General features: G+C 47.1%; 2 protein-coding genes across 4 annotated transcripts in view; both read right to left on the bottom strand.

Annotated features, from left to right (window-relative positions):
• NKX3-2 (NK3 homeobox 2) overlaps window positions 1–3,068 on the bottom strand; it is a 4,005-nt gene extending 937 nt beyond the window's left edge. The window contains exons 1-2 of the mRNA XM_037126991.2: window positions 2,015–3,068; window positions 1–524 (exon numbers count right to left, since the gene is read on the bottom strand). The exon at window positions 1–524 is cut by the window's left edge and continues 937 nt beyond it. Coding sequence (XP_036982886.2) covers window positions 1–524; window positions 2,015–2,465 — 975 coding nt within the window. The 5' untranslated portion in view covers window positions 2,466–3,068. The remainder of the gene's footprint in view (window positions 525–2,014) is intronic.
• A 14,252-nt stretch (window positions 3,069–17,320) lies between these two features.
• Window positions 17,321–67,965, bottom strand: BOD1L1 (biorientation of chromosomes in cell division 1 like 1). 3 transcript variants are annotated; one of them, XM_037126784.2, is made up of 26 exons: window positions 67,593–67,965; window positions 61,778–61,902; window positions 57,423–57,613; window positions 56,330–56,941; window positions 55,601–55,750; window positions 53,491–53,657; window positions 52,276–52,387; window positions 51,129–51,267; window positions 50,097–50,169; window positions 42,949–48,922; window positions 41,157–41,221; window positions 39,652–39,736; window positions 36,263–36,306; window positions 34,583–34,643; window positions 33,041–33,111; window positions 32,385–32,457; window positions 30,546–30,625; window positions 28,804–28,888; window positions 28,370–28,443; window positions 27,329–27,404; window positions 27,211–27,245; window positions 26,201–26,246; window positions 24,201–24,250; window positions 24,020–24,104; window positions 23,453–23,606; window positions 17,321–18,654 (listed from the first exon to the last, which is right to left on the bottom strand). In XM_037126784.2, the coding sequence occupies exons 1-26, from the start codon at window positions 67,827–67,829 to the stop codon at window positions 18,537–18,539; spliced, it is 8,982 nt and encodes a 2,993-aa protein (XP_036982679.2). In that variant the 5' UTR covers window positions 67,830–67,965; the 3' UTR covers window positions 17,321–18,536. The 3 variants fall into 3 exon arrangements, with proteins under 3 accessions (XP_036982679.2, XP_053528296.1, XP_053528297.1); XM_053672321.1 differs by lacking the exons at window positions 17,321–18,654; window positions 23,453–23,606; window positions 24,020–24,104; ... (9 more) ...; window positions 34,583–34,643; window positions 36,263–36,306 and having other exon boundaries at window positions 38,990–39,736; window positions 42,949–43,225; window positions 43,655–48,922; XM_053672322.1 differs by lacking the exons at window positions 17,321–18,654; window positions 23,453–23,606; window positions 24,020–24,104; ... (9 more) ...; window positions 34,583–34,643; window positions 36,263–36,306 and having other exon boundaries at window positions 38,990–39,736; window positions 42,949–43,222; window positions 43,655–48,922.
• Between the last annotated feature and the right edge of the window lie 2,690 nt (window positions 67,966–70,655).

Raw genomic sequence — 70,655 nt, 5'->3', positions numbered from 1 at the left:
GCCCGCGGCGGCCGCGCACGTGGAGAGTGCCCAGCCTGGGAGGCAGTAGTAGGGATAATAGTAGGAGGGCTGCAGTGGCAGCAGCGAGGGCGGCCGCAGCACCTCCCCGGGCAGGTACTGTCTTTGGTCGTCGCGCACCAGTACCTTCACCGCCACCTTCTTGGCGGCGGGCGCGGAGGCCAGCAGGTCGGCGGCCATCTGCCGGCGCTTGGTCTTGTAGCGACGGTTCTGGAACCAGATCTTCACCTGCGTCTCAGTGAGCTTCAGCGAGGCGGCCAGGTCCGCGCGCTCGGGCCCCGACAGGTAGCGCTGGTGGTTGAAGCGGCGCTCCAGCTCGAAGACCTGCGCGTGGGAGAAGGCGGCCCGCGAGCGCTTCTTACGTGGCTTGGGAGCCACCGGCTCCTCCTCCTCCTCCGCGCCGCCCGCGGGGCCAGCGCTGCCGCCGCCCGCACCGCTACACGGGGCCGCCACGCGAGCGCCTTCCGGACCAACGCCATCGTCCTCGGCCCTCGGGCTGCGGTCGCCTGCGGACCACAGAGGAAACAGAAACAAAAGACCCTCAGCACCGCCGAGGAGTGAGGTCAGGCCTCGGCTTCGGGGGTGGGGGTGGGGTGAAGAATGGAAATGTTTCGACCTCACCGGAGTGGTAGGGAGGCCTAGACTCTGGAGGTTCCTGGGGACAAGTCTCAGAACCCGGTCGTACTCAAGTCCCGGGTCTGGGCCTGTCGGGTGCAGCCGAGGGCCTCAGCCGCCCTATGGACGCTGCGCGGCCCAGACCCCCCTGTCTCCCCTATCTGGGCTGCAGGCTCCCCTCATTAACGGGGGGGGGGCACTGAGCCTGGTTATCCTCGATTATCCACTGGGTTTTGTCCCCAGCTACCTTCTCGGCTGGGGGTTCTAGAGTGAGTTTATGTCTCCTTCTTTGAGTCCCCCCCGTCTCTCCACACTCACGCTCAGGCATAAGAGGCCTCGGGTGCGCGGGAAGGGAAGGTGGGGGGACGGATCCCGGGGACAGAGAGATTCAGAGTCTTCTGCCTCCGACCGCCCAGAACTGCTGCGAGGAACGCGGCAATGCGCTGCCCCCAGGCCTCGGGTGGACTTCTCCCTCTCTCTTCGTAAGAATATTAGACAGGGGGTGGGGGGGTTGGGGTGACAGGAGGAGTGTGTCTCTGTCTAGAGTCCTTGGATCCAAATCTGACACCAGCTCCTCGGCCCTTTCCGCACTCTCCCCACAGCACCCTAGCAGAGAGGTCCGGCGCTCTGGCCTTTGGCAGACACCATTTGCTTGGGGCCCGAGAGAGGCCTACTGCATCAGCGTCCACCCGACCCGGGCAGACATCGGGGTATTTCCGACCGCACGAGTTGCCAGCCCGCGGCTGAGGAGGTCCCTCTTTCTGCTGCGTCTGGGATGACTTACATCAACCCCTCTGCTTTCAGCTGGCTGCTGGCTGCGCCTGCAGCTCGGGTGTCAGCTCGGAACAGCTTTCCAGGCCCTGGGGTCTGGGAAAGCTAAACAACCCTCCCCCGAAAACCTGGACTCAGCAGATCCTCTGCCTGCAGCCCATTGGAAAGCGTCCCTAGCTACCTGTCCTTGAGCCCCAGAGCCCGGCTCTGGGACCTCCGGTTCGGAGCGTCTCTGCTCTTTGGGCGAGGTGCTAGGTCTCTGGGCCCCTCGCTCTCCCATCTTAACTGATTTGGGGCGGTGGAGACCGACGCGGCCGGCCGCAGGCATTGATAATGGACTCAAATCCGGGGTGCAGTGTTTTCCCCAGCCCCGCCTGGAGGACTTCTCAGGCCTTGTCCCAGGACGCAGGGCTCTGAGGACTCCCCGTACTTCCTTGGGCTCAGTTACCTGAGGGCTAGAGCAGCCCGCGCCAGAGCGCAGAGCTTTGGGTCTGGGTCAGCCCCTGGGCCCCAGGCTGCAGGGTGCTCACGGCCGGCCCACCTCATTCGATGAGGCTGACCTTGCGCAGTCCCTCAGCCCGGCCCCTTTCCCCGGGACCTCTCAGCGAACCTGAGATGCTGGCGGACATCTCGCTGTCGCTCCGGCCCGCGGCTTCCTCCTCTAGGTCCTTGGCCGCCGGTCGAACGAGGCTCAGGGTCCCTCCGGCACGGCCAGACCGACTGGACCTTGGCTCGTCCGCGCAGCGACGCGTGCTGTCGTTCTCCTCGCTCAGCGCCGAGTCCGAGTCCCAGCCGCCCGGGCTCTCGGAGGTCCTCCCCGCAGCCGTTCTGGTCCCGGCAGGCGATGCCAGCAAAGAGTCCTCGGCGCCCCCCAGCGCGCCCTTGTCCGTCTCCCCAAAGAGCCGCCAGCAGCAGACAGCGGGCGCCCCAGCCACTGCTACCGGTGTGCCCCCGGATACCGGGCGCCCCTCTAGCACTGGCAGCCCCCCGCGCTCCTCTTTCTTATTGAGGATTGCCTGGATGGAGAAGGGCGTCAAGGTGTTGGCACCGCGCACAGCCATCTGCGCCGCGGGCCGGAGCGGCCGGCCGGCCGGGCGGCTGGGGCGCGGGGCAGCTCCGAGCTGGACGGAGCGCGCGGGCCGCCGCAGCCCCAGTAAGCCCCGCGCGCGCGAGGCCCCTGCAGCCCACTCCTGCGCAATCCAGTAGCCCCCGCCCGGCTCTGGCTGGGATCGGCGCCGACCCTCACCCCTACTTCCGAGGCTCTCCCGAACCGGAGACCCCCCTCCCTCCCAGTCCAGCGCCAGACGCTCTCCTTTCGCAGCTCAGCTGAATTATCTCATCGCCTGGCGCCCCAGAGGGGCTGCCGGGGGCTGGCCCCTCGGAGGATGTAGGGGGAGGATCCGCGGGGGCCCCTGCGCGGCTGCAGTCCCCTCCTAAGCGCCTCCGGAGCGCACGACCAAAACCACTTTTTCTTTGCGCCTCTAACTCTTCCCTGCCTGCAGGATTTCGCTCCTGGCTCGTCCTCTCTCTTCCCAGCTAGGCCCGCTCTTCCGGAGCCCACCCCCGGCGGCGGCGGCCGCTGGACTCCGACAGGCGCGGGGCACCTTTTTACCCCCTGCCTCGGTTTTATCTGTTTCTTCTCTCTTTCCTTCCCCAGCGTTCCAGCGTACCCCCCGCCCGCCCGGGTGTCATTCCTCACCGCTGAGTGACAGCCACAGGCCACGCCTCTCCGCTGGGCGGTCCCTGGGCGCTCCCCGCCTCCCATTGGCTGGCTCCGGCGGGGCGACGTTCTCTTTAACAGACAGAACCGGGCCCGCTGCGCGGAGACCGTCAGGGTCTGACTTAACCCCTTTCCTCCCGAGTCTGGTCCACCGAGCACCCTCCGGTAACACGAAGGCCCCAGACACGCCGCCCCAGAAACCGCGGCTCTTGCCTTTGCGGATGCATTCACCTATTCCCGCGCTTTTATGGAACACTATGTTTAGTTGAGCCAGTGAGGGGGAAAATCCAAGATAACGCCGGTCCATAAATCACGCGTGTATTTGTTGTTCTCTAAAAAGGTTCACAGATACGAAGAACAAAATGCTACTTTCTCCCCCTTAGAGTTTCGCAGCTCTTCATTGCTAATTCTTTCCGCTAAAATAACCAGTTAATTAAAATCACTCTATTATTTTTTCTTTCCTCGTTGCATTTTATTTGATTCGATTTCTATAGAGGAATTGAAAAGGAAAAAATGGTACGGTTAGTATTAAAGCGAGTGAGAAATTGGAAGGCACCTTTAGAAGAGTTTCGGGACTGATTATTCCATGTCGATACTGAATTATTCCATGATTATTCCATGTCGATTATTCCATGGAATATTTCATGGAATAATCATGATTATTCCATGTCGATACTGAATGTAATTGGAGTTAGTTAAATTTCACACCAGGAAGAAAAGAAAAACCCTTCCAATCTGTTCTTTAAATATTCTGTTACTTGTGATTTGACTAAGCTTAGGAGATTGTTTGTTTAAAAGAATTTCTAGGAATTACCATAGCAATGACTCTGAACGGACATTAAATGCTCTTAAAAAAAAATAAGTAGCACATTGTTTTCTGAAAAAGAAGGTACCAAGCTAAGAAACACAAATACTGTGGGCGTATCAAAACATTTGTTACTTATTTATGTTGTTTATTTTTTAATAAAAAAAATGTACTCCAGCACCATACTTTACTGTCTTCCATAAATTTTACCAGAGGTTTAACTTAACACCAAATACACAACCAGAACCATTAAGTCAGTTTAAAGAACTGTGATTTTAATTTAGTAAATCGCGGGGACTGGTGTTTTTGGTGTCGCTAAAATAAACACCATTTCCCCTGGCTGCTTTCTCTTCGGCGGTTCTTGCTCTGCACCGCAGGTTGGGATACACCCACTGTCCGCAGTTTTCAAGCTCAGCGGGGGATTTTGCACCATCTCTACTTTCCAGCATCCCAGCCACTGTGTGTGAGATGATGCTTTTCTTCATGGCGCGCGCACACGGCACCGCGGATCCTGTAGTGTATTTCGTGAGGGGCGGAGGGCCCATACTTGAGGAGGGCATTGATGTTTGTAACTCTTTACGATAACATCAGTTTTTTTAGAGAAAGGTGTTTAAATGTGGAGTCAGTATCCCGCAAGTGTAAGGCACCGGACGCTCTTCAGGCCGGGAGGGGAACAGAACAGGTTTCAAAACAGAACACCTCCTTTTCCTTCCTCCCTCTGGCCTTTATTTATTCTCTAGATCACCCATGCCTTCCCATCCTAAGCAATTGGTGGTCATTCTCCGGGGTCAAGTCGAGGAGGAGGTTGACCCAGGTCACCCAGCAGGCAAGAGCTGAGCAGGTGAGAACTGTGTGTCCCGTAGTGCAGTTAGGAATTGGTGTGGACAAGTAATAGAGTGAGTCTGGACACAGGCGCAGGCAGAGATGTCTGGGGATTGAGTAACTGAATGTCAGAGTAACTTTGGGGGCTATCCAAAGACTTACTCAGTTGCCCCCCCCCCATTTTTAAAGGAACCCCCAAATCAAAGTAAGATATAGCCCTGGCCGCAGGCTCGGGCAGAGGCGTTCACCGGACGGAAGCTGTGGCTCGGGGATTCGGTGCGCACCTAGTGCATCAGGGTGGCGGCGTTCGGCTTCAGGGGAGCGCGGCCAGGGAGGATCTTGTGGTCGCGGCAACTGCGGCGGTCAGCGGATCTCCAGGTCTGGTGAACAGCTGCGGGCAGGGCCGGGAGTTGGGTGTCGGCGGAGTGTAAACACAAGGGTCTGGAGGCTGCTCCTAATAACAGCTTGGGTGGGGACGAAAAGACTTTGCAGGACGGTGAGCGAAGGTGGTCGGAGGCTCAGAGATTTCTCCGGTACATGCAGAGTAAAGGCCCGCGAGGGGGTGGGTGTGTGTGGCTCCGCAGGTCAGCGCGAAACGCAGAGCCGGAGATCCCCGGGGATAGGGAGGCATCCGCGCACCGGTGCACTCGGCCCCGGCTTCCAGTCCACGGAGGGCTATTTGCTTCAGCGAGGCTGCGAGGTCGGCGCGGCGCCCCGGCCTGGGCTGGCCCCGGGAATCCGCAAAGCCGAGGAGCCCGGCCGACCCGCCCATCTTCGAGGAGACACCCGCTGGTTCCGCGCGGTGCCTTCCTCCTCGGCCCCTCGCCTGGCTCTTTCCTGGTCTTCTCCCCCTTCTATCTTCTTTCCTCCCCGCCAACTCCTTTTCCTCCTCCGCAGTTTGGTTCCTGCGCACCCTCTACGTGCCCCCAGAACAGCCTGGTTTCGAGGCGCTGCTGGGCAGTGAGGCTTGCCCGGGCCGCTGGCGGAGCACCGCATGGGGGTGGGAGAGACGAGGGCCGGACAGGGAGAGACCCCCGCTCTCCTGCGCGCGCTGACACCAAGATCGCGCCCCTGCCGCCCTCCACCTGCAGTCTCCACGGTCCTTGGTCCTCCGGGGAGGAGTTGCCATCTGTGCTCCCGGGGGCCAGAGGATGGGCTCCAGGGGCTGCTCCACAGTGGGAGGCCACGCGGGACTTGTCTCAGACTCTGATGACCTTGACTGAAGACACTTGCCTTTTCTGAGCCACAGTTTCCAGTCCTTTGAAACGAGGGCTTGTGCTGGGTGCCCTCCGAGGCCGCTGCCGAGCCGTGGTGCGAGCTGGTGGGCGGGCAGGAGGCTCCGTCCCGTGCAGGCTCTCCAGAGCCAGGTCCAGGCAGAGGCCGCACCAGAGACTGACGGACTGTCCCCTTGGGCAGGCTTTCGTGGGGGCTCCAAGCATCCCAGGTGCCCAGAGACCTGTCCCTTTCCCACCCCCCGCCCCGGACACCAGCTCCTAAATTCCTAGGTCATCGATTTCCAGACGCCAGGGTTTTGCCGCGCAAATGGTCCAGGCGCAGACTGCACAGAGAAGCACTACTCTGGGCCGAGGTGGCTTTATAGTTAAAGAGATGCTGTTCAACAGCAGAGTTCCAGAAGCCGCAGCCTTTTGCTTTATTTAATCTACATAGCCTTGAGGGTGTGGTGAGTAAAAAACATGATTATCTCCACGTTGCAAATGAGGAAACAGAGCCACAGTTTAAATGACTTGGCCATCAGGAAGTGGCTACATCATGGTTCAAATCTGACTTTGTCTAGTGCTGATCCTGTTGGGTTTTCTATTTCTAAGCGGCTTTTCTCATAAACCTTCACGTTCCTTCTCATTAAATGTTTTTCATCGTCCTCCTGACCCATTTCAGTGGATTCATTTATCAGGAAAAAAAAAAAAAGCCAGGAATTTAAGGAAATCAAAGAAGGAATTAGGCAGGCAAATCTAAGGATTTTTCTTTTTCGTGCATTTGAAAACAAAAGACGGCAAGGCCTAGGGATCCGAGCCTAAGGCTTGTTATGTGGGAAGAAAGAAACACCATTACGATTTCAGTCAACACACAGAAGGGGACAGCCAGGGGATAGAAGTCTGTTATGATCAGAAATGTGGGGCCCTGGGCTTTGCCCGAGGCTCTGCGCCGCAGCGATTTGACCTCAGGGAGGACGCTTTCTCACCGGATGTCTAGTTTTCCTACCTGCACAAAGCCGGGACTAGAGATCTCATCTCAGGCTTAGGAAGGTAGGTCGGGTCTGCTGAACCCGCCTGGATACAGTGGAGGACGCGCGCCACCTAGCGGTAAGGCCTGCAGCATGTGCGGCGCGCCCATCTAGTAAAGCACCGAAAAGAAAACGTTGACTTCATGAAACGCAAGGTTTTTGCTGTCAGTTGTCTGTCTCCACAGCATCATGTCATCAGTGGTCTAATAGCGGAAGTGTTCCTTTAAAGAAAGACTCATGCAGACACAGTCCGGATTTCCACTGAAGACTCGCCTCGCTCAAGGGCGGGAGGGGAGTATTGGGGCTGGGCAGGGAAAGGTGGGGATCCGTTCTAGAGCCCAGGGGGCTGCAGGGCCCAGAGCCCTCCTGGCCTAACACATCCTTGATCCCTCTGCGCCAGGTCCTCGGGCTACCTACCTCCTGCGAGTAGGCGACCCAGGCTTCCCCCGACGCTGATGCCCGGGCGGGCACATGAGGTCTGCATGTTCCAGTTTCACGAGACTAATCTCATTTGGGTTGTCTGTTAAACATTGGGTGGATGATGGTGCTCTTTCTTTCTGTTTTTTTCTTTCTTTTTTTTTTCCTGTGGAGAAGAGGAGGTTTGGTGGATAAACAGGAAGATGCTTATTATGTGCAGTTGCTTGTGTTGAATTTTGTATAAAATTCAAAGAAAGTCTCCTGCATTTACTACCTTTCTGACTCTAAGTAACTGTCCTGGGGGCTCTCAAGGCCACATTCTCCTTGCAAAGTTTGCCAACTCTTTTCCCTTTCTCTAGTCTCTTCCTTACATTCTTTTAATATTTGGCAAGTTTTTCTTCCGGTCCTACCGTGTCTCAGGTGTTGCTCTAGGCTCTGGGGTTCGAGGCTCACCCAAGGGACTAGTCTCCACAGCTAACATTCCAGGGGTGGAACACCATGAAGAAACAGACACTTAAATGCATCAATGGACAAAACATCAGCTGGGGACAGTGCTGTGAAAAGAATGAAAGCAGACTGTCAAGGCAGCGGTGACCGGGGGCTGCTGTAGCTGGGTTGCAATTCGGAGCGGAAAGAATATAGAGGAAGAGATTTTTCAAAGGGCACATGGTGGAGACAGTCACAGGAAGCTCAGGGACCCAGCACGTTGCTCAGGACACTGGAGGGGGGGCAGGGCCGAGTTGCAAGACTTGGGGTCCAAGAGGCAACCAGAGGCCAGACTGTGCAGGGCTTTATAAGCCTCAGTAAGGGGTCCAGACTAAAGTTTGAACAGAAGCCGTCAGAAGAGTTTAAGCAAAGAGTTAACTGCATATGATTTACATCTGAAAAATATTACTGTGGATTGGGGGGATGATGAAAGGAGAGACATGGGAACCTGTTGGAAGCTACAAGCCAGAGACAGCAGCAGTGTCTGTCAGGTGGTGTTGGGGGTGGAGGGAATGGACAGGCCCGGCACTGCTTCTGTAGTGTTTGCCATTTATTTTTTTAATTGTGGGAAACTGTACATGATGTGAAGTTTACCCCGTGAAGCATTTTGAGGATGCATTTTGAGGATGCAGTGGCGTATAGCACAGTCCCATTGGTGAGCACCATCACCATCAGTGTCCAGAACTTTCCTTGCAAAACCGAAACTCACCCAACTACGAATGAAAAGACAGCACTTGCTGGCCTAGGAGCCCGAGTGTCCAGGACAGCAGCTGGAAGGAGGAGTGGTCGTGGATTTGGGTGCTGAGTCCGGGCTTCCGAGGTGCTCCGTGAGGCCCGGGTCGAGGGTCATGGCCACGGGGGAGGTGCTGACACTGGAGATGCTCTTCACCTTGGCACCCCCTCCACTTCCCAGCACAGCCAGGCGGGTCTCTGCGGTTCCTGTGGACGCCTCCCCGCCCCCAAACCCTTGCCTCCTATTTCTCCACCTACATGCCGTCTGCCTTGTTCCTCCTTGGGCAGATCCCACCCACCCATGCATTCTGGCAAAGAACGCAAACAAGAAAATGTGCTATTTTTTAAAAGTAATTTTTAATTTATTTTTAGAGAGGGGGAAAGGAAGGAGAAAGAGTGGGAGAGAAACATCAATGTGTGGTTGTCTCTCATGTGTCCCCTACTGGGGACCTGGCCTGCAACCCAGGCATGTGCCCTGACTGGGAATCGAACCAGCGACCCTTTGCTTCACAGGCCCGTGCTCAATCCACTGAGCTACACCAGCCGGGGCAAAAATGTGCTATTTTTAAAAGAGACTGTTCTCCACAGCCAGCCTCGGCTCACGAAGTCCTTCAGTTCTCCGTCTGCCTGGGACTCGCCCACTCCTGTGACGTTTCGCTTCAGGAGCCCAGGAAACCTGATGTTTTCCCCTCCCACATGCCTGATTTGACCTCTTTGTTTTTAATTAAACCAACTGATCTGACAAGTTGCCACCTGGCGATGATAAACAAAGGTGCGTAATTCAAGACTGTGCCTTTCCGAGAGCAGTGTTCCCTTAATTACAGTCCCCCCAGACCCCTTCACAGTTTGCCAACTCTGCGTGTCCACCTAGATCACTGTTTCCCTAATGCCCCCACATAGATGGTTGCTGCTGGGACTTAACCATATTGTCAAATGGACCTTTGTATGAAGTACACAAAAGTAATGCAAATGTATTCATATAGGAATGTATAAACAATACCACATATAATCTTAGCATATACCATCTTAAAAGTATATGTATTGTCAATAAAGCAGTGTTAGTAAACTAGCTAGATACAGCAGGACTCTGAAGGCTGGGGCCTGAAGTTGGCTGTCTGTCATAAAGACAGACGGACAAGGGCTAGAGAGGTTTTACAGCACATGAGTGCCAAGCCGGGGTTTTCTGAAATAATCAGAAAAGCTAGAAAAGAACTGACTCAATAGAAATGTGCAGGTAAATTCACTGAAAGACACACGAGGTCTGTCTGGAAAAAGTCCAGCCATTGTTAATGTAAAGAGAATGGTTTGCTGATATCCATGTTACCTGGCAGCCAAGGAGAGTGGGCCAGAATGCACATGTGTCAGCAATGATGACTTCACTGTGCTAGTCAGTGGGGGCAGTAGACACCGTTGAGTGAGCATGTGTACTGTGTGGCCGTTGCATTAAAAATAACTGAGTGAGTAGAGCAACACATCTGCATCAGATTTTATGTTAGGCTTGAACATTCCTCCATGGAAAATATTCAGATGATTCAGAAGGCTACAGCTATGGGCAACTGGTGATTGGCAGCTTCATTATAACAGTTCACTTGCTCGTGCATCATGTCTTATGCAGAGTTTTTTGGTAAAACATCAAATCATCCAAGTGACTCAGCCTGCCCCCCCAGCCCATATTTGAAACCCTGAGACATCTGCCTTTTCCTCAAACTAAAATCACCTTTGAAAAGGGAAGAGATTTCAGACCACTGATGAGATTAAGGAAAACATGGCAGGGCAGTTGATGGTGATCGGGAGAACTGTGTGAGGTCCCAAGGTGCCTACTTGGAAGGGGTCTGAGGCGTCATTGTCCTGTGTACAGTGTTTCTTGTATCCTGTATCTTCCTCAGTGAATGTCTCTCTCATATTACATGGCCGAATACCTTCTGGACAGACCTCATATGCCAGAATGTGCCTAGCTTCATTTTCTACTTTCCAAAACCTGGAAGCTGCTCAAATGCTCACTAAGAGTAGAATGGACAGCCTTGGCCAGGTAGTTCAGTTGGTTAGAGTGTCGTCCCACCACACCAAGGCTATGGGTTCAATGCCCGGTCAGGGCACGTACAACAGTCCAACAGTGAATGTGTAAGTGAGTGGAAGGGCAATCTGATATTTCTCTCTCTCCTCTCTCTCTCTCTCTAAAATCAATACATAAAAATTTAAAAAAATCCATTAAAGTGGAATGGGTAAATCGTTTACGATCACTCACAGAACAGGATACTACTTACTACACAGCGACAGGAATGAACAATCTGCAGCCACACTAGTCACATGGACAAGTCCCACACACGGTGTTTCCAGCGACTCGCCGTGCGTCCCCTTTGCCTAGAGTGAGCCTGGCACGTGGTGTGCTCTGAGCAAATACGTATTGAACGGATGGTCTCCCTTTATCCTCTAAGATCCGTGGGATGGGTACCGGAATTTCTGCTCACGGACAAGGAGCCTGAGATGTGGAAAGGCCAAGTGGTTTATCCCAGGTCGTGCAGAATGTGACCGCTCACTAGGACGTCTGTCTCACAGCTCGCTCTGGAAACAGCACAGCTCACCACTGACCTCAGGTACATGGCTGTTCCCTTTGCCTTTTAGCACAAATAACATATTTCAGTTTCTTTTGTTGTTGTTAAATCATTTTCTGAGGCCTGACTCGGAGATGTTTATTTCCATTCTGGGATATTTCGGACTGGGTTCTCAAAGGGAAAGGGCCAGAAGGCTGAGTGTTCAGAGAAAGGGGCTTGGGGGGAGGGGGCCGTGCCGGGGAGAAGCGCACTGGAGAGATTTATGTCCAGGAACTGCAGCAAACTGTCATCTGCCTGAGTGAGTGTGGCTAGTAACAGGAAGGGGAGAACAGGATGTCGTGGCAGCTCTCAGGCTTAATGGGATGTCAAGCGAACAGATGGGACCGGGCTGTCCTGGGAACTGTCAAAAGGAGATGCTCCGGAGGCTTCGGAGAGATCTCTACAGAGATGCTGGTGAACTGGGGCTGGGTACCTGCTTCCTACAGATTCAGAAAGGGTCCTTAATGAAATATGAAAAGGAGAAAAATGCTCCTTCTGTTCAAACCGTCTTTCCAGATCAATCTGCGTTCAGGTCAGAAGGAAGCAGGGGTTGGGAGGTGGGGTGGCGGGTGGACATATTTGTTAAGACATGGATTTCACTTAAGGGTTAGATTTACTTTTTAATTTTAAGAATCCAAAATGACCCGTTACATCCTTTTAAACTCCAAGAATGTTTACCCGGAAAGAATCTTTCTGAAGCACCAGAGGGCCCCAAGATGACAGGGATGAACTTAACAGCAATGTTTGAGAGTAAACGGAGTCACACGAGTCAAAAGTAGGAAAAGGCAAGTTCTTGTCAAATAGTTCTTTTTGGTTGAAAAAAACAATAAGTTGGACAATTTCAAGGAAGAGTCACTGAAGACAGACAAGTTGGTTTCTGCGAGTGAAAACAACTCTGAGCTCTGATGACAAACTCATTTTGAGAAGATGACCTGGGAGAAAAGGCACAGACCAGATCTACATGTGGTTTTAGGGGGGGTACATTTTTTAGAAGCTAACGGACAGACTGGTCCATCAGGAGCCATGCACTGAGTGAACGAGGACACACGATTTCTGCAGAGGATTTGAAAAGTGTCTGTAGGATTTTTGTGTGAGGAAGCATGACATCCTGGGCATTTGTCAAGGCCCGGCTCCCACAAAAACACTCAGATGCCAGAAGAATTACACACTTGAACTGCGTGCTCAGAATGCATCGCTGAGCTTACGAGGGAGTAAGGAACATCCACAGTCACAGGTGTTCTTGTGCAGACAGCTACGTGTGCAGAACGGCTGGCTGGAGGGATGCAGGTGGGCGGGCCTGTGGGTTGTGCCAGTAACTAAGCTGCTGTGTCTCCTCTCCACCCAGCCATCTCTGTCCTGCTCAGTGGTGCTGGCCGGGGACCCTGCCAACCCCGTTTCTCTGTTGCTGGCTGGCTCTCCAGCTGCTCTCAGCAGGGGCACTGAAAAGAGACCAGAAGGCTGAATCTCAGGGTCGAACTTCCTTCCTTTTCCTGGGTCGCCCTTCCTCCCACCAGCATCCCCCAGCCGAGAGGGCTCTTCACCTGGCAGGGATAGCTGATTACAGGGGCCGTTGGTTCCAGATTCCCTAGTCTCTGAGAACAAGCCGCAGTTGGCTGTCTGAGAAGCCACCAAATGGGCAGCATTGTTCTGGGTCCCAGCTCTTCGTGGCCTCCCCTCCCATGCCCCCCCCCCAGCCTTCCCTTTTGTTCCCCAAGCCCAGGGGTACTGTGACGGCTGCTTTCTGGTTACTCGAGTCACATTATGTCGCCCTGTTACTCTTTTGTCCTTCAAGAGCTCTCGAAGCCCATCCCCAGTATTAAACGACCTGTTAAAATAACTGATGTGGTCTCTATCAGCTGACTGCCCCAAGACCACAACAAGGTCTAGGGTGATTTCCTGTGATGCGGTCGGAGGAAGATGCTGCATCTGGCCTTCAGTCCAACAGTGAGGGACACCCCCGGTACCACAAGCAACTGACCTGGAGGCCCAAATCCCTGTTCACTCCAGTGTTGGGCCTCCAGACAAACAGCTAGATGGGGAGTTGGTGGTTGGTGCTTGGGGAAGGGCTTTAGTGGAGATGCCTGGTTGCTTGTGGCAACAACACAACACATACACATACATAAAACCCTTGGAATGTACTGATGTGGGGGGCGTGGCTCCCTGGGAAGCATCGCACAAGCTCTGTAACCACCTGAGAGCTCCCATCTCTGTGGTGGTTTTTGTCTGTGCGCGGAGCTGCAGGTATCCTTTAGAGACTTCATGTGCCGGTTGGGGCGTGTGTGTCCCGATGAGAAAGCCCCAGGCATGCAGGTCGGCTGTCTGGGGCTCTGTGTTGCACTTGTGCCTGGCGACTACTTACAACCTCGGATTGATTAGTCAAGCTTGGGGCTGGGTGTGGTCTCTCATTTGTCCGATTCTTAGTTATTGCAGAAGCCGTTTCTCCGAATGTTACTGGGGCTTCATCCAACTGTGGGAGCGAACGAGCAAGAGGAAGGTGTGAGATACAGGCCTTAGGGGATCCCAAAGGTAGGAGAAGTGAGGGCACCCCCAGGACGATGGCCAGAGGACCCGGTCTGACTGGAGAATCAGTTTCAGCAACAGGCGTTCTGGCCTGGGATTGTCTCTTAAGGTCCAGTGGTGCCCGGCTGAGGCTGGCCTAGACTGCTGTGGGCACCTGGCTTCCTGAGGTCACATGCTGATACAGCTCTTGCTGTCTGCTCTGTGCCATAAACACGGGTGGCAAAACGTCAAAGCCTTTAGGAGAATATGTGATCTTAAGCCAAAGCAAAGAACTAACTACAAAACGAAATTTATATATACTTAATTCCATTAAAATTAAAAACTGTTCACCCAAAAGTACCATAAAGAAAGCAAAAAGATAAAGTCCCCATTGTGCATATGTGTGTGCAAGTGCGTGTTGGGGGGTATTCACAACACACACACACACAAAGGCTTATTATCCTCGAATGTATAAAGACACATTTCTACCTTTACTTAAGAATATACAAAAAACCCCTGCAAGTCAGCAAGGAAAACACAAAGACCAAAATGGGCAGAGGACATGGACAGGTGTGTCAGGGAAGAGGAGAACCAGGATGGGAACATACACGTGAGAAGATGTTGTCTCCTTGAAGCAAGGGCCACAGACATTTCCCTCCACCAGACAGGCAGAACCTCAGGAGTCCTGTCCCACTAAATGTCGAAGAAGAGAAGTGCGCTGTCACCTGCAGGAATTCCCCGTGGCGACAGCATGTGGAAATGATTTGGCATTGCCTGGCAAACCTGAAAACATGTCTCCCCTAGGAATGAGCCCTTGCACCCTGGAGCGGAAAGCTGGAGGTTGTGGTAGGGGGGTGGGGCTGTACCGAAGCTGGAGCCTTCAAGTAGCCGAGTGGTCTGGTCCTCTGGTTCACTGGCTCCTGTGTCCCTGGGCAGCCACCAGCTGTGTCCTCCCATGTACCTCAGTGGGCTGAGAAATATCATTTTCTCTACGTGCAATGATATTGATACGTCTGGAAGGGACTGCCCACAAAATATTTATAGAATAGTCATGAAGGTATTGTTTAACCTGGAAACAACTCCAAGACCAGTAACAGGCAACTAATAGCTAAGTGTATTGTGATATAGTCTTTAAATGGAATGTTTATACAGAAGTGAACTTGAACTACATAACACTAACCATAGATGACTTTCAAAACAGGTACAAGAAAAAAGCAATTCAATGGTTCTTAAAATAGGACTCTATTTGCATCAAGTACAGAAACATTCAAAACTTAAAAGTATTGTTTAGAAATGTATTACTTACATATGTAGTAAAAATGATAAACCTGTAATTAGAAAGGTGGTAACCTTGGGGGCATGATGGAAGCTTCCAAGGCATTGTGGGTAAATTGGATTTTCAAAAAACAATTCTTTATATCATAATTATGTATGTACATTAGCTATATGCACATTATACAGGTATATATAATAGCTGCATTTTTTATTCTAAGAAATATTCTATAGATATATAATCTTTTTTCAAAAGGCATGACAAGGTAGATGCAAAACTTCAGTTTTGCAGAACATCTACCTACTTATTTCACGAGTTTGAAGGCACACTTCCTCCTACACGTCGTAACATCTCTGGAATTAGGAAGCATCTTAAGATTGTTACTGAGCCTGTGGCAGGTGCGCTGTAGTTGTCAATGTCATTGTCGTGCACGAACTTGTTCATAACCAGTCATGTCACACCCGAATCATGTGCACCATTGGCTCCATGCACTTTGATTTCAAACATTTAAAATCTCTTTAAAAAGATGGCATTATGACTTGATGTTACTGCATCCTCAGAAAGTCACAAAAACCCCACAGTAAGAAATACATTTTGTCCTGGTGAGGCCAAGGCAAATATTCAGTGTTGGAGAAATCCCTGTGATACTACTGTTTCTTGCAAAGCAACGACTAAGCACTAAGACCGGAGAAAGGAAAATATCCGCAAGCTGGCGATGCTTCTGTTTTGCTCTGGAGATACAAAGGACCGTCTAACCCACGCACAGCCACCCAGCTCGAGGTGGATGGAACTGAGGAACATTTCAAAGCGTGTGGGTATGACAGATTAATTCATTTCTGTGTCAGTTTTATTTTTCTTAGAGGGGAAAAAAAGAAAGGGTGAGTTTTTATGGCCGATGGCATCTTAGATTTGGTGTAGTTTTTGCATATATGTAAATCAAAGAAAGTCCAAAGGAGTTATACATCAGGGTAATGTATCTGACTGGTGGGATTACAAGTGATCCATCCTCTCCACCTTCGATTAAAAAAAATATTTTATTTTTAGAAAGGAAGGGAAGGAGAAAGAATAGGAGAGAAACATCAGTGTGTGGTTGCCTCTCACGTGTCCCCTACTGTGGACCTGGCCTGCAACCCAGGCATGTGCCCTGACTGGGAATCGAACTGGCAACCCTTTGCTTCACAGGCCAGCACTCAATCCACTGAGCCACACCAGCCAGGGCTCCACCTTCGATTTCTCAAAAAAGGTTTTGAGAGAGAAAAGGGCAGGAGAGAGGGAGAAAACATCAGTGTGTGGTTGCCTCTTGTGCACCCCCTACTGGGGACCTGGCCCGAAACCCAGGCTTGAGCCCTGACTGGGAATCGAACCAGTGACCCTTTGGTTCACAGGCCAGCACTCAATCCACTGAGCTACACCAGCCAGGGCTGTACTACTGAGTTTTGTCTCTCCACGCTCCACTGACCTTCTAAAGGATTTTTTTATGTTTCCTTACATCCTGGTTCTTCCACTTATTTACCGAAGTACCAGTTTTTCAGAATGGACTGTAGAATTCCTTCGGTAGCATCTGCAGCCATCTGACACATGAGGGATCTGGTGGGGGGGCTGTAACCTCAGGAGAGTTTGAGGATGTTCACCTTTGCCTCCCTGGTGCTGGGCATGGAGTTGGGGCCCCACATCTGTGCACCTTCCAGAACGGCAGTTCAGGGGAAAATGCTGGCTATACTGTGTTCTCCTCCCCCGAGAAAATCATGTGTCAGTGTATCATGAAAAACTTCTCGCTCTTGACTTAATCACAAAGATAGCTAAGCAGCAATTTTAGGGAATGTAAGATACTCACGCATATAGATGAACAATAAACAAACAAAAATCAAAGTGAGGCAGGAAAATAAGCACGCAACCTTTTTTCAGCATTTGTTTGCGTTCTAATCCCTGCCCCCTCTCGGTGACCAAACCAGTTCGGTTTTATCAGCTGCCTGGATGTCTGGGCCAAAGCACAGCACTGCGGCTTGTGAGCCTGCCTCCCGGGTGGAGATGGTGCCTCCCTCCCCTGTGGCCGCGCAGAAAGAACCCTGCCCCGGGGCTTGCAGACAGTTCAGTCTCAGCCTCGCCGGGTGGATGTGCGATCTGGTCGGAAGAGCAGTGCTACCTGATGGCGTCTCGTTTGCTGCTCCCGAGACACACCATCGATGGCTCACGTTTAAACATGAAGATGGTACAATACAGGCAAGACAAATAAGTTAAAGAGAAGAAACGGTTTTCACAGGGAGTAGTCCTGAAGTTCAGAAAAGAAAAAGTCTTACTACTAAAGTTTTGGGAAATATTTTATAATTTATATATAAAATCTCAGTAAGAAACCATGTAAAATGACAGAAATATCCACTTTACATTGCGTCAAAAAAAAAATCCACACACTGAATGTAAATTTTAATTACAAAACAAGAATATGAATAAAACATTTTAAAATAATCTCAATTATTTGGCAACTCATCACATCATTGCTAGAGATAAATTTGATCTTAAGAAAAGTTTAATCTTATGAAAAACATAAGTTGGACAGTTTGCTCGTATGGGAGATTAAAGATGTTTAAAAAAGGACCTGGCAATAAAGCCAGTTTGTTGTCTGTAATGATTATGCAGGAAACAACGTAAAATCCCGCGGCACGATAGGAGTGGCCTGATCTTCAACGCGGTTCTCTTCTCTGAAAATGACGGTGTGGAAAGAACACGGGTGAAGCCTCGGGACAGCAGAGGGAGCGAACACGGACGGGGGGCGGGAAGAGTGTTTCTGCCGCAGGCGGCGAACAGGAGGTAACTGCACCTGAACCAGAACCTCTTTCACCAGTGGGGCTGGTAGTGAAGTCACAGATGAGAGTACAATCTAAAAACAAGTGACATTCTTAAAAAGGTCACAACTGTGAACAGAAAGGCCACGGAGCCCCTTGAGCTAAACTACTTTACTGGAACACATGCGAGAAGGCTCTGCATTTCCTGCCCGGTCATATTCACAGTTACCGGCAGGCAGTCCTAAACACTGCTACTAATGACTGCATAGCATTTAAAATCCTTTTTTTTAATTAAAAAAATAATAAAATAAAATAAACAGATATATAGTAAAGTTCACAGATAAGTTTTCTCTGTAAAATAAATAAAGTGTTCATTGATTAGCATCATACACAGAGTAAAATACAACCTATTTTTACATGTTTATATGCTGTACACAGACGACCAGCGGGCAGCCTGGTGTCGGACGAGCTGAAGGGTTTGCACTCGAGATGTGCCCCATCGGGAAATCCCAATTTCCAATGTTAAAATATACAACTACTTTGCTTTGAGTTGATACAAAGTAAACTTATTTTCCTTTATCTGAAATAAATGTACATAATATCTATCTTCTATGAACAACAGTTTATAAAGCCATTAAAAACATAACAAGAAGCTTGCACCTAGGAACTTAGAGCACATGCAGGTACTTTCCCTGGTTAAAATAAAAAAAAAGCCTGCGCCCAAGGCTGGAGCTTTCTCCATCTCCTCCACGTGTCCGCTCAGGATTATCGCTTCAGCTTCTTCACGGGGGCCTCCTCCGCCCGCTGCTGGCCTCGAGTGCGGGCCCCCGGGGGGCTGGCCTCCCTCTTGCGTTTGGTGGGAGGGGACTGCTGCGCCTTTGACCTGCAGCAGACACAAGTCAGGTAGTGGTGAGAGTGAGAAGGAGCTGCTTCCAATGATCTGGGAGTTCTTAAAAAAAAAAAAAGACTTTTGAACTTGGGAGCCAATAGAACACAACCTGGGTGAGGTTTACACGCAGGAAAAGGAGACAGAGTCTAGGCGAGCCCGTGCTGAGCGGTCATCTGCAGACGCCCGTCCCCCCAAGCAGTCAGAACTGTGCTCTGGTTCCAGCGGGGCCACGCTCTGGGTGCTGACTTGGTCAAGCTGACCTTCCTCTTTGGGCTCAGCTGTTCTACCTATGAAACAGTCGACAGCCATTCCCACACACACTGCCCCAAGTGGAAATGACCGGCAAGAACATGGCAGGCTCGCACCTACTCTGCCCCAGGGAGTGCAGTCTCAGCGCGGCTCACAGCCGACAGCTGGTGGCGCCACGACGGACATGTCCTACACTCTCCCTGCCCGCAGCCCAGGCCTGCCTCCACGAGCTACTAAAATTATCTGTGGGCAACTCCAGTTAATCACGTCTCCATCTCTGGCTCTGTGATGCTTTCAGGATAAAGTCATCCAGAGCGGAACCCACCAAGTCCTTGATCATACACCCTTGACTTTGCACCATCTGGCCCACAGTCCTGCCGAACACACGTGTTCATTTACATTTCATGCTTTGGCACGTGATATTCTGGGGGGAGGAGAGGCACCCGGCAAACCTCATTTTAGGCCCCAGTGAAAAGCAGCCCCTTAGGGAAGCTGCTCTTGGAAGTCCCACAGCACCGACCATTGTAATTCGTCCCCTGCGCTTTTCCCAACAGCAGGTTCCAGGCATTATTATAAAACCGAGGATGACTAGACACTGAGAAAACACCCCTGGTGCCACTTCAAGCCTGGCTCGTGGAACTTTGCTTTCACTCACAGGAGCAGTATTGCAAAATGCGTCCCTGCTGTGTGCTGCTGTCAGAAAGGTCTGGAAGTCCCACACGTCTCCCCAACGGGACAGGACGTGTCTCCAGGGCGGCTGCTGGGTTTCAGTCAGTTCCCAGCTCCAGCGCCTGGTACTAAGTCAGCACCTGGAAAGCTGAACCCGCAGGGGATGGGGCTTCACCCATAGGAAGGCATGTTTGCTTACTGGCCCGTTGACAGCAAAAGCAAATAAACGGAGTCAAAGATGGGTGCATATGACGGAGTTTCAGCACCTTGCACCTACTCTGAGTTGACCACAGCCCATTACGGCCGTGTCCAGGGCAGCCACCAGTCGGGAACTGAGCCCTGTGTACTGGGCAGGTGGGGCATCTGGCGCTGTGCCAGGCGCCACGCAGCTGAGAAAGCAGCGTGGGGCCAGTGCGCTTCTCCTCGTGACACGAGCCGGGGCCGGGGGGAGGGGTCACCAGGCCCTCCCTCTCCACCCAGAGTGGGGTCTGACTGGCACACTGGCATCACCTGGAGCCTGTTACAGATGCAGACCCTCAGGCCCCGCCCAGCCCCCCACCCCGCCAGAATCGGAGCCCGAGTCTCCAAAAGAGCCTCCCAGATAGGTCCGCACATTTTAAGAAGTGATGAACATATCTTTTGGAGATTCTTCTCACATAAAAAATAAGGAAAACACGACGTTTTACTTGATGCGGGTTCATGGAAGAATCTGTGTGCACAAAGCCTGGCACTTGGTTGGACGCACTTTCCGTGCACGGGGACGATGCATCTGGGCATCACACGCACGCTGTGCAGATCGACCTGGTGCGGGAGGCCAGAATGGGCTCTGTGCACCGCGAGGGTCTGGCATTTTCTGCTGCTACAACACTCACAGAGTAAGACAGCCCCTGATCTCAAGGAACAAGCTTCCAGCCCAGAGGAGAGAACGCAGCTAAGAACGTGATGGCACACGGCACAGCCTGACCTGAAGGGCGGCAGGAAGGAGAGCTGGAGACAGCTGGGGTCGGGGTGGAGGTGGAGGGCACTCAAGCAAGTGCAGCACCACCGTGAGCTGCAGTGGAGCAGGACCCAGCTCGGCCTGTGGGGGGCAGCCAAGGCCTGGGCCCCAGCAGGCGCCTCACTGTCACTCCCTGGCCTCCCCAGCTCCTGCTGAAGTGGAAATGGCTGTGGGCCAGCACCGGCTCCACTGTGCTGCGCTGACTTAGCTAAGCATCCAGATCTGTGACCACTCAGGAAAAGCGCGCCTTGCCTTCCATCCTAGCAGGCAGGCGGTGCCTATGAGGCTCACGGGTGCTGAGGCCAGGCCTATGCAGGGGACCCTGAGGGGAGGCCGACTGGCGAGGCCACCCAGACTCCCTTTGCACCCTTGCCATCGCATTTGGATAGGTTCCCACCCGGGAAGCCAGTGATCCCCAGTTATTGGTGAGATGAAGGTCGATGACCTTCTGGGAGAAAGTGCCGCTGTGTCAGAAGTTGTCTCGGGGTTAAAAATGACCTGGAGTGTGAGCAGGGACTTCCCTCCCAAGTGGGGCAGAGTGACGAACTCTTCCACTCGTGGGCACCTTCTCTCTGGCTGGTTTTGGAGGTTTCTAGGAGATCCTGCAGGTGGCTCACCCTGGCGCTTTCCCAACTAGATTACAGAAGCTCTGGGCATGGCTGCCCTGAGCACCAGGCCCTCAGGCACTTCACAGAATAGGGACTAAAAGCAGGAGAATAACTGGTCCTCTGGGACACAGCTAATAAGCAGACCTCACATCATATGAGGCTGCTTTGCTCTGACGGTGAGAGTCTGCAGTGACGCAGAGGAAGAAGATTCTGTGACACTCAGAAAACACACTGGGGACAAGATAAAGATCTCAGAGGTGCTTGTGAGACAAGAAAAGGGGTCAAGGTCACGAAGCACAAATTCACAAGGTGGCTCCATGTGGTCAACAGCCTGAGAGTCAGGTGACGGCAGATCTGAGCTGCCAGCAAAAACACTAAGAAAAAAAAGGACTTGCTGAGCGAGCACAAAGGTCAAGGGGAGGGAACTCAGGATCGACTCCACACTGAAGCGCAGTGCCCAGGGCGTGGGGCAGGACAGTCCTCCTCTGTGTGCATCAGCCTGTACTGGGTGCAGAGCATCTGCTTCTTAAAGAGCAGCCAAACTGAGAACCGGGCGAGGAGGGGTTCACACAAGAAGCGAAGCCCCAGCAGCTACCCTCAGGTGTTTGAGGGGAAGGGGGACAAAGGCCCCAAGAACGGAAGCTGCGGGGGGCTGGATCGTACTGAACCAGGACACAGGGCCAGGAGGTGGCTTTCCTGGCCACCGTGGTATGTGCTGACACAGTGATTGAGGCACTGATCGCTTCCCTGTACTGACCCGCTGACCTCCGGCCCATCCTACCCTGAGAATCCAGGACCAATCAACTAATGCCAAGGAATCTGAACCAAAGAGGAAAGAATCCATTTGTAGATCAAGTACATCAAGGAAGAATATTGATAAATCCAGGTGATTATAAAACCGTAGTCAGATAACATTTATTTTTGAGGAATGAATTTTAAAAGGCAAATACGATAGCTCCTTTTAGACACTCACTCTAAGATGCCTAGAAGGCCCATGGGACTTTCTCTGAGATGCATCAGGTGACCTTTCCATGATTTTTAAGAGAGAGGGAGGTAGCGGTGCTGGTGGGGTGCCCTGTGCCTGAGTGCAGGGGTGTTGGGCTCCAGCACCTCAACCCTCTCCGAGCAACAGGAATCTCGATTCTGACTTCCGTTTACCTTCTATCTATCTGAACTGCCCCACCTGGCACAGGAATATGAAACCTCCACCCACCTTCTAGCCATGTGAGCACCTGCAGACTTCCAGCTCTGAATCTGACCTCTGAGGAAATGCACCAGGACACAAAGGGCTGATAAAGTTAAGGTTGGAGGAATTAGAAATCGGGAGACTTTAAGTCTTTATGTAAACATAAGATACCAGCATGACAGGTGTTAGTAAGTGATACTCTGGAAATAAATATTTGTGAACTTTTAAATTAATCGTGAATAAGGAAATTAGAGAGGATACCTTAACAAGTGGTGAATCACATTAAAAGTAGGAAATACTCTCACTTTAGAGAAAGTCATGAAAATTGCAGACTGACTCAACATCTCTCACAATGTGCCGCGGGCAAAGGAACACTGACAGATGCTCAGCAGTGTCTCGACACAGGCTGGGGTGTGGAGTGTCCTTGAATCCTGGGCAAACAGAGTCTACTCAGACCAAGCGGACAGGTTCCTTCCCTGCAGGGCTGTGCAGAGCCCTGACTACTTCCACCCACACTGTGACTTAAGGAGAGAGGTCACTGGCATTGCGCAAACTCATCTGACCATGACACTCTTTTCCAGAGGCTTCTGGCTATGCTAGGGTTTGGGAAACATGAAATAACCAGTTATTTAAGTTAAAAATGATCACATGTGGGCAATGTCACATGACCAGCCTCTGCATGGCACTGGTTAGAGGTGCCTCCCACAGAGAGGGCGCTCTCTCCCTCCCTGGATGGAGCCTGCCTCTCGGAAGGACTGCTGAACCCATCTACCCACGGTGATCTGCACTTCGGAGACGGGCACTCGTGTGCGATAAACACTGTAAAGGAACTGGGTGGGTTCCACCACACAGGCACCTCACACTGGCAAAGATTCTGAAGCAACCCACAATCACGGTTTAAGGCGGAAACCAGGTTCTTCAAGGAGAACCAACAAGCCAGAGGGCTGGGAGCACGTGCTGTCTGCCGGAGACAAAGGAGAACAGCTCGCACTGGGGCACGAGCGCGCCACTGAAAGCAGCTTCGAGCTGTTTCCTGTACGGAGGCGGGGAAGGGTCTCTGGAAGCTCTGCATTGCCCTGTTACCTCTGAGCCTCTGATCTGGTGGCAGACCTGGTGGTGGCTCCGGAGGGCTCGTCCTCTTCCTCTTCCTCCTCCTCCTCCTCGGACTCCTGGTCTTTTTTGTCCTCGGTTGCTTCAGAAACAGATTTCTGGCGTTTTCTTTCTGGTTCTGAGGATTCTGTTCAAACAGAAGGGGAACACCTGGATTGTACAATTCCCAAAGACACTTCAAAAGGCCAGAGTCCCGGGGTTCAGAACGCAGGGTATTAGGGGCTTCCAGGCAGAAGGGGTTTTCCACTTCCTTTCTGGTTCAGCACCTGCGGCCCACCACTGTTTAACTTAGTCTCAAACACATTTGGGAGAGTTTACTTAGGCAGTTCACAGCCAGCACTCACGCAGGCTTCGCATGCTCTCAGAGACACATCTGGGATGTGCCATTTCTGACACGGGATTAGAGCCATTTCACATGTATTTACGTAATACTAATATTAGCTGTACCCCGCTGACTTTTTCCTCATCCAAAGGAAAACTCCGAAAAAGGTGATTCTGAAATAATAAGGCTCTGTAATCAGGCATCTGCTAGGAACATACCAGCGTCGTCAGATAAAGTCAGCGAGCGCTTGGGCTTTCTTCCTCTCCGGCGCACGCTTGCTACTGTTTTCTCTTCACTGTCCTCCTAGAAGAGTTACATTCGAGTTGACAGAGCCGTCCACTGCGCATGTACTGAGTTTGTTTCTCAAAGACGTATCTTGATAAGAAAACCAACACTTACATTGCTTGCGCTTCTTTCTTGCAGGGCCCCTGCTTCTTTACTGGACTCATCTTTAAGAAAAAGGAAATCTCTGCATTAATACTTGATTAGTGCAAGACTAAATGTCAACAGCCCAGCTTCTGGTCTATGAATATGCCAGTGCTAATTAATGCATTTTTACACAACTCAGCATTGTTTTGTATTAGCCATGTAAAGCCTGAGTCAGAACAACTGGCATGTTGGGATATTGGTCAAGACACTGAAGATCTGTCATTAATAAGCTATGGGATGTGGGCGAATTACTCCAATTGACCAATCCTCCGTTCTCACATGTAGGAGAAGCAGTTGTGTTCTGATCAAATGCTCTGAACCCGGAAATGGAGGAGGAAGGGGACACTGAGAGAACCCCCAAAATTTACTGGGAATTGCAGGTCAGGACTGCAGACATCACCGAAATCTCGATGTTGCTCTCTAAGTACTATAATCCCATTTCACAGTTAGGAAAAACAAGGCTCCAGGAACTTAAGCAAAATGCTCAGAGTCACATAACTGAGGAGCTGGGTGACAGCTGGAGTTCTTTGACTAAATAATTACATTACGGTAACTAAAAAATATGTATATAAGACTGTGCTAGCTTGTATTTGTCTACTCTTTATGTATTTTGCTTTCTGTAGGTGCTACAATTTTCTGAGACTGGATTGGTAAGAGAAATAAAGTTCAGTTAAGTATACTATCTTCAAAGAGCTAGAATTATGGGATACTCATAAGATACTCCACAATGTAGATACTTCTCATTAGTGATGAGGCTACAGCAGCTGCCCTTTTCTCTTTTTCTTTTTCTTTTTTCCTTTCCTTGAGTTCAACATGTTCAACACTAACACATACGGAAGAGCTGAACCAAGAAAATGGCCAACAGAGCAGAATCCTGTCTTACACTGGTCATCAGTACCCAGGCTCAGAGAACTACTGCCAAACAACAACCCAAATGTGCCTGCATAGCTTCACTCTGAGTCTTTAAAGGACATTCAAGTTACATAAGTTCTTCTAATATGGATTTAAAATATTATAATATTGTGATTCAAATTGGTTAAAAGCCAAACATAAGCAGAATCTCCTTTTTAAAACAAAGAAACTAACCAACTGAAATCTGATGTTAGGTTGCAATGTGCTGATGTGTGAAAAACAAAACAAAACAAAACAAAACAAAACAAAAAAAGAAACTAACCAAGTAAGCAACAAACCTTATTTCCCAAGAAATGAGCAAAACTGGAGTGTGGTCCCCAGGTCACACAGTTAACTGTGGAGATGCTGTTACAGTCTGTACCTGAGTGCCCTTGGTGACCTGACCATGCTGCTTCTTTGGTCCAAGGTAGCTTCTCACTCACCTTTTTGCCTACGTCAACCCTTTAAAACCCACTAGTGGATCCTCTTGCTTTTATGTAAGTTATCAAACCATGAAATAAATACACACACATTGTGAAACATTCTGGAAAATGTAGGCAACACTAACAAATAACATGGGATGTTCTCAGCATCCCATCATCCAGAGCGAATTATCAACATTTGTTTGGAACAAGGACAAAACCATCTGAAACAATTTTATCTCTTGCATCCTGGCTTTGTAAGCTGCAAAGGCTGCTTTCAGAATTCTTCTGAGAACAATAGGCTCTTGAGCTGAACTAGTGTCTTCGTGACAAGCGTGCCCTGTCCCCAGCCCAGCCTACTTCTCCCTTACACAGGTCCAGAAAGTTACGGTTTGCACGTGGCACAGTGCCTTGCCCAGACTGCTTTTTCTTGCCTCGCCCTCCTCTCTGAAAGCTTCCCAGACTTCTAAACTTGAGAAAGGCTCAGATCACAGGAAAAGCCAATATGCGCAGTCTCTCATGGCTATACAGACAACTGTTTTGTTTTTTTTTTACCAAAAACACTTTGGCAAGAAGCAACGAAACTGTAAAAGCCACCCCGACAGCCTCCCGTGACCTCCCGCACATCACACGCAGAGCCACGTGGCCGGCACAGACCTGTTTGCATCACTTTCAGTTTGCCGCCAGGTGGAGACTGTTCTACCTGCATTTAAAGAAACAAACAGAGCACTGAAGCCAGCAATTTGTCATCACCCCTAGAAGGAAGGGGCAGGACTGCTACTTATTATGCAGGCAGAACACTCGGGTCCTCTTTTCTGCAGGTGAGGAAGTGCACCAAGTGAACACGGACGCTGTGCTTCTCCCGGGGCTGCCTGGGCCCCTTCCTGGCCACTCCAGTCCCTGGCAGTGGGGGACATGTAGCACAGCCCAATGTTAAAATCCCAACCCCAGCGAACCAGCTCACACACTGGGAAATGCGCTCATACACGCCCCTTCGGTTTTGCTGTTTTACAGTAATTCTGTGGTCTCCACGGAAATGGAGCCCCAAAAGGGTCTCGGTGCCACAGGGCTGCGGGTCAGTGCGGAGCTGAGGCTCGAATCCCGTGTGCTTCTGTTAGGTCAGCGGACGTGGGTCTGTCCTTTTAATAATGTCACTGACACGCGTGCAATGAGAGCCTGACACAACCATTCGGCTGGCCTCATACTTCAGGGTCAAAGATAAAGAACGTTTAAAAAGAGCACGTATCACTGAGGAGTTTTCTGCATTGAAATCAGAGTACAATTTACTACAAAAGGAATGTGGCAGAAAGTAGGAACACGGTGAGGCACCAGCAATTTCCCTAAAGAAGCCACTACCGAACACCACGAAATGCAGCAAATTATATTTCAGTGATGGGAGACCACAACAGTTAAGTCCCTAGAAGATTTTTATGTAATCGAACTCACAAGTGAGGAAGGAATCGGACTGAAGAACTAATAATGTATATGTAAAAATATTAGTAATCAGATGTTATGTGAATGGTTATCAATGTTTTATTTTTAAAAAGCCATTCAGAGCTTTTCAAATACTTTTTACAAATAAAGTTGTTCAAAATATTAGATACTGTGTACCCTTTCAAGGTCAAGAGCAAACATTCGCAGAGTTCTCATCTTTTGCAATTACTTACGGTGACAAGGCCAGCATCTGCTTTGCAGTCTTCTTCTAAAAAATGCAAAAATAAATCTCACTTAGAAACTCAGCTTGAAAACTGCTTGTGTGAACTAAAAACACACCGAACAACCTACTTGTTTTCAATGCTGTCTCCACGGGGTGTTTACGAGGTCTTCCTCTTTTCCTTTTAACAATTACTGGCTGATCTTCCTAAAGGGAGAAGGCAAACAGATGACTTTCATCCTCTATGACACAAACATCATCTCACTTTCTCCAAATGAGACTCAGACTTCCTTCCAAGAGGCTCTGTCACCCAGAAAACGCGGGCCCTGGGGCTCAGAGCTGTCCCCTTGCCTCCAGCACTGGCAGCTGCGTGTGAACCCACAGTCCTGAGGATTCGGAGGCAACACAACGCACGTGAACAATCTGTGTCAGCCTTCACTTCTGGAATAAATATGCACATCCATTTAAATTGGGGGTTAGTTCAGTCACTTGTGACCAAACATTGTTCCTTATGAAGAATAAAGGAGACCACTGATTATCTCATACAGAAGTATGAGAACACAGAAGGGATTATTTAAAAGAGGGCAAACTTGGCAATGGCTGGTCACCTAAAAGATCTGGCTGGGGGGCAGGCTGTCTCCCTGGGTTTCTGGGCCTGTCCCGGCCAGTGCAGTTCTGGGCCCCACTGGGCTCTGCAGATCTGAACAGGTCGGGAGTGAGCAGCCTCCAAGGAGGCCGTGTGAACCTGGGTCCCAGGTGGGGCCGCTTGGTGGGCCTTCTGCACACCCTGCTGCTGCTGCTGCTCCCATTCTGTCCTATCCAGACACCTGGCCCAGCAGCACCCTGCTCTCTGGCCTGACCCAGTGCGTGGCTCGGCTGTGCTAAGCTGCCAGGGTGGGAACCTGACGTGGCCAAAGAGGCACAGCTCTGGGCGATCCTATGTGGCTGTAACAGAAGTAGGTCTCATACAAATGACTGGATGAAACGAAGATGAAAAGAACAAAATTAATCAAAATGACACTGATAAAATACCCTGTATGAAATGGTGTCCTGCTATGCTTAAAAAATAGCTTCTTCGACTCCTTCGATATAAATTTAGGTAAAAGCATTTAGTGCATTTGCTTTTAGTCCTTAAGTTAATCAGAAGAAACAAATATGAAAGCCTTCCTTACCTCCTGAGATTTTACGTTGTCCTCATCAATTTGCTCTGCCTTTTCGCCAGCAGCTTCGCCGCTGCTGTATTCATCTGCAGGAACAGTAGAGCTTGGTCACAGCCGGGGACACGGCCAGCCTCATGGCTGGGACACCGCCCAGGTGACTGGCACAGTCCCTGTCACACATGCACATGCACTCCACTCTCAGGCCTGTGCCACCAAAGTTAGTAAGCCAGAGTCTGGTTAACTGGTAAGCAGCACACTTTGGGTGGAACTGGATCCGAATGAGAAATGACACCCAGGCCCTACAGATGTCAAGCAAGTGCGTGACTGGAAGGTCACAGGGAAGTAAAGGAGAGAAGGCCGTTGCAGCAGGTGAAGCCTGGCTAGAGATGCCGGCTGCCTGCAGGGTTAGTCTCCTCTCACAACTCATCTCGCGGTGCAGAACTCACCTCGCTCTTCCATGGCTCTCGAAGCAGTGCTGCTTGTGTTAGGACTTGTTTTAGACGACTCTTCCAAGTCCCCAGAGCTCTCTTCCTGCGGAGAAGTTAAACAAGAAGCCTCTTTTCCAAACTGCCTCCAGTTATCCTCCCAAAGTTTCCCTTTCTATTTCAAAAACAAATTTCCCAGTGGCCTTTCAAAATAGTTTGTTGCAAACTGCTTCAAAAAAGTAACTATTGCTGCTGCTAGTGAAACTATAAAAAAGATACATATTTTGAAGGCAGAAGAACATGAGATAAGATTCAACCATAAAGCACCAAGGCTGCTATTTTTTTGTTCCGCCCCTGCAAAATGGAAATCACTCTTCTCCTTCCCCCGGACTTTGTGTTTTTAGAGGGAAATTCTACAGGAAGACAGAAACTGGTACAGATTTTTTTCTTCCCCTGGGAGGGAGGGATAAACTGGAAGGGTCTTCAGTGGGGCTGACTGACAGCAATGCTCTCTCCCTCCAGTTAAATTACTCACTTAGGTAGCAAAAATGTTTTGAGTATGAAACACCAGAATGTTTACATTATAATACTAATATATGAACACACACAAAAATATATATATAAGGCTTAATCTTAAGAGTGCTGTTTCATAATACTGAAAATACTACACATACGACTTTTTACAGAAAAGAACGAAAAAATGAAAAGGTGCCCTCCGATCAGCTTCTCCACAAACTGCCGCTCTGGGAGGCAGCCTTCAAGGCCCTTCCTTCCTTGGCCACAACCAGTTGAAATTCATAATATGTGACTTACTTTCTTCAGTTGTTGACATTCTTTTACTACTTTTTATTTAGTTCATTGGCTACTAAGGGAAAAAAGGGACTCTGAACTGCCTTCAGTGCCTGGAAGTCCGCTGCATGTATCTTTACAGGCTGATTTAACTCCTTTCGGAACAAGGTGGAAAGAGAGGGAACGAGGAGATGGAGCGAGTCTGGAATAGACACTGAGGGGCACTGAGTCTCAGAAATGGAAGAGAATCAGCTGATATCCAGGAGCGGTGTCAGCCAGTGGATGGAGAAAGCTGGGCCTGGAACCAGAGGAGGGGGGGCAGAGACAAACGACGGGAGCCCCGAGACGGAAACAGACCACAGGGGAAGGCAGTGGGTGCCGCCCGTCCTTGCACGGTGTGCGTTTTAGGGGCGGGGAGTAAAGTACAGAGAAGGCAGAACATTGCAATTTTTAAATTAACATGCACTCCTGCATTTCACCGATTTGGTGTGTATGTATCTGTAATAAAGCACATCACACTTTGGAAGAAAGCACCTAAAAACCCAATGAAGTCAACAATATGAACAAAATCGAAGCAAGGATTACATCTAAAACTGTGATAATAATCATATAGTATAAAATTATATAGCAATCTAGACTTAAAACCTATATAATATTATTAACCAACGTCACCAATAAATTTTTAAAAAGGTAAAAAAAAAAAAAAAGAAAAAGTTGTCCCTGGATTTCTATTAGTTTCTATCTTACGACAAATTACATACTAAATGTAATTTCTTCTGTAAAAAAATCAAAATAAAAAAAATAAAGTGCAATATCTGTGTTCTTCTTGAGCCTAAAAATATAGCCTTTACAATACAGAGATTAACGTTAGACATATATAAAAAGGGATAAAAGAATGAAAAAAATATGTAAGTATTCACAGTGATAGAATCAGGTTACTCCAAAAATTTTAAATGAATTATATGAAAAAATACCTTTGTGTCTTGTGGCTCAGTTTCAGAACGTTGCTTCTGTGCTGTTTCTACTTTGGAATCCAGGACATCTGAATTATCATCTATAAATCAGTTTGGACAGAATCACAAAGGAATACAAAGTTAAATGAAAACGAAAAGCGCAGTTCTATTTTAAGACAGTCTGAGACTTTTCTTAAGCTTCTGATGCAGTGAGGCAAGTGATTCTAAATGTACTTTTAATATCATGTGATTTGAGCACTGAACACAGGCCTTAGCTTTGGCCAAGCCAAAAATTAATAAATAATACAAAACCCCACAAATGCTCATGACACCAAAACACAGCCATTCTATGGAAAAGGCTTAGGGTGGGCAGAGTCCCCAGAGGTATTTGACCTTCCTAAACAAGTACCTCAGACACGGTGGCAAACACAAGGCCGAAGGCTGAACCTGTCGTCCCGCCACCTGGTTTTATCCGACCCGGCACCTGTTTCCACCCGGCAGCAGCGCCAACCTCTCACTGAACTGCTGTGGGGTAGTTACAGTTACGTGATCCTGAAGTTACTTCAGCCCTTTAAAGGCAACCATGAGGCTGATTGGCCCCCTGTGAAAATGAGTTTGACACCCCTGAAGAGGTACAAATTAATGACTAAGCTCATGTGCTTGGCTGCGAATCTCTCCGAATCTTATTTTCTTTTTTTATTAAGTGGTGATAATACCTAACACATAGTTACTATCAATATGTATATAGTACCACGGATAATATCCATAGTATGAATTCAATATTATGAAATAGTTATATTCCTTACCACAAAAGTGTTTATCCATTCTTTCTCATGTATTATTTAATAAGTGCTTATTGAATTTGTACTTGGTATCAGATATAAAGTATACAAGTCTCTGCACTGTCCAGTATGGTAGCCACTAGCTGCATGTGCCTACTGAAATTTAAATTAATTGAAATGGAATAGAGTTAAAAATTCAGCCTTTCATGTGTCCTGACCCCACTCAAATGCTCAACAGTCTCACATGGCTGGTAGCTGTTGTCCTGGACAAACAAATACAGACTAGAGCGCTTTCCATCACCGCAGTAAGTTCTACTGAGTGAAACTGTTTCAGACCGAAAGGAAGTCAGACAGTGCGAGGCCCAGAAGGGCCGCTGTGCACCTCTGCCATAGTGCTTCCTGAGCTCTGCTGGGCGTCTGCTTCTGATCCCAGGCCGGTTACAGAGGGAGCCTGGGTCTTGTGTGTTCTAGGAAACAACATAGTTTCTAGATCAAGTCCAGGAACAACCCCACAGGTGTCGAGGGAGGCTGGAAACAAACGAACTCACGAGCTGGGAAGTAAACAATTGCAGTTTACCCTTGAACAAGCAGGCTTGACTTTTAAAGTCTGTAATCTACATGGAGCCAGCAGTTCAAACCCACATTCTTCAAGGGTCAGCTGTATTTTCTACCCTCAGCAGGGAAGCTGAGTATTCGGAGAGCTCACTTACCGTTACACTCAGATGTTCAACTTTGTAGGTGGCCAGGGCCCCAACCCTCTTGCTGATCAAGGGTCCACTGCACTACCCTCTAGAGCAGGGGTGTCAAACTCATTTTTACTGGGGGCCACATCAGCCCCACGGTTGCCTTCAAAGGGCTGAATGTAATTTTAACTCCTTAACAGTTAAGGACTAGTTACATTTATACAGCCCTAAAATTACACTCGGCCCTTTGAAGGCAACCACGAGACTGATGTGGCCCCTGGTGAAAGAGAGTTCGACACCCTGCTCGAGACTTTCTGTCATCAGCCACTATCTGCATGTGAAGATAGTACGATTTTCAAAGATGTCTGAAACAGGAAGATGTATACTCTGAATACCCAGTTCATCTTCTGAAGAGGCATAATGCTTCTTTCTTTTTCTTTTAGGCGTATGCCTTTCTTTCTCTTCCACCTGGAATTAAGAATGACTCTGTTAGAGGCACTTGAATTTGCATCCTGTCTACTGAAATGGACACATTAGCTTCTCGCCTTTGGAATATGTTTTTATATACTTTTTAAAAGTTTAAAATAATACTTTTGGCATCTAGATTTGAATTAGACTAAGCTTGAGTCTTTTTTTAAAATTCTAACATAAATCCATACAAAATAGTCAAATCCGCTTCTGGTTATATACTGTATTTCAACGGTTCTAAACTACATTGAAAAAAGTAGTTGTTATTTTACCATCTCCGAAGTCAAGCTATGCCTTATCATCAACAGCATGTCCTGGGCTAACTGGTAGTGTTTCTCTTCGAGTGCCCACAAAAGGCAGCAAATGCAAAAGCACGCCCGAGTGCACCACGTGGACACTTCCAGTGACCCTGGCAGCTGTCAGTCACCTGGACTTTAGTGAGCACACATGGACGGAAGTGACAGGAGAACCCTCACCACCCCACTGTGTTTTTCACATACACCGAGAAGTCAAGCCTTTAGGCACAGGTGAAATCACTGTGTATCAAACCGGAAATCCGCAATTCTAAATTATGAAAACCTACCTCTTTAGAATTTGCTTCAACACTGCGACCTCTTATGTCTTCTGTGTTGTCTTTGCTACCACTGGACATGCCTGAGTAACAAACATGAAAAAGAAAACCCACCTTAACTATTCATTAATTCCAACACTTATTTTAGGGGTGTGTGGCGGGGGAAGGGAAGGAGGGTGTAGAACACTGTACGGATGACGGTGATGGCTCCTCATGACAACTATGCCAGTAAAACCCCCCAGTTTCCATTTCCAGATGTGAGTGAACAGGACTCGGGGAGGGAAGAGGGTCCCTGGGCTGGACACGCAGCCCGTGCAGCAGCATGGCATGCAGAAGTGTCCGAAGAAAACAGGAGGTACCACGTCGTACTCATCGGGTCAGCGACCATCCCAAACCACCTGACAATACCAACTGTGGGACAGGCAGGGAGTGACCACTGGGAAACCACCTGGCGACAACCTGGCACATTCAGTCAAGTGGGAGAGGTGCCTACCGACCCAGCAATGGCGCACCTGGAGTGACAGGAGCGCTCACTACACAGGCACTGGGAGACAGGGACAGGATCCCACGTGGGAGCACTCTACATAATTGGGAGAAGTGCCAAAAAAACCTAAAGAAGCAAAAAATAGTAACTGCTCTATTCACATGTGGAACACTAAAGAGCAAAAGAAAAAAAAGTAACTAGACAGCCACCAACACGACGACATCTCAGAACACAATGCCGACTGAGCACACGTGGAGGAGGCGGGTCCCCAGCGCGGCGCCCTCCTCCGAGAACGCGCACTGGAGGCTGTGTGTCGTGCACGGGAACAGACAGCGGCTCCCTGTGGAGCACACAAGAGGAGACTGGGACCGGGACGGTCCAGTGCGGGTTCAATTGTATCTGTAACGTTTTTAAACAGCGTTTGAAGCAAACGTACTAAGTTTCAAGATATGACAAAACTAGGTGATGAGTACAAGGATTTACAATTATTGCTGCTTTAGTTTGGTTTGAAATATAGTATAACACGTTATGAAAATAACTGCATCGGGGATTGCGACCTCTTTCCCCCATTCCTGGAATAGAGAATCAACAAAATCAGTAGGAAGAAGATCCTACGGTCTGTCTGAGAAGGGAACTGCCCCTCTGGTGCTGGCAGTCCTCACGGTGCTGGGGAGCGAGAGGACCTCAGCCTGGGACGTGGCACTCCCGCGCTGGGCCCACCTGAGACCGTCAGAAGGTAACGGCGTCCGGTACTCAGCACAGAACTTCTCCGACAGTACAGACCACAAGGACTGTATCCTCTGCACTTGTGACGGACTGAGTCCACTGTGAGGTGACTGGCGACGTTCTAGTGTTTACGGCAAGGCGCCACCTATAAGCTGCGTGGCCTGGAACCAGCCACTGGGCCTCTCACGCCTCACCGTCCTCAACTACTGACGCAATGCTGTTTGCACTCACCTTACTGGATCGCAGTAATAAATGAGGGAAAACCTGACAAGTACGGTAATAGGCACAGGGCGAGGCACATATAATCACTGTGAAAATCACTACTCTGAAATCCATTAACCTACCTTCTTTGTTAGGACCTTTGCTGTGCATTTCTTCATTTGTTCTTGAGCCTGAGTTTTTGACCTGAACATACAACAAAAAATGTTGTTAATGGATAACCTGAGAAGTCTTGAGAGCAGAAAGGAGAAAAAAAAGGTAATTTACATGACTGGCTGTTTGTGGGATGATGAAAGGAGGTGGAATACATGTTCCCTTTTTTTAATTTCACCATCAAGTTCAAGAGCACAGAGCCATTTAATAAATTATCATCCTGCTATGTTTATTCTCTTTTAAAATGGCATGGCAAAGGAATAATACAAGGATATACTTCTGATTCTATGCATTCTTTTCCCATCCAATGGTCCCCCATGATACTTCTTCCCTTATTTAAAAATTCTAAGGGATCCTGTCATTCTGTCCTGGGATTTCCCTTTGGTAAATCTTGTCAACTGTACTTCTTGTTTCATTTTATTTACTTATGTATTTATGTATGTGTTCATTTACCTATAGACGAATAGATGGACTGATTAGTTGTTCCACTTATTTATGCATTTATTGGTTCATTCTTGTATGTGCCCTGACTGAGGATTGAACCTGAAACCTTGGTGTATCAGGATGATGCTCTAATCAACTGAGCTACTCAGTCAGAAGTTTTTGTTTCTTTTTTTTTACTGAGGGGAGGTCTCAGGACATCCTACAATATTTGAAATCCTAGCTGCAGAATTCCATGCCTATTTAGAAAGGATGGCAAGGCCGAGTGGGGACTTGGATTCGGGGAAGCGCTGCGGTGGGATGGAGACGTTCTCGGGGCTTCCGGTGGCCTCGCTGGCTCTGCAGGGTAAACCTGAACCACACAAGTGGGGTTTCCTTCCTTCCTACTCAGCAGACTGTGTGTGAGCTTCCCGCTACAAGACAGTGTTTCAACAGGGCGAGGAGGGCCCTCTGATGCCAGCTGTCTGGTACTAAGTCCTCTAGGAGCTCAGGAAAGGATGTGCCTGCCTGCAGTTTGCAAGCGTTTTCAAAATGTTCGCTCCTGGTATGATATCAGGTCTCCAAAAACGCCTTCAGAAACACAAAAAGGAAAAACAGCTTACAAGTACATAAGGGACTGCAAGAGCTACATGTGAAAAAAAAATGTATACATGGCCATTACAGTTTGGTATCTTCAGAAAAGCCTTCCAAAAACATAAAGCTACTTACTGTCAGTTCTCAAAACAATATCTGTTTTGCCTGCAGTACAGTGATCAATTCACGTCACAAGCTGACCTGCGATGCCTTACAGTCGTCCGAACAGGAAGTTCGGTTCTCTGAAGGGCTTCATTAGCACTCACACACCGGGTGAGCCTTCTAGTCTGAGCCACGTGGGCCTTCTCCTGTCCTCGGTGTCATTTCATGACGCTGGCCTAGATTCCACGCTGCTGAATGCAGAGTGACTTTTCTGGGGGTGGGCAGTGGGGAAAACAACCATATATATTTCATAACAAACCTATTTCAGGTTTGTTACAGCTGACTGTAGAAAAGACCAAGTCAAGACCCTGGTCAGTGTGTTGAACTTGCGTGTAGAGCATGTCACCTAGGGCCTCCTGTCTCCTTCGGAAACGCGCAGACGACCCCCTCAGGACGTCCCCTCCATGGCCACTCTCAACGCGCTAAATCAAGACGACCCAGGGACGATAACGAAACCCTGCACTGGGGCGACTTACCCTCAGTGATTCGTTCAGCACCAAAGGCTCCCTCTGAGGTTCAGCTGTTCAAAACAGAAGGGAGAAGTGAGGAAACTGAGCTGCAGGGACACAAACTTAGAGATGTTTAGGGCAGTGAGGTAGGACTACACTGCTAAGGGAATTATAAAATTCTGACGAATCGTCTTCCACAACCCACGTCTGTCACCCTATGAGCAGAACCCCGGAAATGCCTGCTGCTGCCTGTCTACTGTAACGGCAGTGGTCCCTCGGTCACTCCGGTGCCTGCTGTGCTCATGACCGGAAGCTCAGAGGAAAGCTGGAAGACCTTTACTCAGTGCTAAGCCACAGGGCAACACTGGTTCATTGAAAAAATAATGCCATGAAATGGAAAGTTAGCTCCCAGCCCCTGGAACAGCAAAGATCTATTTATATATTTATATTCTCTGGAAACATGAAGTACAAAGTCTACTGTTTCTACTCAACAGTGACAGAACGCACATTTTTCTTCTGAACAACTTCCTTTTACGTAAGCAGGTCTCCTATTGAACCTACGTACCTAAACACAGTCATCTGAATTATAATGTGGGAACACAGGGCTTCAGAACCTCCATGATGGTACCTTTGGGACCATAACAAGTGGAATGTGAACGATGGGTTCTGTAATTCATACACACAAATTTTAACTAATTCCCCTTTCTGAGTTTTGGATCCCTCTGTCAGGGTCAGGGTTTCCACACGTTGGCCCGAGGGGCTCACCAGCCTGGGAGTGGTCGTCCAGGCCTGCCTGATGACCTGCCTGCAAGCTTCTCCAGGTCGCATCCTGTGACGGCTGCCTGGGAAGGATGCACACACAGGACACCCTGCGTGATGCCTTTCTCTGCCTTTTGCACACCTACTCACCCTTTGACATTTGGCTCCAAAAAAGGGGAAGAGAGAAGTGTTTATCAAAATTCAAAACTTATATATTCTTTGACCTCCCAATTCAATTTTACGGAAATACTTGGGGGAAACACATAATTAAGTGAGTGTGGAAGTTCACTGCAGCTTTATTTACAATAGTAAAAACAATAAAAATTGGAGATTGCTAAGATCTACAAATAGGAAAATGCATTATGGATTACTATTCAGATGAAGTCAATCTGTATATACTGACAATGAAAAAAGCCCACAATATAAGGCTGAGTAAAAAAAAGAAAAAAAAATTACAGCACAGACGCTGTAAGTATTATGATTTCATGCCTTAACTGGTGTGGCTCAGGTGGTCCTCCCATAAAGCAAAGGGCTGCTGGTTCGAGTCCCAGTCAGGGCACATGCCTGGGTTGCGGCCGGGTCCCTGGTTAGGGTATGTGAGAGGGGTCTGATCAACAGATGTTTCTCTCCCTCTCCCCCCCTGCCTTCCCCTCTAACTACACATGACATTATGGCTTCTCCCCCAGCACCTCCCCAGCCCAGGCTGTGGTCCAGGGCACAGTGTGGCTTCAGAGATGGCAACAGCACTTAGTTTAGGGTGCACAAAGCTACCTAAGCTGAATTGGAGTAAATCTTGGGATTTTGGCCACAAATGGTAGGACAAGGATATTTTTCCAGAGATCATAAATGAGAAAGCAGTTACCCCTGCTGGAGGCCAAAGGAGAAGAGAAGAGATCGGGCCTTTTTAAGGTGTCTGTGGGGACACCATCATGCTCTGAAGTCACGAGCCTTTACTTTCAGGTTTGTGCATGCTATGGACTGGATGTGTGTGTGCCCTGCAATTCACATGTAAGACCTAGTCCCCAGTGTGACACTGTTTGAAGCTGAGTGCTGAGAGGTGATGAGGTTTAGATGAGGTGCTAGGGGTAGGCAGGGTTCCCGTCATGGGATTAGTGTCCTTATAAAAAGAGAAGACACGAGATAATCTTCTGTGTGATGCCCCCCCACCCCCACCGAAGGTCACATGAGGAAATAACCAGGAAGAGAGTCTTCGCTCGGAACCTGACTAGGCTGACCTCATAAATTCAGACTTCCCAGCTCTACAACTGTGAGAAGTAAATATTTTTGTTTAAGCCACTCAATCTACAGAATTCCCGCAACCTGAACTAAGACAACGAGCTAACAAATTAAAGCAAATATCTGTAGTTTTATTACTTGCAACCAAATCACCCTGACTCTTCCATCTGACTTGCACAGACATTTCAATGTTGTCAAAAACAAAAAACAACTAGCTTATATTTGATCACATATGCTGCAGTTCCTGTCACTTTTTTCCTGGTTAATATGTGAAGCAGAAGAAAATGTACAGTAACGACTAGAGTACAACCCTGGAAAACCTCTCTAATGTCACGATTCTTCGCATTTCCATTTCCCTAGCCCTGTGGTTCTCAGAGTGTGGCCTTGGCCCTCTCGGGAGTTCCTAAGACCTCCCGTTACGGGTACGCAAGGACCAAAGCACAGTCACAGCACTAAGATGCTGTTCACCTTTTAAACTCATGAGTGAGTACACAGTGAGGTTCCAGAGGCCATATGATGTCCCCACAATTATCTGAAAAGATTGTTATAAAAATCCAACTGTACATGTGTGATGCTGGATTTTCTTCATATGCTTCAGCCAAGACAATGGACTAGCAACAGACTGACTATAGAAACATATAAGAGAAGCCCATTTTCTCTTAATCTAGACTTAGAGATTTGCAAAAATGTAAAATGTTACTTTTCTTACTAGATTTTGTTTTGGAACATCTAGCTATTTTTCATGAAAAACAATGTTATTTATGTTAACTTGTGGCAGCGAGTTAATTATACTCAATGCATATTTTATAACTTTCTCAGTTTTAATTTATTTGGTAAATGTTAACAGGTATAATCCACACAAGAAAAGTTCTCTGTGGTCCTTGCTGAATTTTAAGTGTCAAGCGGTCCTGGACCAGGGAGTTTGAGTCGCTGCCCTAACCTTTCCTGACACTGGGCACTCCCCTAAAAAGTCTGCAGTGGACAGTGACCCCTGAGGCTCAAGGAGACCGGAAGAGACTGCAAGCTGGGAGTAGCTCGGGCACAGTCTAAGGATCAGAGCAGGGCTGTAGAGAAGTGGGCGCACCAGCTGCTGACCTGCCTGTTGCAAATGAGCTGTGACAATAGCGCCTAGAAGGGAAGGAAAGTACAAAGACACATTTGGGGACGGGGCGAGAGTGTGCTCAAAGCAACCTTCTGTTTGCCACGACGATTTGGAGCTAACGGATTTGGAGAATCACCTCATATAAAGCTGATTGACACTTCATAAGAAAAGGTGTATGCTAAAAATGAAATCATAGAGTTTCTCACTAACCTATTTTAAAAAGTGAGAAGCCAATTCCTACAGCCTGTCAGCATATTGTCATGAACCAGCTACTCATTTTAAGCTGCAACAAAAGGTAATCCAGCTGCTAGGAGCTTACCTGTCCCAGTCAGCTTTCTCCCACGTGGACGTTCTGATGGTGCTGGAATTTCATGACTGTTCTCTTCTTCCGCTAACAGAACTGTCTAAGAAGCCCAAAGCACCATAGAAAAGAGTTAACTACAGTTTTTACAACAAGAAGGCAAGACGAACCTCAAATGAATGGGAAAGCGCCCCCAAAAGAAAACACCCCAGCATCTTGTAACAATATACAAGCCCACTTTCAAATCTGTGCACAATTTCAAAATGAATATATGTCAGCCTTTAAAAACAAACCAAAAAAATGAATCTGATCCATTTAATTGAAGCCACCCATCAGTGACTGCTCTCCTACTGCTTTAAAATTAAAACTCCAATTCAGTGCAACACACAAGGCCCTTCCCGCTCAGCACCACTCCCCAGCACCGCACCACCACTGACCTAAAACCACCGCAGTGCCCGGGACGCACCGCTGGCCCTTCCCTCTGTCTAGAACATGCTGCTTTGATTGTAAGGCTTTCTTTCTCTGCTGGTATACTTATACTCTAATTGCAAAATTCAAACACTAACTCAAATGTCCTCGTTGCAAGCCCTCCTGTCTGCCTACACACTGCTCCAGCTCGGTGAGGAGAGCCCCCTCTGCACTGTTCACAGTGCCCACGCTTGCCACTGTGCTGTCGTGCATGCCTGCAGGGTGCCACGAGATCGGGTGGGAAGGGGATAGGGAGACTAGGTTAGGTATGTATACCAACAGGCTGTGATAAACTAGCTTTTATTCTAAGTATGATGGAAAGCCACTGGAAAACTTAAGCAGCATAATGACATGACCTAATTTATGGTTTTCAAGATGGCTCTCAGGGCTGTACCGATAATCCCAGACTGGAGGGGGTTGGAGAGGGAGGTAGTTCGGCAGGGACACTACTCAAGCCCTGGCTTATACTGGTGTAGTAACTGCAGAAGCAGAAACAGATGGACTCAAGTTATACCCTGGAAACAGAAAATGTAAGAATTGATAATGGAGCCCTGACCAGTGTGGCTCACTCGGTTGGGCATCATCCTGCAAAGTGAAAGGTCAGCAGTTCAGTTCCCAGTCAGGACACGAGCCTAGGTTGTGGGTTCCGTCGCTGGTCAGGCTGCAAACGGGCGGCAACCAATTGATGTTTCTCTCTCACATCAACGCTTTTTTCTCTTTCCCCCTCCCTTCCCCACTCTCTAAAATAAATACATGCATACACATACACACATACAAAGAACTGGCAATGGAGTAAACGTGGAGTGACAAGGGGAAACAGAGAGTGACTCTCAGGTTTCTGGTTTGAGTAAATGGAACGAATGATGGCATTACTCACGGAAATCACGGAGGCATTTGGCTCCCACCACCCCGATGTAACAATAATAATACTTAAGTGTCTTAAGTACAATAAAAACAAGAGAGGTATATACTGCTTAAATGCATACGTGTATACACAGGGTGAAACGGCACTTAACACCATTCAAAGCTCAGCATACCTGTGTTATCAGCCATACCTCAGTTTTCAAGTTGGCTTTCAAGTCCAATCCTCCCAAAACATTCGATGGACAGCCTTCGTGGCCTAATGAAATTTAAAACCATTAAACCAATGTAAGAATCTGCTTGCAAAATACAATCTGAACCAAAAGATAACAAAATGTTCTTATCTAGCATGCCATGCCCACTTAGCTGTTTTATTTTGTAATCAGTAGAAAAGAATAGAAACGAGTATTATGAAACTTATTGGGAAAAGCAGGGATCATTCACTTTTTGCGGAGGGCGCACTGTTTCTTGCTGTTAAGATGGCTGCCCAGAAAGTGTTATTTGTGGATACATCTTATTTCCAGGTGTTTAGGGAAATATTCTGGGCCACTGAGGAATATTCTTGATAAAAAAGGTGATTTATGAATACTCATTTCTCTCACTTTATGCTGGCACAGCAAAATCAAACATGAAGTTAAAAACCTGTGAAGCAGATGAAAGAAAATCGAGTTTTTCTCTGGTGGAGCCTCAAGTCTATCCCTGTCTTGGACCCTTTCTTTCCTTCCCTCCCCTGTGCTTCTGTGACTTGTGGCTCATATAAGTCTCCAAAAAAAATCCTTTCTCCAAGAGACTGCAAGCTTTTCCTTGCTAAAGCGTTTCTATCTTTTTGCTCCTTCAAGAAAAATAGAGGCGGTGCAGGAATGGGGAGGAAGGAGTAACAGGCTATAGGGGTGACTGAGTCATAAAACGTACAGAGCATTCACTTTACCTCAGGCTACATTCAATGCAGAATTTTAAAGTTACTTATTTCAATGCTGTGAACATTTCTTAATGGCTCCTGCTTAAGTTCCTGTAGTGAACAGGATGGAACCACGGGCCTGCTTCCTGAGGTTGCATTTGAGGGGACGGGTGCCTGTGCCAGCTTGGAAGCCCAGGATGCTGCGGTTCACACCGCCACAGCGGGGGAGGAGCCAACGCCCCTGACCCTCTCAAGTGTAGCCCAGGTCCCTTTGCGTCCTTATAGCATCCTGTGCTTTACCTGGTTCTAAGCACGTGCCCCACGACAGTGTCACTGCCTACTTCCAACACACGGCTGAACTCACAGCTTCGCCCCGTGCTGACTATTTCCCTGGGCACCCCCAGGGCCCAGCACAGTCGGAGCTGGTGCACAGTGTCCACAGTTGGATTGTATACTGAATGACTGCACTCAAAGCTTATACACTGAAAGTTATCAACCATTTCTAATAAGACCAACATTCCCTGAAACCTGTTAGGAGAGAACACATTTTCTCTTAAACAAAATCTAAGCCAGAAACTGCTCATTTTATCTGAATAAACTCAGTTTTTTTTAAAGTGCTCCCTTGATTAAACTAAGCAGTTGGATTGACACATACTGCAAATCTGTGTCAGATTAGAATAGAAATGATGCTTATTTTTGTATTATCCTCATTTTCTAGAACAGAGCAATGTTTTCTAAAAGGCATTCAAGTACCATGCCAGATATATCAACTCTGTGAACCTATCTGCTCTATTGTAAAATAGGGGTGATAAAAAATGACTAATTCCACAGGGTTGACGAGATACCTGAAGGTCAGGGAGGTTTAGGAACCCGCAGTATCCCCCACCTCTTCCCTCCCTGTCCATGAGAAGTGGGTCTGAGGCCTTAAGCTTTGAACAGAGTATCTTTTGGAGAAGCCTGACCTTCAAGTTTGACAAGTTATTCTGTGACATTCTGGAACCAAAACCATGTTTTGGAAGGCTGTTGTAAATTTACTCTACACACAATCTCTGTAAAACGCGAACGTTTTCAATTAGAGACATTCTCACCTATGCCACCCAAATTTTCTTCAGAAGAAACCGCAACCTTGAGGTCTCCTTCCTTCCGAAAGGATTTCACCACGCCATCTCCTGTTTTCTCAGCTGACGCCTGGACGGTCCGTCGTGATCCACTATGATCACTCTGCACGGTCAAGTCCTGCTTACACTCTGGTGCTGACAGGGCCACCCGACAGGCAGCTGGAAGGGCTGCACGGGAAGGAGCGATTTCGGATTCTTGGCCATGAATACACTTGGTGGTGGTTTTCAAGTCACCCTCGGGCTCCTGCTGGGTGGGAGGAAGAGAGGGCTGCTCTGTGTCAGTGTCTCTGACGTGTGGCACGTCACCAGCTAGTTTAGCACCAGTATTTGCTGCTGTCAAAGAGCGAATACTGATGGAGTCCTCAGCCATCAGCGTTTGCTCTGGTCTTCTCAGGCTGACAGGTGAGCCAGCCCTCATCTCCAAGTCCCTCCCTGCCGAACAAGGTGCCTTCGTGCTGTCCCCAACCATCCCTGCCTCAGAGCTTTTATCCAGGCTCTGAACTGAGCTCAAAGACACACTCTTCTCTTCCAGTGGCGGGCCTTCCTCTGCAGAGAGCACGCTGACTGGGGCCCTGATGCACTCTTCCTGGGTGCTCACTTCTTCTGTGAGTGGCCCGGGACACTGACAGTTGTTCTCGGCAATTAGGCTGGGCATGGGGACCTCACACTTGCTCACCTTTGCAGCTGACACGCCATCTCCTCCTTCTGGGTTGCTAGCAGTCAGCGGGTTCTCTTTGTGCCTGCCCAGGCCAGTGACAGCCAGCACACACTCAGCCGTGCTGGTGGAGATGATGGCAGCATCACTCAAATCCTCCATCTGCGCAACTGCGGGTCGCTCTTCATCCTGGGGGATGGCACCCCTCATGGCTGCTTCCCGTCCTTCAGAGGTGCTCGTGGAAATCATGGTGGTGTCGCTGATCTCTTCTGCAGGGGTGGCCGCAGGGTGACCTTCCTCCCGAGGGACAGCACTGGACACAGGGCCCTCACAGTCCTCCACTGAGCTTGTGGAGATGACGGCACTCCCATCTTTTTCCTCCACGGCTGTGCCAGATTGCTCGTGTCCACCTTCCCCAGCTCCCCCAGAAATGGAGGCCTCACACTCCTCCGCTATGCTGGTGGAAATGAGAGCACATTCATCCTTCTCCTCCTTGCTGGTTGAGGCAAGAGGACTTTCCACTTCGGTGGGTGCGCTGGGCATAGGCACCTCGAAGTCGTCCGTGCTGACCAAGACGGGTCCCTTGGCTCTTTCTTCAGCTGCTGCCACTGGCTGCTGGCCGCCAGCACACAGGGTGGCCGTGGCGCTGGACACGGGCACTTCGCACTCCTCCCCTATGCTAGTAGAGATCATGGCGCACTCGTCCTTCTCCTCACTTCTCACTGCGGTGAGCTGGCCCTCCTCTCCGGAAACTGCGCTGGGCATGGGGGCCTCGAATTCTTCCCTGTTCACTCTAGGGCCTTCCACATTTTCTTCAGTTCTCAGAGCGCCGGAATGACCTCCCAGGTCCCTATTGGTGCTTAACTGTGAAGTGTAATCATGTGTGGTGCTGGTGGAAATCACCAAGCCTGTGCCTTGACTTTGGCCCCCAGTAACACAAGTCTGGTGGGTAGCACCGTCACCGGCTGTGGTAGCCATGAGGCCATCGCACTCCTCATTCTCCACAGAGGTGATGACCCCCTCATCTTCTTTTTCACTCGGTGACGTGCGAGGGACTTCATATTCTGTCATGGCACCAGTCACCAGTTCCTCACAACTGCCCCCCACCAGACCAGTGGAAATCGTGGTGTCTTCAACTTTGCCTTTGCCGGGGAGCTGACCGTCGCGTTGACCTGAGGCTGCACTAGTCATGGGCCCCTCGCAACCTTCAAGCACTGGTGCTGCTGCTCCATCGTCCCTCGAAGCCGCGCTGGTCACGCTGCTTTCCACGATCCCTTTGGCACTGGAGCAGATCTCCGCATCTTTCATTTCCTTCTCAGCCCCACTCACACTGTGGACGCTGCTTTCCTGTGCACTTCCGGCAGCAGCTCCAGCCTCGGCGGGCCCGTGCCTGGCCGCGGCCCTGATGCGACGGTCTCCTCCTTCTGCACTCTCACAGACGGGCGCCTCCTCGCTTTCTTCTTCTACCCCTGTGCAAGCTGAAGCGTGCCCAATTTCGTTTCCTCTTCCAGTACTAGTCACAACGCCCTCCCCTTCATCTTCCTCCTCTTTGGCACCTGTGCTGGTGACAATGCCTTCATCATCACAGGGACCAGCAGCAACCAGAGGTACGTTAGTGACTTCTTTGGCTACTGTGCTGTTCATAGCACCCTGTCCAGTTTCTTCGGACTCAGAACTCATCGCAAAGCCTTCACTGCTCTCTTCCAAACCTGTGCAACTTGCTGGCCCCTCTGCATCTTCCTCCGTTATCCCAGTGCTTGTGACAGCACTCTCCCCCTCTGTACCGTCATTCCCAGAACCATCTCCTTCCTGGGCGGCATTCGTTCCTGGTGGCATGTTGTTTTCCACCAGGACAACAGCTGCACCTGTAACCATAGGCTCCTCCTGTGGCCCTGCACCAGTGACTGGGCACAGCACAAAGCTTCCGCCCCCCCTTTCTGCTCCTGTGCATGTCACAGTCCCCTCGGTTTCTTTTTGGGGGCCCATCCTCGTCCTACTTCTCTGGAACCTGTCTGCCTCTTCGCTGCTTAATGACTCCTCTTGCATTTCTGTCCCAGCACTTGTTACGGCTCCCTCACTTTCGCCCTCACCGGCTCCCCTGAGTCTTTCTGAGCCTCTGCTGGAAGAACCGTCACATTTTCCTTCAGAGCCAGCACTGGTCACAGCATCATCTTTCTCCTCTGTCACAGCACTATTGACACTGTCTTCAACTGGGACCGCCTGAGCAGTCACTGGGTCTGTTGCTCGCTCTTCGCATCCAGCCAGAGTACATTCCCCACTTCCTCCCACCTTGGTGCTGGTAAGGAAGGTTTCACGTTCTGCCAGGCCCTCCGTGACCATGCCCCCACCTTCCTCCGCTGCGGCAAACACAGTGCACCGCCCAGCTCCCGCCCCCGTGTGGAGAGCATTATTTCTGGAGCCCCCTGTGAGGCCTTCATCTGCTTCAATGCTTGTGCAAGGCACCACCACCTCCTCCTCTCCTCTTTCTGAAGACGTGGTCGTGGCATCCCCGGCTTTTACTGAGTTCAAGGGAAGGCCTTTGTCCTCCCCTTCTGTACTAGTGGCCAGAGAAGTCTTCTCTGCTCTGCCAATTACCACATTCTCAGTTTTTCTGTTCCTTTGGTGTGAAACAGAGGAGGCAGGGTTACCTCCAGCACTGGTGTCTACCTCACTGTTTTCCTTTCTTCTTTCAACATCAATTGATAAGTTTACTACTTCACCTGAGCCTCTACTGTGCTCAAGTTCAACAGTTTTAGCATCTTTCTCCGTGCTCATGCCCACAATGCAGTCAACAGCGATGCCATCCTTTTGGCCATTTGCTGTTGCAGTTCTAACTGTCTGCTTTGAAGTGAGTTCTCTACTTAGGTCATTTTCTTTTCTGGCCACGTCCACCGAGCCGCCTTCTTTGTTAACATTCTCATTTCCCATAATTGTATCTGTTAACTTGCTATCAAGAGGCATGCTTCCTTTCCCTTGTTTACTAAGGTTGGCCTGGGAACCTTCTGGAATGTTTTTTTTGCTAGCTAGGCTTGTTTTTACTGGCCTATCTGCTGTGGAAATTGCACCACCTTCTTTACTGTGACTTGTCCTAGGGACTTCGGATTCCTTAACAGTCACACTTTGGTTAGGGAGGTCAGAGTGGTCCCCCAGGCAGGTGCTGCCTGCGCCACCTTCTAAAACATTTCTCCTGTCAACTACAGGAATTGCATCTGCATCATGAGACTGTTTCTGAGGCACAACAGTCACCGAACTTAAAGATGGTGAGGGGTCTAAATTGGCGGAATGCTCAACAGTGTCTCCCTGAACACGCTCTTCAGCGGGTCTTGTGTGTTTCGAATTCTTTTGTGCCTTCTCATTTTCTAATGGAGCACAAGTCAACATTTTATGACTAGTTTCAGAGTCTGCATTCGATTCCTGAGTTCCTTGTGGAGTTGGTGTTTTCTCCCTGGGGTTTGGTTTGGATGCAGCACTTTGGGTATGCACTTTCTTGGTCACGGTGCTTTTATGGTCAGCGTGCTTTTCAGAATTACCAGCAACCCCTGTTCCGCGTCCTGATTTACAGGCCGGAGCGGCTGGTTTTGCCTCTGTGGTGGAAGCTCTTCCTTCATCCTTCAGAACCACGCCTGTCGTTTTCTGCTTCATCACATTTTCAGAGTCAGTGTCTTGCTGAGAACTATTACTGCTGCTCTCGTGGATTTTCGAAACTTCCAGTACATTTTCCACAGCAGGTTCAGAATCGGTTTCCATTGGCTCTTGTTCAGGGGTCAACGTGGTATCCCCACCTCTTTTTGGTCTCTGAAGGGAAGAACTACTGAGAGTGCTCGAAGTGTTTGCTGCTAATTTCTCTTCTCCTTTGGTCATTTCTTGGGATGCACTTCCTTTCCGATTTTCACAGGACCTTCTGCTTAATTTCTTTTCAGTCACTGAACCATTTCCTCTGGCCTTTTCATGATTGCTGTCAACTTCTTTACCATCCTTATCCTCTGATTTGTTATCTTCCTTCTTTTTCACATCCTTATTACTATGCTTTGAGCTTCTGCTTTTGTGCCCATCTGATACTTTTCTCTCCAGTCTAGAGGAGCTTGAATCCTTCTCACTCTTACATCTGTCCTTTGCTAACAGTAGCTTGGCTCTGTGACCAGAGTCCTTTTGGGCACTGTGGGCAGAAGGGGCTACACTCTCTAATGCAGGTTCAACACTAGCTTCCTCAGATTTGTCCTCAGCTTTAGACTTTCGTTGTCTATCTGGATCATTTTCTTCTGAGTTCTTCTCCTTATCTGGTTTCGAACTGGCTGTCTGTTTTGCGACACCCTCTTGTAATTCTGTTTCAGAGACTTTTGACTGTTTGCCTTGACTTTTTGACTTAGACCTGGACACAAGTTTCTCTTCTAACAAGCTCTTTGTTCTCCGCTTCTCCTTGTGGCAAACCTCTTCTGGTTTTGAATTAGTGTCTAAATTAGTCGAATCTGTATCACACTTATCCTCTGAATAACTTTCGCTTCTTCTCTGTAATGTTGTTCCATGTTGCTTGGAACTCAAAGAATCTTTCTGAATTTTAGAATCACTTGATCTTCTTGATTTGTGCTCTGCCTTAGTTTTGTCGGTGGAGAGGTGTCTCTCTTTTTTGTTTTCTTTACGAATATTCTCATCAGTTTTTATAATATATTCAGAAACTGGCTTTCCATCTCTGCCTAAAATTGATAACTTCCTTTCATTCCTATGTTTACTTTTTCGTTCGGCTTTATCATCCAAAGAAAGCTTAGTCTGTTGACTTGGCTTTTGAACACTTTCGTCCACTTTTAAGCCTTTCTCAGAAGAATGAAGCTCAGTCTCATCACCTGTTTTATGCGCACTGTCCCCTTTATGTTTATGTTTTGTAAACAACTTGTCTTCTGACACAATTTTTTCTTTTTCAGCCTTTTCCTTGGAAGATTTCATCTCTTTCTTAGGGAGGGTTTTCACATGCGCTGTTTCGGAGTCATCTTTCTTCAGATGCTTTTCATTTTTAAGGGTGCTTTTCTGTTTCTGGGGTTCTTTTTCCTCTGTGCCCACGTCTGAGCGTTCCATCTGCTTTTTTCCATCTCGCGCGTCAGTCTCTTCCTGTGCCCCTTCCACCACAACAGGGGTAGACGTCCGCCGTTTATGTTCTCTTTCTAGTTTGGATTCATTTTTGTTTTCATCAGCTGAATGCAAACACTCTGAGAGTCTCCGGGTAGGTTTACTTGCTTCACTCCTTGTATGAACATGTTTCAAATCCTTTGAAGAAGACAGTTTTTCCTTTTCACAATGCTGTAAGAAAACAAAGGTTAAAATATGAGACACACTAACACAATTTTTATATTCAAGTTTAACATCTGGGTTCATTTAATATGTGGAGTGCAGTCACATATTTTATACCTCACTTACTCTTTGTAAGTACAGTTGGCATTGCTGATTTCATACTGGGCACCAGGAAACTGAAGCTCAGCATGACCCAAACCTTGACACCCCGGGGAAGAGTTTAGAGGATCTCAGTCTAAGTCTAGTACTATTCCCACCACATTGCGGGCATCTTTAGAGACAAGTTCCTTAACTCTCAGTTGCTAAAGCCCACAAATGCTCAGTAGTCATGAATACATATAAAATGAAGAATGATAATCCCATGTTCTTTTCAGTCCAAAAGTATGATGAAGACAAAAAATTTATATTGAAAGAAAGGTTTCTGATATTTTAGACACCAGAAGTTTTGTTAGGGAAACCTCATGAGTTTAGGCTGCTTATTGGATGCCGCACTTGGTAAGCTTCAGATGCACTCAAGAACTCATAGTAACCACATCGTACAAAACTGGTGTGTGCGCTTAGACAACCCAGGGGAGGTTCTCAGAGATCACAGGATCTCAACTTTCACCCCTGCCCAACAGTATGGCACAGAATACAGATTATTAATGTTAATAAGCAGATGCTGACAAAACATACTTTCATAAAGACTCACTGACTACTAGCTACAATTATTCTTATATGAATAATGGGCAGAAGTTTTCAGAAAGATTTCTATGCCTCTGGGTCGGCTTACCACGGCACCTCCTTACAATTTAACTCAAAGACTAATACACTTCTACTAACATAGGGGCCAGGACAGAGCAGAATCTTTAAAAAATACTTTGAAATTAAATTCCTCAAAGAAAAAACTAAAAGGGATTTTATCAACTTAATTTTGACAATTTGGTTATTGCCAGATAGGAAACAGAGTGAGTGAGGGAATGGGAAGGAGAGAAGTAGTTACTATCTAGATAAATGATCGCATGAATCAACTTGCCAAATGAAGGATCCAGACCGTAGCACCATGGGGGTTAGTAATGAATGTGAGGAATGTTTACTGAACTTTGAAAGGATCCAACTGCATTTCTTAGTGTTACTCCGAAGGACGGAATAGCTTGCACCTAACAAAAGACCACTTAGAATGGGTTTATTAACTAGGACACACCTCGTTGGTTTTGAGGGTTTCTTTGGAATCTTCTTCAGCTTGCTGCTTCTTTTTAGAACTCTCTTCAACATTCCTACATGGGGGAAAATGTCAAACGTGAACTTTGAATAAAATGTAAGAAATTTTAAGGAAGGTTAAAAAAAGGTCAGCTTCCTTTTTCTATAAACACTTGACCCATAAATGAAGATCTGTCATATTTCAACTGAAATCCTATTCTTAGTCAACAGAGGACACAATCCCAAATGTGACACAGACTATTGTTGGAGCAGTAAGACAGTATACTTGAAACAACAGTTTCTGAATTGTTGCTTGAAATGGAATACTTTATAAAATATAATTACATTTTGAAAATCTTACTATCTTTTGAGTAAACAGGGTAGTCTTATTTATTCAGATCAATAGGAACGAGGCATGAAAAAATTGAGTGCTGACTCATATCAGCTTTGCGAAATGTTGATTCGGGTGTCTTGGAAGTTGCAATAAATTTACATGACCACATCTTCATGGCACAGCAAATTGTAGCCCATGGCTCACACGGCTTCATAGCCACTCCGTCTCTTCAGTTTTCTAATTTTTATGCGATTAACTATGATAATGGTAGTACTAAAAAAAGAATCTGGGTTAGATGTCTGGTTTATGGGGAGAAGCACAGGACACTGGTGGAGAGAGTTGCCTGGAACGACTGGAAAGTGAACAAGTGAGTGGTTACTGCATATTCAGAACGGAGACTCTTCCTGAGTCCTTCTAGAAGGCCCACAAACCCTTTGAAATTCCAGCGACAACTGTTTACACACGTGTATTTCTTTGGGGAGAAAATTCAAAGCTTCCATCACATTATCAAAAAGGACTAACACATGAAATACTGCAAATATTAGCACAATAAATTAAGATATAAAAAATGAAACTCCAAGGCCTTGAACAAGCATGCAACAACACGCGCATTCAAGGCCAGGCTCTTTCCTGGCAGTGCCTCTCTTCTGAAAGTGACTGGGAGAATGTTACAGTGACAATGCTGCCAGGTGAAATATGTACCTTGAGTCTTTTTTTCTTCTCTTGCTTAAGGCTACTTTTTTTTCTAAAACTTTCCGTTCTTTAAGGACTTCTTTAATTCTGGGGGCTTTAGGTTCCAAACTCTTTGTTGATGGTTCTTCTAAGTCCATATTATTTTTGCCTAGGAAATAAAAAAATCAATAAACTAGTTCACGACAGTTCTATAACAGTGTAATATTGATTTTTCATTAAGATGTTCTAATCACTATAAAAATGCAAAATGGCTTCAATATCTGATTGTGCTGGAATAAGAATAATATTGGAGATGAAGAAGATTTTTCTTTTTATTTAAAGTGCTTGTACCAGTTCATAATAACAACAATAATTAACAATGCAGTAATTAATAGATGAGTAATTTAAGAACTATGAATTGTTTCATGTACTACAACTGTAAACCTCTTTGCTACCCCTGCACATGTGTATTTGGGCATTACACATGGTCAGTGTCCAGAAGAAATTAAATTTTGTTCAACGAAACACTGTAGGCAAATATTCGACATTTTAACATAAAGCACAGATTAATTCCACTAACATTACCAGCACGGCTTGATTACTCATGTGTTAACAATCTATTTTCCAGTGATAATTCATTCCACAGCCACTGAAAAATAAATTGTTAATGGCTGTGTAATCTGGTACCTGAGAGAATGTTTAATTTAGACACAGCAATATAATTTTTAAAAACTGACTCCACACATCAGATTAAAAAGTAAGAAAATCTTCCACACCCGAAAATAGATAATTTTTGAAAAATATAACAGCTTTGCCCTGGCCGGGTGGCTCAGTAGGTTGGAGCATCGTCCCGTACACCAAGAGGTTGCTGGTTCGATTCCCGGTCAGGGCACATACCTAGGTTGCGGGTTCAATCCCTGGTTGGGGAGCCTATGGTAGGCAACTGATCAATGTTTCTCTCTCACATCGATGTTTCTCTTTCTCTCTCTTCCTCTTTCTCTAAAAATCAATAAACATATCCTCAGGTGAGGATTAAAAAATATACATATAATAGCTTTACTGAGATATAATTTAGACTGTTTTACTTTATAATCAAATGTCTTAAGTAATACACATTTCTGGAAACTAATGGAGCATATAAGATTGTTTAAAATATTAAAGTTAACATCTTCTATACCTTGGCTCTTAACTTTTGATGACTTTGTCTTTTCTGCTTTCTGTTTTCGTTTTTCTTCAAGTTTTTCTCTATTAATTTGCCTTCTTAAAAGCCTCTCTTCTTTTTCTTTAGCCTAAAACCACAAAATATTCACAATTAATTATGATTATCAGGCAAAAGCAGGAACATTCCGGGAACAAAAAGAGTTTCCTCTTCAAACGTTCTTACAAAATAAGAGGCTCTGCAAAAGCGCACACTCACTACATAATCCGGAAACAACCAGAATGAATGAGACGGATATGAAAATGTTCCTTTACTCTTTCAGAAGGCCGTAGTGTACAGAGTGGGAAAGGCACCGTTTTGAAAAACGGTGGCTGGTTTATGAAACTGGGCACCTCAAGCAGGACAGCCGTGAAAATGTCTGTGAGCATAAGGGGGACACAGTACATTTCCATAATGTTTGTATTATTCTGAAAGGAAAAAGTTAAAATGCAGATTCAAGTGACAGGCTAGTTCTACAACAAATGTGACTTGCTGGTTGTACTCTTGGGACCCAGGTTTTGGACATGGGACTTCGGCTGTTGGATTTTAACACCAGAGAGCATCCAGTCATGGTGTTACTCCCACTGCCCCTCTCTGGCCAGAACTCACTGTCCCAAACTGTCCCAGCCATAACCCAGATCAAGCAAAATTTTTAAGAGTTAAACCACTAGCAGCATTGCATGTATATCTTTCAAATCATTTTTCTATGTAATATTTTCTTGTTCTGAGATGCACAACTTTTCATATTTTACTGTTTCTGAAATTTTAAGTCATCTTAAACCTGATATGCACATACAATAAGGAAGCAGTGTTTTTCTGCTAGAAAGCTGTTGTTAATCCAATGACACGTTACAATTCAAAGTGTTTCCAAACCCAGTAAGTATGTGGATTGCACTTCCTTCTAGATATTAAGTTCACAGCTTTATACCGTAAACTCTACTCGTACTTGATTAGAGCTTTCCATGCCTTGAATCACGCAGGTTGTTACCGGTTTTTCACTATTGATCATCATGAGACGAATGCTCCTGCCACACGTTCACGTCTGTTCTGCTCAGTCAAACGACAAGGTTCCCGGAGGCACAACCCACATGCCGCTGTTTCGTATGCGCACCAGCAGGACCCTGCACTTGGACTAGACAAGGTTGGCAGCCTGATCTAAGGCGCGAAGGTAATAACAGATCAAGTGTGACTTACGATCGACTGCCGCCGTTGCTCTACAGTGAGTTCATCATCAGAATCACTGTAATACTTTGAGTAAAGGTATGGCTTGTGAACGTAAGCTTGCCGTCCGCTTTTTGCTTTTCCTTCACTGGGGTCACAGGTTTGAGTTTTTGCTTTATTCTGTTTGTTCTTCTCTTCATCTGGAAGAAAGTCAAAAGAAAGAGGAATGTGAACTCGCAATAAAATCGACATTACGCTTGATCACCATCTAGCAGCAAGAGCAGTATCAACGTAGCTCAAGTGCATTCACATGGTGAAATGTCACAATGTGAAAACTCAGAAATTTAGACATTTTTAAAGGTCAGAATCCATATCTCAATTTACTTCTTAACAATCAGCTTCTTACACATATAGCAAGACAGTAAAGAAAAACTAAACCTTGTGGTTATTTATGTTTTCTTGACAAAATTAACTCTTGACAAAGAGTTAATTCTCATTTGTATGTCAGTGGACTGGACATGACTGCTTTACCCCTGTCAAACTGAACCAATGCACTTGACATTGCACCTTAGGGTAAACTGGAGGTTTTTACAACTACCTGTGAGTCTCTATTTATGGAAGAGGCAACAATTAATAAATGGACCCATGCCACGAAATGCTAAAACCTCTCCACCTTAGGGAGGCAGACTGCCTTCCCTATGACACAACAAGAAAACGGAAACAAGGTGTTCATTTCCTACCACTTGGTACTCTCAGAATAGCTATCTTCTTACCTTTTGGATTCCACACCTATAAAATCTAGCTCTGCCCAGTAAAACTTGGAAAGACCTGCAAAAGCATCTAGAATTAAATTTTTAGTTAGGCTAGAAATAGAACTGTAGTACTATAAGCTTCTATTTTTTCTCTCTAGGTATTCTATCAGAAAGCCAGTATCAAATTTATGAGATGCTATCTATAGGCAACTGCAAATAATACACAATCTTACTGATTTTTTAAAGTCATAAAGAATTAAATCACATGGTAAAGAGCAGCATATGGTGTTGGTTAGAAGTCCAGACTCGGGTCTGAAATTGCTACTGGTGCTCACTAGCTACATGAGTCTAGACAAGAAGACATCTCCCCTTGATGACTTTATTTCTTCACCTGGACCTATTTCTCCGGGTTGTGGGAATTATAGGGATTGGTACGCAGAAAACTTAGCATGGCCTAAGATATAGTACTCAATAAGGATTAATTGAAAAACAAAATGTATAGTAAAGAGAAGTCCAGTTTTTGCCCTTGGCTTCTAGGAGGTCCAGTTTTGCCCTCTCCAGAGGCTTTTGCCCTAAGCCTCTGGAGTCCCAGGCCTGACTTCAGAGTGCTTTTGTTCACTTAGAGGTCTTGTGCTAAGCCAAATTGTCTAAGAGCATAATTCAGGATGCGAGCTTTGGGTCCTGGAGTATCAGCTTGACCTCTAGAGGGGCTGGAGACTGAGACCAGTTGCCTGGGCAGTCAACTGCGACTCCATGGTGGAGCCCAAAGAGAAACTCTGGAAATGAAGGGTCAGGTGAGCTTCCCTGGGTGGTAGTAACCACATGCACTGTCGAACAGCAATGCTGGGAGAGGGACACTCCCCACACCTCCACAGGGACGGCTGGAGGCTTCATGTCGGGAGCCTTCCTGGACTCTGGCCAATGCGCTTCTTCCCCTGGTTGATTGTAATCAGTGCCCCTTAGTGGTAATAAGCTGGTAACTGAGAGTTTAACAGATTTCAGTGAGCACTGGGAGTCTTTTTAACAAATGGTCAAACCTAAGGTTAGTCTTGGGAACCCCAATCTTGCAACTGATGTCAGAAGTGAGGGGAGCTTGTGCACAGGACTCACTCTCACACCTTCATGTGCATTATCTCATCTAAATGGAATGACAGTCGTAGGGAATGGAGATGAGAGATGCAGAACCGAGACTGGCTGAGGTTTAGTTTAGTAACTCACCAAGCTTGCTCAGACAGAAAGCCTTGGAGCTGGGACTCAGAAACAAATCTTCCAACTACAAAGTCCCAAGCTCTTGCCACTAGACCACACTGTCTTGCACGACAGCCACCTGAATATACAAATAACGCTCGACGGGAAGCTTCACAGAGGCGGTACTGAGTAAAATGCTTTACCATCTGACGTGATCTCTCCCTCTTCCATGCTATCGGACAGCACAACCTCTTCCTCAGTGTCTTCTTCAAAAGATGAGAGGTCACTGGTGTGGACAGAGCTAACTGTAATGTCCGTGAGTCCATCCACATCAGAATCTATCACAGAGCAATCTTCAAGAGAATGATACAGAAGATAAATCATCTTGTTACAAGAACATACTCAGTACCCAATTCCCAAATTACGTTTGAAATTCTCTGCTTTAAATACATTTCAAAGAACTTCAATTTTAGCAATAAAAATTTCTCATTAGCAATGAATATCAAATAAGGTAGAATTATTTCCAGAAAATATAAACTATTATCCAGTAAAAATGAAAGTATTAATTTATGATGTAAATGACAGAAACAAAAGCAAACTTTAAGTAGCTAATATATATATTTACTGATAATATTTAAAAGATTAGGACCTACAAGTATGAATGAAGTTCCTTGAAATAATGTATGGCAACATATTATATCAGTTAAATTATAAGATCCAGAGCTTCTCTGTTCATTTACTTTGTGAATTTGAGTATAGGAAACAAATACACAAATGTGTATTGCCCCTTTTTTTTTTTAGCAAAGCAGATATAAGTTCTCAGGCTTTTGAAATGTAAGAATCAAATTTACTAAAATTTGAAGGCAAATTTGATACATCCCAATGGACACACTTTGTTCTTTAAACAGTTGTAGACTTTTGCAAGATTTTACCTTCTCTTGTCCCTTCACTGGTTTTAGCTTTACTTCCGTTCTTTTCTGAGGGCGCTTTCGTACACTCTGCTTCTTTATCCTTTGCTTGTTTTTCATCTTTGACTTTTTGTGTATCTTCATTCCTTTTTGAGTGATCAAATTTCTTTTCACTCTTTTCCTTCTTTTCTTTCTTCCTTTCTCCTTTTTCACTGCTGTCTGGTTTCTTTTCACCTTTGTCTGATTTATTTTTTTGGTCACTGCTTTCCTGTTGAACATCTTTACTTAGCAGAACGGAACTGCTACTCTCTTTTGTGTGATTTTTAATTTCTTCTGCTGGGCAAGGGAGCTCGCTAACTTCCTCAGACTTCGGGGCTGTTTCCTGTACTTCCCCCGCGGGGTCGGGCGAAGACTTGTCTTTATCAGCCATGTCCTCTGGAGCTTTCTCTTTCTCAGTGCTGGTGTCGGTGCTTGGCTGAGACGGGAGTTTTTTGGATGTTCTCTCACTGGTCTTAGCGTTTGATGCTTCTGTTGAAGCCCTGGCAGCAGTAGCTTCTTGGTTAAGAGAAGTTATGGTCTCTAAGATTGACATGGCATCATTGGCTACATTAGTACTGGGCCCAGGAGCAGGGACACCTTTAAGAGAGACACAAGTTTCAGAGTAAATAGATGCAGAAGGCTCACCTAGCAGAGTCAATGATACAGGCCACTGTCATCTTTATGATGCACACATGGAGCAGACCCTTCACACACCTTTACACTTTCATGTACCAGTGCTGGTGCTCAGCACACCAATTCTCTCCTTCCTAATACAGTTGTCTCAGAGAGGCACCGTGGAAACCTGCGAAGAGTCTAGTTTCCAGGAAAATAATAGCTTCTCTAATTATTCTCACTGTTGAAACATACATACATTCCCAATAATGCATCTTTAAAATACAGATTATTTTGTATTAAGGAAAATAAAGGTTATGCCTTATGCCAGTTGAGGAATTTGGGTGCTATACAATTTCACTACCGTGGCTGAGTAGAGAAACATTTTAAAAACCAAATTTCCTCAACTTGATACTCAGTTCAGGAAAAAAAGCACTGGAGCTGACCAAGAGCAAAAGCAAAGCACCTTGTGTAACGATGGAAGAGTCTGGCTTCTCCTCTTCGGGGGCCGAGCTGCCACCGGATTCCTCTTTGTGATTTAGCGTGGCCAAAAACTCATGCACAGCTTTCTCCACCTGAGGTCTGAACGTGTGGTTGATCTTTGGATCTACAACCTGAGAAATAATTCGGTCGATACCAGACTCCAACATTCCTGATCTGAAACACAGGATAATTTACAGAAAGGTTAAAATATACACATATAATTTCATATTATTTGCATCATTTTTAGGTATAACTGTATCTCTCCAACCTTTAATTTTCCCAATCCGTTCAGGGGTAGGGAAAGAATAGGCAATGGACAATAAGTTTCACACTACAGATGCATTTTGATACACCATACCACAAACAGTCTCTAGACTTTTCACCACTGTGTCAACAAAAATGAAACAAAACGAAACAAAACAAAACGAAATGAAACGAAACAAAATGAAACACCCTTAGGCTCTGACTGGTATGGTTCAGTTGGTTGGGCGCCATCCTGAGAACGAGAACGGAAAGGCTGAGTGTGATTCCTGGCTGGGGCACGTGCCTAAGTTGCAGGTTTGGTCTCTAGCTGGCATGCATGTGAGAGGCAACTGATCAATGTTTCTCTCCCAACCTTCCCTTCTCTCTAAAAAGAAATTAGTAAAATCTTAAAAAAAACAAACAAACAAAAACAAGCCACCCTGAGAACTGAACAAGACCACTACTTACAGCCCAGGCTTACGGACGATGCTGTCTTACCATGATCCTGCTCATGGCACAGAAAAATAAATCATCATTAAAGCTGAGTTCTGGCTACAGAATAAATCAATGGACTTTGCACCTTTATTTTGAAACAAAAATGTAAGCCTTTCATAAGTATTAAAGAGTCTCCAGGAAAAATGAAGAATATAATTTTATCAAACTAAAAAAAAAGGGAAAAACTTTAGAACAAAAATAAAACAAGATTTCTTTTTTCTTCTTGCCATTAAAAACACTAGAGGATTTATCCATTTAACCATCATGTCACGAGTGTCTTGTACTTTAAGAGGAATGTGCTCGGCCACCAGCTGCCGTTCCTCAGACCTGGTCCCCCCTCTAGTGAGGAGACCGGCACAAACAATGGAAAGAGAAGATGACGGGCAGGAGGACAGCCCTGTACTGCAGGAAAGGAGTAGACTGAGGAAGGAGGAGACAGCTCTGAGACAATGAGGAACGCTCCACAAAGGAGGTAACACCTGAGCTGAGTCCTGATTTCCACAGAAGAGAAGAAAGAGCTTAAAGAAATATCACAAACAAGAGACAGAGCAGCAGTAGGGCAACTACATCCCAAGTGCGCAGAAAATCACAAGGGTGTTAAGAGACACATGTTAACCTTGTTTCTTCCTAAAAAAAGCGCTTGAGAAGTTCCCTGGGTCATGTTAGAAGAACAGGCGCTGGTCCTTCCCAGCTTCTAGGGCTCAGGCTATCCGCAAAATGGGCACAGAGTCTCTTCTTACAATGTAAATGCTCTTTTTGAGTGCAGCTCTGGCTGAAGTGGAGGATGAATTTGACTTTCATTTCCTGAGGCACCTTGCAGCCTTGTTATACTAGAATGCTACTTATGTGGGCCATAGAGAAAAATGAGTCAATTCTCCACAAAGTAGGTAACCTGATTTTTAAAGTTCTAAGATTAAGGGAAAAAAACAACCCTGCAAATCCTGCAAACACTGCTACATCTTAGAGGTGTCTTTCAAATCTAGCGGGTGGGAAAGAAACAAGGACGAACAACCTGAAAAATGTTGTCAGGCACAAGTATAAAGGCACAAAATAAAAAATAAAACCCACCCATCCAGAATCGCTGCTTCAGTCCTCTCTCACAGTGGCCTGATCAGTGGCCGGCTCCAGTGGCCCCACTGCTCTCAGCAGGCTCACTGCAGATGGCTGCCTACTAGAGAGTAGCCGCACTCGAGGTTCAAGGTCAAGGCCAAAATGCTAGCAGCCAGCACTATTCTGGTTAAAGTTATTTCCTTGTCTTCCTTTTAAATCTTGTTCAGTTTATACAATTATTTCTGAGCTATTTAGCATTTTTAGATTTTGTTGTACAAAATGATTGCATAGATAAAGTAAGATTTTCCCTGTATTGAGCCTGGGGATTAGCTATTAGGTTGAACCACCCAGAATTGCTGATATTAGATTGTTTTTATCCTATAAGAAAGGCAACTGTAGAAGGTTCAACATAACAGATTCAACTGAGTGTTTCTCAAAGTACATGCATGAAAAACTGCTTGAGATTGTATTTATCAAGGCCAATACGTCCCTATACCCCTGGTCTGACACAACTAAATCGTCTCTTTAAGGGAACTTTAAAATGTTATTGTCAGTAACAGAAAACATGAATAATAGAATTTAAATAAGGGAATAGTTCATTAAAAGTAAGTAACGCAGCTAGACGGAAATGTACATGCGTCCCAGAAAGAGAGCCGGCGGGCCCCTCCCACAGACAACTGCACGTCCTCCCCGCCTGCCCGCCGTCGCCCACGGCAGAGCCCTCCAGGGCAACTCTTGGAGGACAGTCACGAGGACCCTTTACCGAGTGGCCCTCGGCCCCTCACCAGGCTTGCTTTTACACCGGCAAGGCTGAGCTGAGCTGAGCTTCTGTAAAATAACAGAATGAAGGGCTGCTTCCCTCCTTTACAGTTTCGTGTGCTGAGGAGGAAATGCAATTACGGGAGACTGGCCTTCCACTTGGTCTTTCCGCCCAAAGAAAAAGAGGATGCCAACATGTTGTTAAAGCAATGCCGTCCTCTGTGAAAGGGAGGCAGCCATGTGAGTTGTTCAGTGGGAGCACTCAGTGATTAGCAAGGCACAAGTGTGCAGGCGGCAGTTCCCCGCCCCCCATCTTAGTTATTGTTCCCCTAAATTCCTGGAAGTGAGTAAATTTCCAAGCCTGTCAACCCCAGGGCCCCCTTCAGCCTCTTTTCCAGGCAAGGCCTTGACTTCCCCACAGGTGCTGTCACGCAGCCCTCTGAAGGCACCTTCTGATCTCACCTGGACCCTATACAGGTTCCTCTGACATCCTTTAAAGTGCAGACAACAAACTTACTGCTAAGTGTCCCTCTTCTCCTCTTCACAAGGAGATAGTCGGAGCCCCTAGGCTCCCGGTTTCTAGTATTACCTGTGGCTAAATGGGTCTCTGAGTTGGAGTGGAAGCTGTGTTTGTGGGGCTTCCTGGGGGCCAGGACGCTCACTGCGGAAGCTCGCTAGGCGGGCCTGGAGGGTTCCCAAGGGACACGAGGGAGTTGAGAGGTGGCAGGTGTACCACAGACACGCTGACCTGTTTTACAGCAAGACCGCTCTCTAAAAGATGGGCCCGAAGGCGCGCATTTGTCAAGGCAGGAGGAGCAGCTCCTCCTCAGAGAACTTCACCGTCTTCCTTGGGGGCTGAAGCAGGGGCAGACGGTTTGAGTTCTCTTGTCTTGTCTTGTCTTGTTTCTTGTATTTAAGAACAAGGTAATATTGTAAATGTCTTGGGAATAAGTATGACTTTTGGGTCCCTGTAAACATTTCAGCTCTTCTCATTCTCTTTATCTTATATTCATCGAAAAAAAAAAAAAGTCCGAATGCACTTTCTTTTTTCAATATCATCACTAAAAAGGAGAATTAAACTCACAATAAAATGCAAGAGACAAAATTGCGGGGGTCAGGCTGCACTTAAGAATAGAAGACACGCCCTGGCTGGCGTAGCTCAGTGGATTGAGCGCGGGCCTGCGAACCAGAGTATCGCGGTTCGATTCCCAGTCAGGGCACATGCCTGGGTTGCAGGCCAGTTCCCGGCAGGGGACACATGAGAGGCAACCACACACTGATGTTTCTCTCCCTCTCTTTCTCCTTCCCTTCCCCTCTCTCGAAAAATAAATAAAGAAAATATTAAAAAAAAAAAAAAGAATAGAAGACACAGTGTCAAAAATCAGGAAAAATATTTTCATTTCAGTGATCTTTAATGTTTTTTATTTGCAAACTAATTATAAAGCCTACTATTTTAGGACCCAAAATGGTTGTGAATGTAAACTGTAGGGGATATTCTGACATTTACTATCTATTAGTATTATATCTAGGATTTAAAAAAAATACATTGTCCTTCCCTTTCTTCAATGTTTCCAAAGGGCTATAGAAAAATCAGACTGCTAAAATTTATTGGAGAAATGTGAAGTGATTAAAGCCTTTATAAAAAAATCACACTGCATCATAATATGAGGGAGCCAAACTTCACAACATGAGCACGAGGTGAACAAACTTCTGTACAATGTTTCTGCTTTCAGGCCAAACAGGCTGCACATTTCCAGGCCTGCCTAGGAACTCGGTAATTCTGAGACTTACTTGAGTACTTGTTGTCTAATATTGTTTCTTAGCTGGTTCTTATTGAGGTGGGGACTCCATGTATGAGTTGCTAAGTGGTTCGCAACAAAGTTGTCAACGCGTTGTCTCAGATTCTGATAAGCAGGCTAGAAAAGAAAAAAGGACACAGAAGCTGAAAATCTCTAATATTATACAAACAATACTGACAGTTTTAGGATTTGAGTTTCTTTAACAGTATCAACATTTCTTAGATTAGAATATCAATATGGCAACAAAGTTTTACAGTTTATGTTTGAAGATAGGAGAAGTACAAAGAAGAAAGACCTGCTTGTCATTGTAGACAAGGAAGGGAGAAGAAAATAAGGCACCAATAAATGTTACTGCAAAAATTTGGAGCAAAGAAAGGAAGAGGGGGAAGAGAAGCAAGCCTTTACTGAGAATGTAGCACATGAGCTGAACCTTCAAGGTTTCGAAATGCAGCTGGGGATTCTAAGACCGCCCCAAAGGAATAGCCAACTATTTAAGCAAATAGCAAGTGGATGAGAAAACATGGGGTTGGGAGCAACTGAGCTGCACTCCCCTCACCCAGACTCCTCGGGCAATTGTTAAGTCCAATTGTTCATTTGGAGAAGGGAATACCAAAAAGCAGAGAAGTGAGACTGGAGACATAGCCTGGGGCCAGAGCCTGGACTTGGGTAACGTATAAGAAGTTTGGAATTATGGGATAGAGAATGATAAGTCAGTGCACATATGAGCAGAGTGATATATGTGATGGCTGGGCTTTCTGATGATTAATTTCTTAAAGTGAAAGAGTAAAGCGACACAAAATACACCTCACACAGTGTGTAACAGAGTGATGAAGGTGCATACTAGGGTGGCGGAAATGGGCTGAAAGACACAGATCCCAGAGAAGTTATGGAGGGACAGCCACTGGAACTAAGCATTACACTTGATGTCAGGCAGTGGCTCTCAACCTGAGTGACTACCCCCTACTCGCCCCCCGGGGACATACGGCAATGTCTAAAGACAAATGAGGGGGGCTGCTACTGGCATCTAGTGAGTAGAAGGCAGGGATACTGCTGAACATTCATTCTATAATGCACAGGGGAATGCCCTACAACAAAAACCCACCCAGATCAAAATGTCAACACTGCTGAGGCTGACAACCCCTGAAGTAAGTAAGGGAAGCAGGGCAGAGGACACATATTATGTCATCTCTTCTTAAAAGGCCACTGCCTGGAAGGAATGTCTGGCCCTCAGGCAGGACAGCACACTCTGTTCCTAACTATCTCCCACCACTCACATTCTTCAGATCCTTCTTTTAAGTGGCTTTGGTGCAGATGGACTTGTGTGTCTCCAAATGATTTTACACAAAACTATACAGCCTCGTCCTCTGCCATTTGCTCCCTTACCCTCCAGCGGTAAGCTCTCATGCCTTTGTTCTTCTGCAACTGCCATTCCCTCTCCTTGTCCATCTGGCAAACTTCTCACCTGCAGAGCTCGCCCTAATCCACGGTCTTCGTTTTCTATATGTAGTTCTTGCAGTGCACTGTGGTTTGGGAAGGTGCATATTTACCTCCCCACTGAACTGTAAGCCTGCTCCTTCCACTCTCTTGATCTTTGTTTTTAGGAACCTTATCACACTGCTTGGCAGACAAGCAATTAAAGCGCAGGTATTAGATGAGATGACTGGGGAACCATCTCTGGAAGGGATGATGGTGATGTTCTTGTATCCCTTCCAGTTTCCAAACTTTTGCTAATTCCTATTCTCAGTCCTACAAGCAACAGTCTCATGATCCTTCATCATGTTCCTCTCCATTTATCCCAAATCAATATGAACTAAAAAACTAATCTAATCCTTTCTCTTGATGATTTTCAGCAAACCGTAAAACATAATTCTTGCCAGTATTTCCAAATCTCAGAAATATTAAGCTAAAAACATCACAATGCACTTAGCACTCTAGCTGTCCTGTGACAAGCTCAAATTTGAACAACAACAGGTAATTTTCCTTGTTTTCAGTTTTCCTCTCATTAAGAAGCCTGGTGACTCAAGACAGAAGGATTCCACTGTTCTTCTGGAATTTTTCTCTCTCTCTTCCTCCTTTCCCAGTGCTCAGGTCAAAAGCCCTGGAGTCATTCTTGACTCCTCCCTCCCCTTCCACCCAGATTCAAGCCATTGGCGAATTCTGCCAGCACTAGCATCACAATGCCTCTGCAAGCTGACCACTTCCCATTACCAGTCTGGTCCAGTGCATTCCCTTCTCCTGTCTAGGTCACAGCACTGCATCTTCCTGTGTCTACCTTTGCCCACCTGGAGCTTATTTTCTATACGGCAGCTACTGCAAATCTTTTAAAATTAGGGCAACCACATAATTTATTGTCCAAAGCAGATTACGACCGAGTGTGAAGGGGACACACGGCCAACACATCTAAAACGGAAGACAGAGCATGTCCTTGTTAGCCCCAGCACTTGCCAAAGGCTTCTCAGCTTAGGTGAAGGCAAACTCTTACAAAGGCCTCCAAGGCCAGGCAGGGCTGTGAAGGGAGGGAGGGGCACTCCTATCACACCCGCTGTCACTTTGTCCTCAGCAGTTTCTGCCTAAGGCTTTCCCTGCAGGCAGTGACCTCCACCTGGGATACTCAACCCCAGAGAACTGCAGGGCCCTCAGCTCCTTCAGTGATGGCTCAAATGGCACCTTATTAGAAAGCTTCCCTGAATTTACTCAAAACAAATCAGTCCTTTCCAGACCCATCCCCTTTCATTTCTTCCATAGGCCCTATCACACATTATTTATTGTCTGTTTTTCTCCGCTGGGATTAAGTTCCAAAACAGCAGGGACTCTTTGTTCACTGCTGTATCTCTGATGTCTAAAACTGTGTCTGGTACACTGTATTTGTTGGGTAAATAAATGCATACAGTTTTGTCTTTGTTCTAATACAAAATCTAATTTCCTTTCAAATCTAAGGGGGAAAAAAGGGGACAATAATAATCAGTGACCAGGAGTCATTTACACCTAAGAATGTATCAAAAAACTGGCCTTTGTTACCTGGGGGAGAGGGGCCATGTTTACTTGTTTGGTGAGCTCCCTTCCTGGAGAAGAAGGATGGACCACTGAACATTCCCTCCTCACTCTCTCCAGTCGCTAATCAGCACACAGGGGTCAGAACAGTTTTGTAACTTCTTAGTTTACTCCACAGATCTGGGAACTGGGGGGTCTGGAGCAGCAGAGCCTCAGCATTAGTTGGATCCTGGGGCTGTCCCAGGTTCTAGTTCTTTGGGTGGGAGGGCTGGTTCAGTCTACAATCCTCAGATCTCTTTTGGCTGGACCAGCAATGACCCCAGAGCAGTCTGAGGGGTTCTGTGGTCTTCTGGAGTTGCAGTGGACTTTGGAACTTCTCATCTTGCTTTCGATACACGCAGATGGATGACAGTGTTACTCTTGGAGAACATCAGGTAGGTATCAAATGTCTTGATTCTTAACTGTGCATGTGACTGACAATGCAGCTACTGCCACAACCCTCTGTACTGTACACTACCGGTCACAGTTTGGCGAAGTTGGTCTTCAGGGTTCAGTGATCAAAAGCTCTACAACAGGAATGGTCTAAAGTCTAAGGTGTTCTTAACAGATGAGACCCAAGGATTCCATTAAAGCGACACTCTTCGCGTGAATAGGGAATCTTATACCTACTTTGGCCCACTAGCCACACTGATAGGAACGTCAAAGTTTTCTTTTCTCACATAAAAGAAAACTTTGGTTTTTGTATGTTTTTGAGACTTTCAAACTTACTATTTTTTGTGAGAGAGAGAGGCAGAACACAACACCAAACTCAGCTGGGAATGGGTTTGATTTCAGTTCTTCTCTTTTCTAGCTTTGAACGTTAAAACAGGGGACCTTATTCTGTAGTCCCTGAACACTCTCTGAAACTACATAGTAGGCTGAGCTACAGACACTGCCAAATAGCCAATCATTTCTAAACTGTAAAAACAGCATTCTAATACATATGTGTGCGTTTTTATTGGGAGAAGGCCTAGATTTCTTTACACTGTCTAAGAAATTGTTCTTTTCTCCTTCTCCCCAAGAAAGGTTGTAGAGCCTCACTTCCAGACGATCTGGCAGAAATATCAGACATAGAGCAGTAACATTTAGTAGGGACAGAGTGAAGAAAAACCTGAACTTTACATATGGTATCCCCATCAGTACACTGAAATTTTCAATTTGCATACACAAGAACAGATCTGTAGGTTTCTGAGGAAAGCAAAGTGAAGTCTCTACGTGCAGGGTACAAACAACCAGCTTTATCTGGGTAATATTTATCTAGCTATATCTATCTAACTTTCTCCCATTAAAAAAAAAAAGAAGGCAATAGGCATTATGTTTAAAAAAGGTGGCTGTGCATATTCCCTAAAACAAATAGAGAAAACCTTTTACTTCCTGCAGAGATAAACATTACAAGTAAATTGAATTCTCTGTGGTGCAAAAACTCCAATGCCCTGAAAAGGCACACTGTACTCTGGTCTACACAGTGGGCCAGGGTTCTCATAAGGAAAGATGTTCCTAGATTTTGACCAAGGTTTTCCCAGAGGAGACAGCAGGACTGCACACAGTTCACTCCCCTGAGGCCAGTGAACACAAAGTCGCAGGGAAGAATTGGTGGACTTTGCAAACACTTTCTCAAAGAAATGAGTCTCCTCAGAAACACTGAACAGGTTATGAGAGAACTCTCACCCCATCAGAACTATCCAATGGACCCAACCAGATCTTGGCCAAAAGTAATCAACCAAGCAACCTCCCCTGGCCCAACTGCCTCAAACCAACCGAACCAAAGAACAACAAAAACAAACAAACACCAAACCCCCCCAACACCCCCAATTTTACAATTATTCCCAACTGAGGCTTCCTGCTTCACTTGCTTCCAGAATTCCAGACTCTATTGGCTTTCCATCCATCTCACCAAGACTGCTCCTTCTTGGTGTCCTCTGCTCATTCTTTGCCTAACCAGGTATGACTACCTGGTTCCTTCACTTTGACACTTGGTACTAACGCCCTCCCCCTTTGCAGACCTTTCCCCTCTCCTCCTTACTCTCTCAAACTGAACTCTTGTCTCCTGACCCTCTTCCACTTTATTATCTGCTATCACTTGCTCTCCATCCTTCCTCCACTTAATAATGGATGGCTCGGTTCTCCCCCACCCCGTCCCCTCTCCTCCCCCCGAACCCATTTTCACTTTGGAGAAGTGACTTGGCCTAAGTTACCTAAATCAAACGGTCACTAGTAGAGGCTGAAGTCCCGATCCCCCTAACCTACCTTTTCGCTGTCCAGCTCTACCTTCTTACCTTTGCACCCCCCAACCCTCATCCAGTAATGCGTACGACAAATAACTCGGTTCGATGATCACTCAACTTCTCCAGAGGACAAGGATATGACAGTTCCCGCCCAGAAATCTTTTAAGAGAGGTGCATGGATACAAAGTAAACCGCGAAAAAAAATTAACCAGAGATGAAAGCAGAGGTTAGTGTTTCCAAACGTATCTGCACAGGAACAATAACGGAGTCTTGCTCGCGGGTAAACTCCGAGCGCCTAAGCAGCATAGTAGGTGCTCAGCACCCACCAGGAGGCACCGGCAGGGGAATGAATGAACGAACCGCGCCGTGCACGGTGCCTGGCAAGGAGCGGCAGGTCGAGGAGGACGCGGCTGCACGGGAACTAGCGGAGCGGCGCTCAGAGGGGCCCCGGCTGGGGAAGCAGAGGCGCAGCCCTTCCACGAACGCGGGAGAACGCGCGAGAAGGCAGCCCTGGGGTCCTCCCCCGGCCCCGCACACCAGCGCGCCCCGAACCTTAGTGTCCACGTCGGCCAGGCAGTCCCTGCGGAACTGGTCGAAGAGCCCCTGGCTCTTGAGGTGGTTCACGATCATGGCCACGAGTTGCGGGTCCCCCGCGCCGGCCCCTGCGCCGCCCGTCCCGCCCGCGCCGGGGCCAGACCCAGGGCCGGGCGGCGGCGGCGGGGGCTGAGGCTGAGGCGGGGGAGGCGGCGGCGCGGGAGGCGGAGGCTGCGGCTGCGGGTTGGTGGCCATGGCGGCCTGGGCCGGCGAGGGCGCGAGCCCGGGCGAGCGGGCGCTCCTGGGAGGCGGCGGCTGCACCAGTCCCGCCACCTGAAGGAGGCAACTGGATGTTGTCACGGAACCAGCGGATCCCGAGCAACCCCGGAAGTGAAAGGGAACCAGGGGAAAAAGAGGAAAAGGCGGTGACAAAAGCAGTGAGGGACCAACGACGGGATCCGCCGGGGGCCAGTTCCGGTCGCCCTCCGCGCACGCGCGCTCGGGGCGCTCGGCTGCGTCCGCGGGGGCGGCGGGAGCGCGCAGCGGAGCAGACCGGGCGGGCGCGGGGCTGGAACCCACTGTGGGTCAGCGTTGGACCCGCGCGACTCCCAGGGGCCGAGGGCCCACTGGGATCCTGTTCGGAACGGGCCTGCGCAGGGATGCGAGACGTTGACCCGGTGCTGTCGTTGGCGTTTAGGCCTGACGCTCTGGCTCCTATTTCACGAATCAGACAAGATCCACCGCTTATTCTAAACAATAACCAAACCTTCGTTCTCATGATCCAGCCCAGTTTTCCTGCAAGGAGGTAGCTCCAGGGTCCTCCTTGTCCCCACCCCATCCCTTTTTCCTCGGGCCCACCCCTATGCCTGCCGGCTAGGACCGGTCCCTCCAGCGCCGTTTTCCTGCTCATGAAGACGAATCCACGGGCTGTTAATTTTAAGGGTTTTGCTTTTGATTCTTATAATCATAGCAGGTTACGCTTGCATAGCATGCACTGTGTGCCAGGCTTGGCGTCAAGAGCGTCTATTGCATTAACTTGTTCAGTCTTTGCAACAACACTACTCTGGGTCCTACCACATCCCTCAATTCTCAAAGCGGGAAACAGGCCCAGAGCGATGAGCTAAATTGCTGAAAGTTAAAGAGAAAGCAAATCGTCTGATTTTGGACTGTTGTCTGTAAAATATTAGTACACGAACAAAGCAAAATAAATTACCGATTTGCATAACTATTCAGTACAATGTAAAAGTTATTGGAAAATGTAGCTCGATGAAAGAAATGGCTATCATTGCTTTTTAAAATTCCTACGTCTGCGGATGAATATGTCATTGCTATAGAACCCTGGGTTGCACATCGGTTTGTTCCTATTTCTAGTTTGTATAGCTGTACGCTCTCAGAAGCCCTGTTCATACTAAACAAGTACTGTACCTGGGGACAGCGTTTTATTGTTGCGACGCCACTTGATTCGTCATCTCAGAAAATAAGATTTGATGATCTGTGAGGCGACTATTCCATTAGGCCCTCCGATTTTATTGAAAGTAAAGAATCGAACACCACTCAACTTGCCGAAGGATTTGTTTACCTAGTTGTTATTCCTTTGGGGATCTTTTTTTCCCCCCCCAGTTTCTAGGAAATATACCAAATAGGTTTTACCAAGACATCAAATGACTTTGAAGTAGACCTATTTTCCCCTCAATTAGATGTACCATGTTTAACCCGATATACTCAAATTTGGGGGAAAAAATCTAACCATTTTTCATTCTCATGAAGTTTTGGATCAAATGCTTTTTATTGTTGTTGGGTGGTTCAATTTTGTTTTTGCCAAAACTTTGCAGCTTATGATGCGGCTCATTCAAGGTGAAACTGTCAAGTATGAGAAATGTTTATCATAGAACCTAATTCACAGAGCCCGTTTTCATCCTCAAACTAGCCAAATTGGATTTACTTTCCCTCAGAAGCAGTTTGACTTAATTGCTTCAATTCCAATAAAGCGTCATGCATTTTGAGGAATATAATGAAGACTGCAGAGAGACAGTCATGAAATGAATCTTAAAAGATTTATTATTGTACTAAAAGCAATCAAGATGAAAATGGTGTAAGGTATAATTATTTTATCCATTTTCAAAATTAGTTATGAAAACGATGAAAATATGACATGTTGCTCCCTTTACCTAATTACCAACGATGCAATCTATATTGCTAAATATATGTTGTAATAAGTATGTAGTGTAGTAAAAGATATGGTATTTTTTCCATGTATATAGACATACCAGATTTATTTGGACTTGGGGTATAACTAAGTAAGAATTATCCATAAAAATTCAGTAAAATTCCTCAGATTTAATTAATCATAATGATCAAACTTAAAAAATGAAAAATAAGGTATTTGCTCCTAAAAATGTATTGGTTCAGTGACTAGAAAAATAATTTTATGTTCATGAACAGCATATAGAAGAATCTTAAGTATTTTCTAAATGTAATGTGAGAATTGATTATAACAAATAAATCCCAATCGATTTTATAAAATGTATGTTAACAGCATTATGGAAGAACACATACTGAACACATAAAGAAATAATGTAATATTTTTGTCTATGAGTTCAAGGTACACACATACTGGATATAGTACAGTTTGAACAATTTTGTAGCCTTAGAAAACATTCTAGTTACCTTGAGGGAAACTGGGCAACAGATGCCTCATCTTGTCCCCAGCCCAGCCGGCTGTGGGCAGCCCCCACCCCTGCCCGGTCCAAACCCTGCTTCCTGGGGATAATCCAGTGACAGTCACACGGAGGTTGACAATGCAGTCATCTCCTAACCCCAGGGAGCCCACCTGCTTATTTGGCTGTTGTTTCCTTTCCCTCGCTTCCCCAGGGCATCCTCACCCCACATCGTGCCCTAGGCCCACCCTTTGGTCATCAAAGGCTGATGAGTATCATTTCCTAAATGACTTCATCAACCCAAAGCCCAGATGAAACTCTGGAAGTTCGCTTTTTCCATAACAGAACACATGCTTAGGAGGGGTTCCGACCACTCACAGTTTCTGTCAGAGGAGGGTGGAGAGAAGATGCGTTGTTTGCCTTT

This window comes from Artibeus jamaicensis, unplaced genomic scaffold (genome assembly GCF_021234435.1).
Source record: "Artibeus jamaicensis isolate MK-2021 breed Jamaican fruit bat unplaced genomic scaffold, CSHL_Jam_final contig_76, whole genome shotgun sequence".
Lineage (NCBI taxonomy): Eukaryota > Metazoa > Chordata > Mammalia > Chiroptera > Phyllostomidae > Artibeus > Artibeus jamaicensis.
This window is presented reverse-complemented; position numbering and strand designations above follow the sequence as displayed.

What these genes read in the sequence shown, in the direction of transcription:
- BOD1L1 (XM_037126784.2), bottom strand. Translation starts at nt 67,829, where the DNA reads ATGGCCACCAACCCGCAGCCGCAGCCTCCGCCTCCCGCGCCGCCGCCT. An exon ending in TGGCCGACGTGGACACTAAG is followed by an intron (nt 61,903 to 67,592) that starts GTTCGGGGCGCG and finishes TTTCTTTTCTAG; the next exon opens with CCTGCTTATCAGAATCTGAG. An exon ending in ACTGAAAGTGATGCAAACAG is followed by an intron (nt 24,251 to 26,200) that starts GTCTGTGCCGGC and finishes TTTTTCTTAAAG; the next exon opens with ATGAGTCCAGTAAAGAAGCA.